Genomic DNA, 72,089 nt, shown 5'->3' with positions numbered 1-72,089 from the left:
TCCACGGAAAAGATTTAAAAGTGTCACAGTACGAAATGTCGCAGTTGTCATCAGGTTATGAAGAAAGGAAGAAATAATGCACTGCTCGTGAAGACGGGCATCCTCAGCGACGTAGCGACTGCAGGAATGGAGTGGCGCTCAGTTGTGTATTGCGGACAATTTTTGTTATATTGAATTTTATTACAGAATAAAAAGTGATGATCCCATGATTTGCGAACATGAGCCATAAACTGCCACGGCAAGTTACGCGCACCTTCTTTGACCGTTTTTCTTTTGTTGCTATAGAAATTTTTAGTTACATTATGTCTGAGAGGCTTTTGATTTTTGCGGTTAGTAGCTTGATTGCAGTATGAGATTACTGCTTTCCCCTTGGTAAGAGCCGCTCATGTTTTTTAAAATATATAAAGCAGATCCTCGGCACGCGCTAAGCAACGCCAACCAGGATACGTCACTCCAAAGGGCACATGTGAAGCCACCTCCTTTGTCCGGTCTGAGTTGAAACAGTGGCCAATTGCGGGCACTGTAACGCACTGCATAGAGTAGGTCAAGCCGCACGTTCAGTAGGAAGCGAAGTGAATTTGTGGGCGTCACTTAACAAGCGCAAAAACACCCGCTTTTCTAAAGGTTTCAGCGATGGTGAAGAATTGTGGAGCCAAAGCGCCGAGAATTGCTTTAAAATCAGAAACAAAACCACATGCCTATTATTTACGAACAGGTAAATCTTTGTAATTGCTTTATTGCAACAGGTAGTAAGTTTGCTATAGCAAATTATTCACGACTCTACTGGCTAACAGGCAATATCTGTTTCCGTGTCTTCGCCACCACTGGTATATCTGCCCCCTTCTAACATAACTTTGCACACTCTTCCAATTTTTTAACATGAACGCGCAAACGTGGACTGCGCGGCGCTTTCGTGCCGCAGGGAGGAGAGGAGAGAGTGTGTGAGGCAAGGGCATGCCCACACTTCGTGCTGCAGGAGCAAGCGTCGTCTGCTAGGCTGTTCTCATTATTGCGAAGCTACCCCTGCCTATCATCGGCTTTTATGCATCGGAGCCCCAAAAAGCTGCGAGCAAATGTTTCTATCCGCTGCATATACCGTGGGTGACTCTGAAAAGAGCGCACATTTCTTAACAACCTTGCATGCCAAAGAAACCAGTTGCAATCTTTAATTACGAAAAACTGATTAAAGGGACACTCGATATTGCAGTGTTAATTTCTTTAAAGCAAATGATCTCGAGACGCTACATGCAAATGTAACCGGGGCCTAGAGTAGCGCTTGGAACGTTACACGTTTGCACCAGTCCAGAGCCTCATACACGCAGCAGATAGAGCTCGAAACAAGCGCTCTCAGAACACGGCTGTAAAAGTTGCATCGCAGGGGTTGCTTCGCACATAACAGAACAGCCAAAACGACGCCGCTAGCTACAGCGGCATGATCGGCGCGCATGCTCGTTCGATCTCCCGATTTCCCCTCTGCTTCGCCTGGGCACCGCTGCACCGGGCAGTCGACACGCGCTCGTTTAGCAGAAAAATTGGCTGGCCGTACATCAATTAATATAGTTCAAAAATAGATCTGAAAAATTACAGCCGAGCTTTCTGGAACACCCGATATTCAAATTACGCTGTGCATTTCGTGGGATGAACAATGTAGCGCGATGTATTTTTTCTGCCGCAATTCTAACTGATCACTAGAGCAAAACAGGCGCGTTAGTCATATTTCATTGCTGCAAAAGCGCGAGAGACTGCTGAAGGAGGATAGAAGCAGCGCTCAATCATGTTTCTACCCAATCCGTGCTCACCTGTCGAGCTGCGACCGCCGCGGCGGCTCAGGGGTCATGGCGCCCGGCTTCTGACCAAAAAGACGCAAGTTCGGTTCTGGCCGTGGCGGCTGCTTTTCGACGGAGGCGAAATGGAAGAGCCCCGTGTACTGTGCGACGTCAGTCCCTGTAAAACAACTGTAGGTGGTCTAAATTATCTGCAGCCCTTCACTATGGTGTCCATCGAAGCCTGAGCAGCTTTGGAACGTTAAACAAGGAAGCAATGGGAGGAACTATCTACTGGCATCTTTTCGGCATGCAGTTACTTTGCTTTGTGCTTCTTCAATCCATGGACATGTGGGATGAATTCTTGGATCCTACTTTGCCTGCTCTAAGCCACTGCCCTTCGAACACACCGACTTGTCTCCCCACCGCACGAAGTGTCAACTGTCCTTCAGTGCCTTCTGCTCACGCACTTCTTTGCAGCAACTGAACCATTCTACGAAACACGTGCGCGTGCCTCGTATATATTGGACTTCTTAGAAACCAAGCGCTGCTTGTGAATTGTCCTGCCCGCACCTCCGGGATATATTGTTACACCGACATCGCCAGCGTTTCAGTGGGCCTGGTTCGCACCTTACGGTTCGCATCTTTTCTCCTTGCAGGTAAACAATTGTCATCGTGTTTATGATAAAAATTGTTTTTATAATGAATTTCTCGTGCTGCAGAGCCCAGGAAGCACGTATTATATTGCTCGCGACTATGATTTTATGTTCCCAATGCTACTACTGTTATCCGGTGATTTTGAAGGGAATCGTACTCCACCTGTGCACTCTAAGAACTGGTTGGTGCTCTAAAAATGTTTAAAGCCCGGCAGTCTAATATCCTTGGACTGTAAAAAAATTTATCCAGTCCATCTTAGCGCAGCATGAAAAATCTTTCATTGACTTAAAAACTAGGCTGCAGAATATCACAATAAGACCACCAATTTAGCAGCAGTGATGACCAATATCGAGGCCATTGAATTCACCACAAAGTAATGCGTGGTCGAAGTGTCGTCGCAGACTGTCCGTGCTGACGGCGACGCAGCGTCAGACAACCTTTTGTTCTATGGGATCAAAGACGCTCAGAGTGGATCATGGAGCTGGTCTGAGCAACTAGTAATCGGCCTCTGTAAAGAAATTAGAAATAGCTATACAACAACGAGTAATCGAACTGCCGGTGACTCAAATCACCTGCTAAACATATCGCTACTACTAGTGATCTGTCACGCTTGATGTCTGAAATCGAAACCCATCATCCAAGCCTTCCCACCTAAGCGCCTTTTGCCATTTATGCTCACCCTTCATGTAGTGTCGTGGCCAGGAATCGTTGAGGTATAGTAAGCATTCATAATAATAATCAAACCAATCCTTTCCACTGCTAGCCAAATAAACTCTTGCCGCTGCTGCATATGTTTGTGACCTACTAATCTACCGCTTTTTTCTCAACGTATTGAAGATGTACCGTCTCACTGCGGCCAACACCCATTTATCTCTTTCGTCGCGTGTGTACGACTGCACACGCGCATGACCATCATAATCATCACTGTGCAGGATGATAGAAGAAACCCAATAACTAATAGTTCTTTAAATATAAATCAGTGTTCATATGCAATCAGAACTGTTTTGCTTGGGGGAGACAAGTAAAAACTAATGGTGACATCCAATCGCAGAGTTGGAGCACTTCGGGAGCAACGTTTTGATGCTCTTTTCGGAGCAACTGTATTCCAAACGCAGATCTGAGGCACGGATCGCGTCTTCCAATCGTAGACAGAGAGCGGTTGCCGAGCCGAGATTGCTCCGTGGAGCAGTCGGGACTGCTCCGCCGAAATCGTTGGATCCGACCGGAAGTTTGCGTGACGTTCTTTTTCAGCGGCGATAATGGCGCCCTACATGCTCTGGCCTGCATGCTCTGGCCAGAGCAAGTGTACTCCAACCGAAACTTCAGGTCGCGCGCTCTGCGCCGGATTCAGGCGCTCTGTCACAGCGTGCAGACCGCTCCGGGCCTGCGATTGGAATTCACCATAAGATCATGTGCTCTCAAGACGAACAATATCTGTAGGATTCTAGTAATAAATTATTACCTCACTAGAAATTTCTACAACATAAACGCAAGGAATGATATAACAATAAAAGAAAATATCGCCGCGAAGCATTGTGAAGTTTGTGTGAACGCGGCTCTTTGATAGTGACGATGGATGCGAGTAGGTGGGGGTGGAAACTTTAATTGGCAACGATGTAAATGGTGAGAGTGAAGCCCCTACTTGGCACGTGGATGCTCCCTCACTGTGAGGAGACGTCCATACAAAGCGGAGGATAGCCCTTGGAGAGAAATCCTTCTCAGGGCGCTGCACAAGAGCCGGTGCTGGTCTAGGGAAGTTTCGGTCCTAAGAGTCTCCGTGTAAGACTCCGCCATGGTCGGTGATGGGGGATGAAGGAAGGTAGGGCATGTTAGAAGAGTGTGTGGAAAGTCGCGTGGTTTGTCGAAAAGTTGGCATGACGAGGGGAGAGTGTCTGGGTATCGGGGACGTAGTCATCATCATCATCATCATCAGCCCTACTACACCCACTGCAGGGCAAAGGCCTCTCCCATGTCTCTCCAATTAACCCTATCCTTTGCCAGCTGCATCCACCCTTTGCCTGCAAACTTCTTAATCTCATCCGCCCATCTAACCTTCTGCCGCCCCCTGCTACGCTTACTTTCTCTTGGAACCCACTCCGTTACCCTTAAAGACCAGCGGTTATCTTGCCTTCGCATTACATGCCCTGCCCAAGCCCATTTCTTTCTCTTGATTTCGACTAGGATGTCATTAACCCGTGTTTGTTCCCTCACCCACTCTGCCCGCTTCCGGGGACGTAGTAGTATGAGGTATTAAGCAGTCCGAGATTGTAGTCGTCGCCACTGTGCGGCCTGCGCTATGGTGGGCGATGTGGCCGGGTGTGCGTACTCCCTTCGTTGCTGCCGGTAGTAGGAGATAATATCACGGAATGAGAGCAGGCGTTACTCGGCCTGTTGAAGGGGCACGACTCCCGCCCGGAATGTGAAACCTCGGGCTAAGGAATGAGCCTGCTCGTTTCCAGGGAGGCCGGCAGTGCTGGCGTTCAGATGAGGGTTATAGTGTGCTAGGGTTACCAGAAGTGTAGTAAACGAGCAGCAGTGCGGGATATGTAGCCATTGGCATAGCTGATAATGGCAGATTGTGAGTCAAAGATAATTTTTGTCTTAGATATAGAAATGAGAGGAAGCGCGATGGCTGCCTCTTCTGCCTCTATGGTAGAATTGGTGATAATTGAGCTGGAGGTCAGAAGCTTTGCTTGATTGTCGGCTACCACCGGGGCCATACGGGAGCCTGACGCGTACTCCGCTGCGTACACGTAGACCACCTCATGGTCATCGCGATACTGTTTGTGGAGGGCCCAAGCCCTTGCTACTCTGCGGTCTCTGTCCCGCTCTGTGTGCATGTTCTTGGGGACGGGGTTACGTTGAGGTTAGAGCGGATGATAGGAGAAACGGGGACCCCCTCGGTAGGGTGTGGTTAGGTTAAGGTTTAACTGGGATACTAAAGTGCGGCAAGCCTTTGAGTTGGATAGACGGGATATTTGTGTCGTAAAGGCAGTTTCTGCGTGTTCGCCAAAGGTGTGGTGGACACCGAGTTTGAAGAGTCGGTCGTTTGATTGTCTTGGGAGAAGACGTAGAGCCATTTTTATGCTACTTTGCAGGAGCGTATTTACTCGGTCTCTCTACTTATGTTTGATGGGTAGATACCGAAGGGCATACGTCGTGCGGCTTATGACGTAAGCCTGGGTGAGACGAGTCGTCTGTCGCTCTCTGAGGCCAGCCGGGCGGTTCCCTATGCGGCGAATCAGTTGGGTGATCTGTTGACCGTGTGTTTGGTGTGCCTTTATGACTTCTCCGTGCGCGCCATGGGAGTAAAGAACAAGCCAAAGCACGCGGGTTGTGTCTAATAGTGGGATGGGATAGGTACCTTGGGTGAGGGAGATAGGTAGATTATTTGAATCGTGTTGTTTGGCCCGGTAAAGAAAGAGCTCGAATTTTAAAGGGGAGCAGGTCACGCTACGCTCTCGTACATACGTGTCGGTGGTGGTTAGGGCCAATTGTAGGTGTGCCGCTATTTCGGCATCGCTGTCGTGGTTTGCCCAGAAAGTTATGTTGTCGACGTATAGGCTAAAGTGGATGTTAGGGATTTGAGCTAGCTGTCGAGGTAGGTGAAGGAGTGCTACGTTGAAGAGAATAGAGGAGAGGACGGCTCTTTGGGGCATACCTCGTGCTTCCAACGTGACACTTGGGAGGTGGCGGTCGCCGAAAATAAGCGTGGCTATGCGGTGGCTGAGGATGTCTCGGATGTATTTGTACATTAGGGTGCCGACTCCCAGGGTCGTAAGGTTTTGGAGGATAGCTGAGTGTGCAACGTAATCAAAAGCCTTAGTGAGATCCACCACTAGAATAGCTTTGGTGTCGGAGGTTTGCGATTCTAGAATGGGATGTTTTAGCTGTAGGAAACGTCCTGTGTGGACAGCCCAAGACGAAATCCAAGCATGCTAGTGGGTATAAGGTTGTTGCCTTCTAAGTATTGGCGAAGCCTTGTCTGGAGTACATGCTCCAAGGTTTGCTAACAGTAGATGTGAAGAGGGAGAATGCAAGTGGGAGATGGGTCTGAGGATAGAAGTGAGTAGAGGTCCGTCAGATTTGGGTATGAAGAAGACTTTGGGCGCTTTCCATTGCGATAGGAAGGTACCCATTTTTCGACTCTCATTAAGGTATTCGTTAAGGGCGGCAAAAAATTGTGCTTTGAGATTCCTGAGTGCCTTGTTATGTACACCGTCTGGGCCAGGGGCTGAGTAAGTGTTAAGTCTCTGGAGTTAAGCCTGGACTTGTGGTTCTGTAATGGGTTGGTCAAAGTGGTCGTTAGGGAGGCTTGCATAGTCAGGGTGTGTTACAGGAGAGTTTGCGAGAAAGTATTGATTGCGAAGTTCCTGGAGGAGCTCCGGTGGAGGTTTATCGGAAGTTTGTATGAGTTTGGTGAGGTTGTGTCTTTGGGACGTCTTAGAATGAGTGGTGTCTATTAAGTGCGTAAAGAGGATCCAAATCTGGGGTATATAGACCCGGTGGCTGAGGGGTTATGGCCCTCGGCTGCTGGCCCAAAAGACGAGGGTTCGATCCCGGCTGTGGCGGTCGAATTTCGATGGAGGCGAAATTCTAGAGGTCCGTGTATTGTGCGATGTCAGTGCACGTTAAAGAACCCCAGGTGGTCGAAATTTCCGGAGCCCTCCACTACGGCGTCTCTCGTAGCCTGAGTCGCTTTGGGACGTTAAACCCCGATAAACTAACCAAACTAAATCTGGGGTATACTCATATTACCATCTAGTTTGTTTCATTGTGATTCCCAGTTTTGGCGTGAAAGAATCGATGCGCGCGTCTCTATCTCTTTGTTAAGACGAGAGAGGCGGCGTATAAGTGTCCGGTTCCAACGCTGGCTTTGTTAGTTCCAATGCTGGTGTTGGTTGTGCTGGATGAATCCGGACAACTAAGGAAAAGTGTCCCAGGGTGCGACCGCTTCTAGCTTATGCGTTTGTGAATGGCTGGGCTGTTTCAATGGCTCGTGAAGGTTTCGTCCGTTGCAGGATCCCGTGCCAGTAAGGTGAGGGCCCTCGCACAAAATGCACTTGGGCGTGCAAGGACGGTCTTGTTCCGAATGTTGTGCACCACACCGGGGGCAAAGATTGGTCTTGGGGCTTGGGCATACGTCGTGGCGGTGACCTGGTTGTCTGCAGTTAGTGCAGGCATTCGGACTGCCGGGGAATGGGGTGCAGTGGTGGATGGCTTTCATGCATTTGATGGAGTGAGGGACCGTAGCTGCGTCGAAGGTGATTAAGATGGAGTGCATCTTTCCCATGAGGCGTGCTGCTAGTATGCTGTACTCCGGATTTTTTTCTGACCAGGATTTGGTATAGTTTTTTTGGGTCCTATCGTCATATGTGTTCGGGACCCCGGTGGGGGAGACACGTAAGCTGCACACGGTTGGGTGTAGTCTCCAATGGTGAGGGAGATCAGCGTCTTTAGAACCTCGGCTGCTGGGAAGTGTGTTGTTGCACTTGTGAAAGTCGGGTGGATACGCAGGCAGAAGTTGTCCGGTGGGATGAATTTAAGCTGGGCCTGCACTGCCTTCAAGAGTCGAGGTGTTGGGATGTCTTGCAGTCGTAGTTCACCTCGCGGGCGAACGACTACTAGAATAGCGTTGGGTGGGAGCGGTGGAAGCTGCTTGCTGCGCTGCACTCTGAAGCGAGCCTCCTTGGTGGCAGGTGGTAGGCGGGCTGTCGTCTTGCCGCTGCCCGTTGCGGCTGCTGCGTTACGCACCGCGTTCTTGGAGTTAGGGTTAGCTTCGTCAGAGGTAGCGTTCTATGAGCGGTAAGCTGGTTTCAGTGAGCTGGCTGGACGGGAGGCGTAGGCTTTGCACAGAACTGGCGTCCAGTCTTTGGAATTTAGTTCTTGTGTGGTTGTGGCGCGGTCTTCAACCGTTAATATTATGATGACGGCCAGCGTCACCGACGGTGTCGACGGAGACGCATAGTCCGAGTTAGGCTTAGGTCGGCGGATGAGTGCCTCGGTATGATAATCGTTTTAGCACACAAAAAGTCGGGTATAGAACGGAATGGGCGGCTTTCTTGTCTTCTTTAGGCACTTATGTCACTTTCTGTGGAGATTAGTGGCCGTAGCAGAGCTTAATAAGAGAAGCACGCACCGTTCGCCGCAGCCTTCATGACTGAAGAAAAAGGAACGCCGAACAAAAAGTTGTTGTTTAAAACGAAGACGTTCCGGCTTCCATACGGAAGCCGACGCTGCAGGCATCCGCTCGCGTTGGACCCCTATCGTCGTTGGCCCCCTAGCAGCGAGTAGGCTCACCTGAAACATATTTAGCCTCCCGCAGCTACTTCTGCTTTCATAGAGATTGTGGTAGGTCCTTTCAGCGCCTTATCTCGAAAGTCCTTCGTGAGCTTTAAACTGAATGTGGCGGTGAGCGGCGGGAATCCTTTTAGCGCGGAAGCACTCATACGCTCACCAACCGCGATTGTGCTTATACCGATCTAACGATATTGAGCCGTTTCCTAGCAACAGCGACGCAACATGAGGTTTCTTGTTCGCGAAATCAAAAAGAAAGAAAGTAAATATTGCCGTGACTTGGATTCGAGTACAAGGCAGCTCAAAGAGATTAGTTTTTCGCTGGCAAGTGCGCGAGACCATTACGCTACCGCCGAAGATTTTATTTCCGAAAAGAAAAGTATAAGCATGCTTACCCCACAAAACACCACGCCACCTTACCCCTGCATGACCCCTCCTTCCAAAACATTAAGGTCTGGGAGAAACACTCACACATGCATACAGATAGGAGAGCCAGCTTGGCGGCTCTCGCAGGGAGCATATACTACCCGCACCAAAGCGCATTGTTCATGAAATAAAGATTTCGACGACCATGGTGATTCGGCCCGGCGGTCCATCATGCGCCTCTTCGAGAGACTAAATATTCCCGGCAACATAAGAAAATCATATAGAACAACACAGTTTATCTCCACAGGCCAAAAACGGATAATGCAGGGTGTAATGTAACTGTCCTTCTTAATTTTTCGTTGTAAAATGCAGGCAATCTACGTCTCACTCTGTATCTCCGCAGCCGATCACGTCTCCAGTTAAAATGCAATGCACCCTTGCGCTGTACATTGTTGATCGTCATCTTCATCAACTTGCATTTGCGGCGCGCGGATCAGCTTAACCTTGATCAGAGCTTAACCTGAGCCTAATATTGTTAGCAGACGTTCCCACTATCCAGCAAAGCAAAACCATAAGCCAATCACGCTAAACACATACTTTCGCACATATACTCGGTTTAACTATTTAACTATATTAGATAGATACATGTAGTGGCGTGCTTCTGAATGATTTCGACGGCTGGTAATAGATTATGATGAGAGTCAAAAATATCGCTTGAATATTCTAATTTAGGGTGGATTGCGGTTTTGTAGGCAATAAATTTAACAGAAAGTGGTGTCAGCGTCATATTGAGACTTAGATTGCCTAATACGCGGTTAGCCGAAATAGTGACGCTGTTTACCTTACGTGTCGAAGATAAATTGTAAAAATATGAATATCTGTGTATATTCAGGAGTTACTGAAGAGGTTTACGTTCTGAAATAAGCATAAGCACAAACGAAGCAGGTATCACGTATTTACACCGGCGGTGGAATGATAACAGGGAATCTGGTTTTAATTTATTTATTTATTTATTCATTTACATTACCCTCAACCGCTGAAGCATTGCAGAGGGGAGTGGGGTGAACATTTGCAGTGAACATTTGTGACGAATCTTGGTTGAAGAGGAGCAAGTTGTATATAGCGGGTTTTAGGAAAAAACAGTATTAGTAACCAAACTGCGAAAACTTTAGAGTAAACAGTAACAAACCATTAAAAGCCCGTCATAATATTAGCCGAAAACAAATAAAAATGAAAAAAAATGTGGATAAAAAAACACACAGCTCAAATTGGTTCTTTCCCGAGTACGAAGGCATAAGGGAAGACAGCCATGGAAAAAGGGGAAAAAAACTCAAAGCAGACAACTTAAGCATAAACTTTTTGTGACGTTCCATGATTGCAAAGAAGTTCAAAGTGTCATGGCTTCATTTGAGCATTATAAATGAAAAATTGTTGCACCACTTAGAGCACGTCATGAACAAACTAAAAAACGGATAAAGTTTTCTTGAAAAGGAAATTGAGAGTCATGAGGCAAATGCAACACCAATCTATACTTAAATATGATCCCCTTTTTCACTGTAGAAAGCTACGTGATTTGTGAGCGGGCAGTATATGACGCACTGGTCAGCTAGGAGGCAAATATAAGAAGAGATATCATTAGGCATCGTCAATAATTTAGATGATGACGCACCTTAGCGTCAGTTGCTTTTGCTCTATTAAACTCAATATAACTAAACAACTAACAATAATGTAGATGAAGCAAACAAGAGGACCGAGAACAGTTCCTTGGGGCACACCAGACAGGGCAGGGGGCATCGGGCATGAAAATCAATTTCCGTGAGTATGTATTTGATGGTTAGTTAGGAATGTTCGAACCAGTTCTAACACAGAGACACGAAGGTTAAAATTTGAGTGTTTAAGAATTATGTGCTTAGGGGGGTCGTCATGCAATCCGTTTTCGTATTGAAAAAATAGGGTGTAAACAAGAGTGTTCTACTGATTAAAAGAATCCAAGTCATAAAGGAAAAGTGCGGGCTGAGTATCTTATGAATGTCAGTGGAGAAAACTATTTTGGGAAGGATAAAAGTAATTAACATGTAAAAAAATTTGGCTACAGTCGAGTATCTAACATGTTTTATTATTTTTAAGAGATGCAAGTGATAGATAATGATCAGCAATTAATTTGACATCTGTTTCCTTTTTTAAATTCAGGAATTATTTTCATTCCGTAAGTCTGATGGAACATAACCCGCAGTTAGTGACCGCTGAAATAAAAGTGATGTAATTGAACTGCATATTTGCTTAGTGTTCTTTAAAGCTTTATCGTTAGCACCGTAGTCCCCTACTGATCATGATTTTTCTCTTAGCCTATTATATTAACGATACCACTGACATTGAAGATTATGTTTGTTATCGAGGATGATTGTGAGAATCTTCTTCGGGAACATTCTAAAGACTCATCGGTGAAAATAGAGCAAAATGCATTCTACAGCACATCAGCGCCTCCAGAATCAGGCATAGACGAGCCATCAGGATCACAAAGGGATATCACTGGAAAATTCTTGTCTGAAAAAGTGAAGGTTCATCGATCATTAGTGTCAACTCTGATAGAGATATCGAGAAACCAACGTAATGATTTCCTTTGACTCTTTTCGCGAGTGGAACGTCCATGTTGAAACTGCAAGATTTTAAAAGCTAACTTGGGCAGGTGCCTCGGAACTAAAGGTTTTCGGGGCTTCACAGCCAGGACCAAGTCCAACACCATTGCAGTGTGGCTTCCGACTCTGACTGCCGTAGAACGACTGCAATCGCTCACCAGTATTTCACTCACAAGCAAAATCTCAGTGCCAGTACAAGTGTATTCAGTTGAAGGCCCCGACTTGCAGCGGTGCGTCGTCTACAACGTCGATATCACTGAGGATCAAACTGCCCTCCAGCGTGAGCTGTACTGTCCCACGCACCGTGTCAACCAGGCCCGACGCATGGGAAAGGGGCGCTCTTGCATAGTCACCTTGCAAGGACCTCTGACACTACCACCCCGCCTGTACTATTATGCCTGTATTTTACGGCCTCGGCCATATAAACCGAGTGCAGTATATTGCTATAACTGCTTCCGCACTGGAAATATGCGCAAAACCTGCCATTTCACTGCTTCCGGTGAAAGTACATCGGAAGGGAAAGTGGCTTTTCGATGCGGCCTTTGTAAATCCGACGACCACGAGATAACATCTCCAAGCTGTCCGAGAAAAAAAAAGGGAACACAAAACGCTCGTCTTCGAATGACCTAGCATTGGTTAATACAAGACAGTATATCTTCATTGCAGACATCCAACCGGTTCGCAGTTCTCCAGTGGGATGAAGACGAGTGGCCGGAGCTCCCTGAGCACACCTCGCATTATCCTTCAGCTCAGCAGCCATCTAACGGTACTGTGCGAAAAGAACGCCTCCGAAAACAGCCAACAAAGCAGTGCAGTGTGCCTGAACTACCACAGGACGATATGGCCGCAGTCGACGAATAAATCGCACGTCTTTTAGCGGAGGTCACCAAGATTCGGCAACACCGTGAACTGCTCGCTCGACGTAGACGGGAAGCGGAATTATCCGCCACATCTATCAATGGATCAGCAACATCACCTTCTTGGCGCCCACCAGTGTCATTTCTTGCCGCCTCCTCCCAGATTACCGCAATGCCACAGGACAGCTCTGCGACTTCTTTGCTCCGGTTTATGGTGAACCAGTTGTCCAACCTGACGTCCGTGATTCAACAGCGTTTGGGCTAGTATCTAGAAATGGCAAGTTTCAGTCGTGCTGGTGTGCTGCAGTGGAACTGCAGAGGGATTTCGACGAAGGTGAGAGAGCTCAAGACCCGACTACTAATTCACAAGCTCCAGGTATGGGTCATGCTGCTACAGGAAACAAACGCCTTGCCATCGATTCCAGGCTTCAGCGCCCACATGTCTCATTCAATGATAGACCGTCGTGTACAAACTTCTGCTCCCCCGGGAAAGGTGGCGGTGTATATGGACTCACTTTTTCCGCATGTACGCCTTGCTCTCGAAAACTGATGCACGTCGTATCAAGAGGTAGTGGCAGTGGCTGCGAAACTAAAGAAGGGAACCGTTGTGGTTTGTTCCATTTTACGATAGACCAGCCAGTGGTGTTTCCTCCCGTATTAATCTTGGCTGGTAAACAAGTGTCCGTCGGCAGTATCCCGGGTGTCCGATTTTAGTCGGACGAGACTTTAACGCCCCTCACCAGGATTGGGGGCACCCCACTTCGAGCCCTCGTGGCAGGCGTGTGCGGGACGCCTTCACGAATGCTCAATTTGTGCTGCTCAAATATCCTGGGACAGCAACACGGCCAGATCGTCAAACTCGCAGTGCTTCCTATGCTCCAGACTTGACGTGGTTGTCGGGTCCGGGTGCTCCCTCCTGGCACATGGAGCCAGATTGTTGGGCAAGTGATGATCACCCTATCATCATCGGTCTTCACACCTCACATTTCACGACCTTTACGCTAGAAATGTTCTGTGATCAACTGGGACAGTTTTCGCTCCTGTATGGACAATCTCTCCTCAGATTCTTCGCCAGTCCTTGTTGAGCGCATACAAACAGCGCTCAACAGTGCTACAACTACCACCTGGACTGATGTTGGTCGACCGGCACCAGACCTCGGCCTTCTTAACTTGTGGGCGACACGCCATCAAGCCGAGCTGGCTGCTACGCGAGACCCTACTTTGGGCCAGACACGTACGCGATTGCACTATCGCACTGCTAATGCACGCAAATATGAACGCGACCTCTCTCGGCGGCAGTGGCATGCTTGGTGCGAACAATTTTATGCAAAATCCTCGAATGTCTCTCTCTGGCGAACATTCCGTACAATGGAACGCGGTCCCCGTTCGACTGACGCAGCAGCAACCGCATGCTTCGCGGCTGACTTGTCGCCAGATGGTTTCGCCAAAGAAGCAGCGCGAATGTTTTTCCCAAAATACGATGCTGTGCCTTCTTCATCTGCTAGTTTAAATATGGCAGGCATCCCAGCGCATGTATATCAAATGCCGTCTGATGTAGACGTAGATGGAATTGAAATTGCGTGTCCATTCTCTATGCCAGAGTTGCTGGCTGCAATAGATGATGGGAAACGGAAAACAGCGCCCAGGCCGGACAATATTCAGTACGAGGTGTTCAAGAACCTGAGTAGCGCTGCACTCCCTCATGTACTTGACACCATAAACAAAGTATGGTTGGATGGCGTAGTGCGGGAGAGCTGGAAATCCGCTGTCGTGATTCCCATCCCGACACCAGGAAGGCCTCTGACGGACCTTGCCACCTTGCGACCTATCTCCTTAACTCCTACGCTGTGCAAGCTGGCGGAGAAAATGCTAGCCACACGATTGTCATGGTGGCTAGAGCAGCACGGCTTTTATCACCCCGCACAAATCGGCTTTCGTCCATATATTGGTACAGAGGACGGGTTGGCTGTCTTGGCATCTGCAGTTTTGTCATCTACTCGCAGCCGCAATGTGCGTACTGTTTTAGCAATGGACGTTGAAAAGGCATATGACAACATCAGTCATGCAGCCATTTTGAACTCCATTGACATGCTTCATCTCCCTCTGAGAGGGCGTAGTTTTGTCCAATAATTTTTGGAAGGCAGAAAATTTGCAATACGCCTCAGCGGCGAAGCGGTTCTCTCAATTGTTCCTCTCTGCGGTGGGCCCCAGGGATCAGTATTGCCGCCGACGTTATTTAATATTGCCTTCATCCCTCTGGCTTGGCGCTTACATGACATCCGTCCATCCGTGACATAAAATTTCTTCAGTACGCTGACGACATCACGGTGTGGAGTACTCACCAAGATCTCCGTACTCAGGAGGCTGCCTTTCAATCTGCCTTGGATGTTACCTGTAATTACGTATCATCCATCGGAATTCAGCTATCCGTGCATGAAACAACATACACGTCAGTCGCCAATCGTTGGAGAGGCCGTAAACTTGCTGCAAGTCCAATCTGTCTTTGCCTATCAGGCACTTCTGTGCAGGAAAGTCACAGTGTAAAAATTCTTGGCTTAATGATTCAACAATCAGGATCAGCGACTGCATGGCTTTCTCAGGCAAAAAGGCAAGCTATTCAGACTTTGGATTTGTTTAGAAGAATTGCGCCTAAAACTGGTGGCTCAGGCTCGTTCGTTGCACGGCAATTGGTGAGGGCAGTTCTGCAGCCCCGTATTGTTTATCAAGCCCAGTTTCAGAATCTTACAAGAGCCCAATGAGATCGTCGTGAAGCCGTGAACCGAGAAGCTATGAGGACCATTACGTGCCTTCCACGCATCACACCGGTCATAGCTTTACAAGATAATGCGCAGCTCAATACCATTGCTGAGTCTGTGCGGCAGCGCCGTGAAGCGCGCAGCCTTAAGGCCAGTCTATCGCACTCCACACATGCACTGAGGACATATGCAAAGTCACATTCCATTATTCAGCCGCCAACTCCAGTCCTTCCCCTATGGAAATTTGTACAGCTCAGCGACAACAAGCCAACCGATAATCGCCGGCCAACATCTGCTCATTCAGCATCGTTGCTTCGCCAGAAATTTGTGGAACGAGTTGCTTGCTTTCCTGAAGGATCCATTGTTGTCTACGTAGACGCAAGCATACAAGACTGTAAGGCAACAACCGCTATCTACTGCCCGGGCAGATCTGTCCTGAATCAAACCTCTTGGTTTCAGCTTACCGAACCCGCTTCGTCATTTTGTGCTGAGTTCGTTGCAGTTCAAGAAGCACTCTGCTCCGTGGCCGACATAACTATGCTCTCTGCGGCCCGCGTTGTCATCCGCACTGACGCCCTTCAAGTTGTCCGGTTGCTACGACGTGTTAGCCGCTGTTCAACGATATGTCAGGCATCCCGCAGCCAGTACGTATTGAGGGGGTCCCACGGGATCTGCTGACCTATCAAAGCCAGGCAGATTTAGCGAGCCGCCTTGCGAATTCATACTCATCACCACCTTGGCTCCTTCATTTGGACAATTTTACCATCTCTCCATCAAGAAAGGAACTCCTCCGGCGCCGCACACGTGCTCTAATCCCTGCGTGTGCGGTAACCCTCCCCCGCGGTCTTACCCGTGCAGAGGAGGTTGCGCTTAGGAGGATCCAGGTCGGGGTTGCCCTCACACCAGCCATAACTCGGAAGGGGCCTCAGTACCGAGAATTGTTTTCTCGGCCACGGTGTCCGATGTGTAAACACGAAGACATTGAGACCGACATTTATCACTTACTGTGGGACTGCCCAGCTCTCAAGCCTACAAGGATCCGGCCTCTTACGGTAGCAGGTCTTTCAACAACCAACCCTGCATCATACATTGCCTGGACGCAGGGACCGTACCATCGTTCTCTACTAGACTTCATCAAATCAGCTAACCTCTTTCTATTCATTTAATGTCTACTACATCATTCATCACACCTTCACCCATCATTGATGCCCTTTGGCAATAAATTTCTGTTAAAAAAACTGCAAATAGCGATGCAGATCTCAACAATGAACTCGGTTTGCTGCATGTCAATATCAGAGGTTTTAATAAATACTGGGATGAATTAGGAGTGATTTTAATGAATGTGGCGGTTCCATTTGGTGTTATTATTCTCCCTGAGGTTAATATAGATGTGCCAAGAAAATTTGAATTTTTTTTTTAAGTGTACACTCAGTACGCATTGTGCCGTGAAAATCGTAAAGGAGGCGGTGTTATGCTGTTCATAAAAAATGAGTTAATGACGAATATAATTCTCTCTATATTCACTCTATCTACAAAGGAAATACAGATTACATTGTGTGTGCAATATACAGGCCACCAAATGTGACTGCCAGTGCATTTCTAGATGAGCTGTATACTTTTTTGCATACATACATGAATGAGAGCCAGGTAGAGTGAGGTTAGTTCTGGACGTGTGGAAATTAATTCGCCTGGCTCCAGTCCTTAAACCTAGAAAATCGCCGCTTGACCTAGCATCGTACCGCCCAATCGCATTGGCTAGTTGCGTGGGCAAACTCATGGAAAGGATGGTGCTTACGCGAATTGAGTGGTATCTGCAGCGATATCAAATATACCCAGATGTAACGTCCGGGTTTTGGCAGGGACGTTCTTCTATTTATAGCGTGATTGACCGGGTTTCATCAGTTGAACATCAGGAGCATCTGAAGCGCTGGACCGCGGCGTTGTTTCTGCATGTTAAAGGGACGTATGATAACGTCACTCATCAAGCTATTTTGGACACTCTGGAAGCTGCAGAACTTGGTGGTCACATATTCTGCTGGATACGAAGTTATCTATCCAACCGATCATTATTTATGCAGACTGAGGACGGACCAACATGTTCACATTACACTTCACGTGGGGTCCCACAAGGTGGAGTACTCAGCCCAACGTTTTTCAATCTTGCGCTTGTCGGTGTTGTCGATGTACTACCACAGTCGGCAAGTGTATCGGTCTATGCAGACGATATTTGTATCTGGGCATCAGGAGTTACGTGACCACAAGTTCGAGCAAGGCTTCAAAAGGCGGCAAGCATTCTTGCGGCTTACCTCCGCCTGCAAGGCCTAGAGATTTCTACTGAAAAATGTTGCGTTGTTGCATTTACACGCAAAAGTATGTCTCATTACCACGTACTCATAAATGGATCAACAATACCCTACGAATGAAGCCATCGCTTCCTTAGAGTAAACATCGGTCGTGATCTAACATGAAGCCCACATGTCTCGTACATCAAAAGGCGAGTGACATCGATCGTTCACGTTTTATCCTTTCTCAGAAGGAAGTCGTGGGGAGCATCAGTACACTCGATTCTCCAGTTGTACACCGCATCATTCATGGTATTCTTTCGGTACAGCATTCCTGCACTAGGAAACTTGAGGAAAACGAACATAAGGTGTCTGCAAAGTGTTCAGGCTCAAGCTCTGCGGACGTGCCTAGGACTGCCAAAATGCGCGTCTACAGCCGCCACAGTACTCACGCTCAGGAGAATCCAGTGACTGCCTATGTCACAATCGAAACCTTGAGAGCGCATATTCGTCACCTCTCTCGGATTCCCACACACCATCTTACCAGTCTTCCTCCTAACCGGCCGAGCACATCGTTTGCGAAAATTATTGATGCCCATCGCGACTTCCTACCAACCCAGTCTACACCAGCCTCTAGACCGTCTTCTTCATTATGGAGTCTGCACCAACCTCGTGTGATTATTTTCATACCTAGCATCAAAAATAAGGCTGATTTATCGACGGCAGCTCTAAAACAGACAATTCTAGAATATTAGGATGAGAAACATGGATGCCGACTGTACGTATACACTGATGACTCAGTGGCCCCTTTCAGTTCCTCGGGCTCCGTAGTCATCCCCGTATGGACCATAGTTAAGATAGTGAAATCATCACACCGGACTGCATCGAATGACGCAGAACTTACTCCTACTCGTGTCGCCATTGAGCATATCAGTGAAGAAGCACCCCAACAATGGCCTGTTTTCACTGATTCAAAGGAAGCTCTCCAACCGTTACAATCTGCTCTTCGTAACGGGTCCCATGAACAACTTGTCGCCGAAACCCGAGAGCTCAACCACACAGCCATGAACAAAGGGCACGATATTGTTTACCAATGGCTGCCAGGACCCATCGGCATCGCGGGCAACCACCGCGCGGGCGAGGCCGCGGGAACTGCTCACCATGAGGGTGATTGCGTGTCAATCTCCATCTCGAGAGCCGACGCAGCCGATAGGCTTAGACCACTGTCGCGGGACATCACGCTTGCTGCGCGGAATTCAGGCCCATTCTCGCAATCGCCTTTAAATACCTTAGACACAGATCTGAAACTTCGGCTTCCATCCGGCCTACCACGACGTGAAGCAACTTTGTTGTGTCGCCTGTGGCTTGGTGTGGCTTTCGCCAAGCACTACTGCTTCTTAATAGGAATGGCGTACAGCCCTGCATGTACTATCTGCTGGTGAGATGAGACAATAGCCCACATTCTTTGTGAGGCCCTGCCTACAGCGCCGATAGACAGTCTCTCTGCCGTGCACTGGAGCATGTCGTCCTGCGCCCACTGACGGAAACGAAGATTCTCGGCCACTGGCCGCGGTGAACATCGGCGGTGAAGGCGTCCAAGGGACTGCTCCGCTTTTTGAAGACTTGTGGCCTGCCGATAGGCTTGTGAGTTTACTAAACGCTGTGACTTTACATAGTGAACTTCATGCAACTGTCTTTTCTCCTTCATCTTTTTCTCCTCTCACCCCTTTCCCCCCGTGCAGGTTAACAAACCGGCTATTCGTCTGGTTAACCTCTTTGTCTTTCTTCCTCAACCTCCTCCTCCTCCTACATGAATGAGAAGCACATCATCATTGCAGGGAATCTAAACATAGACATTATGAAAGAGACAAAAGGTATCGGAGCAGATTACCTCAATTTGCCTGCAGAATTTGGACTTGTGAACAGAATTAATGGATGTACAAAAGAGGAATGCTTAGGTGCATTTGATGATTTTTCAGCATTTGATGTCCATAATTGCTTCTGCATTTAACGACGTACCACACTTCGGGATGGCGAACATTATAAGTAAGGAAGTTTTCTGTTAGCCGTGCTAAGCTTGTTATGGCATTACTATTTTTTAGTAAAGAGGGTTTATACAAACGACATAGCTTGTAGTCATACATTGATGAAACCTGAATTATATGGTGCTTCTTAAATAAACCTGCAGTGTGAGACCGATAAGGCACCTTACAGGCTAGGCGTAAAGCTCTTTTTTGTAAGATGGAAAGTTTACTAATATTTCCAGCTGTTGTTGTTGACCACACAAGAAACGCGTAACTTATTAAAGAAAATAATGAATTATATATGAGTACGTTAAAAGACGAAGGAAAGAAGTAGCAGTGACGGCGCATAATGCCGGTCGTCCTGGATAGTTTATTAAAATTATAGTTCACGTGATGATCCCATGTCAAGTTTTGTGAAAAGTATACGCCCAGTGATTTAAAGTTTTTGACCACTTCAATTTCAGAGTTATTTAACAAAATAGGAGGCAACTGCACATGCATATCGCGCATGTGAAATAAAACAGCCTTCGTTTTATTACTGCTAACTTTGAGGCAGTTCATTTGTGCCCATGCATTATTTTGGACACTGCGCTATTTGCTCGACTAGCTAAATCTGCACATTATTCACCAGAAAAGAACAAACTCGTGACATTCGCATAGAATATATGATGGGCCATTTCATTGATGCGGTCTATCTCATTGATTTAAAGGATGAACAGAAACGGGCCCAGTATGTTTCCCTGCGGGATACCTGCTTTAATGGATTTTATCGAGGAATGTTCTCCTTCAATGACGACAAATTGAGAACGGTATTGAAATTAGGACATAATTATTTTGTTCGCGATGCCTTTTATGCCGTAGTGATCAAGCTTTTGTAGCAGATGTTCATGATTAATAAAATCGAAGGCTTTTGAGAAATCAAAGAAAAAACCCAAGTACAAATATTTCTGCATTCAAATTTTTCTAAAATGAATTCTTTTTTGGGCGAATAGTGCGAGCTCAGTAGATTTGTTTTTCGAAAGCCATACTGTGAGCAGCTTATCAAGTTAAAGCGGTCAGCTTTGCGCACAGGCAGTGTCGCATGCCATGAAGTCTCGAGTCTAAAGCGGTCAGTGAAAGAAGACAGGCCCCCGTTTCAAAATTATTTTCTCCAAACCCTTGGAAAACACAGGTAGAATCGATATAGAATGTAGTTGGAAAAATGATTTCTGTTACCCTTTTTAAATACAACTTTTAATTTTGCAATTTGCATGCTTCGGAGAAAAATTCCCGTCGACCAACTAATATTGAAAATATGGGTAAGACAAGGTGCTAGTAAATTAATTACGTGTTTTACAGGCTTCATTTGAATATTGCCCGCGTCCGCGGCTCTGCTATTGCTCAACGCTAAAAAAGTGCCTACAACCTCACTATTTGAGACTGGCTCTAGAAATACGGTTGGTTTACTTCTGTCATTCATATATTTTAGGTAACAAATGCTGGTCCTAGGGTCCCCAACTGACAGAAAGAAGTCACTGAATGCGTTGGCTAACTCAGCGCCTTGAATTCCTATCCCATTCTTAACTGTATTGCTTACCGCTTCTGATGCACTGTAAATTAGTGTTAAGTGCCTTCTATATATTGTCTGCGCGTCCTTGCGTTGAGATGAACAGGTTAGAATAATATTGCTTTTTGCATCACCGTAGCTGTTAAGTGACAAAATGTCTGTATTTCTTGAATTCCTTGAGCACTTCGGGGGATTTACTGACTGTAAATCTTTTGAACAGTTTATCCCGAAGTTTCATAAGCTTAAGGTTTTATTTATTTACCCACGGTTTCTGACTTTTTGGAAGTTTTAAACGCCTTGATCGGGAGACACGCAAAGTATATTTCAGAGAAAGTTTTCATAAACAAATCGTATGCTAAGTTGGGGTGGCTCTCTGTAAACACATCTGTCCAGATTACTCTGCTTAAGCAGTCTCTAAAAGCGGATAGCGTTTCAGGAGCTATTAGTCGGTAGGAACATTCCGAACGCAGTTGTTTTGGTGTATTATGAACTTGACTGACGAAAACAAAAATAGGCAAGTGGTCGCTAACATTGTTAAAGTGCCAGCTCTAAGAAGGGAAGGATATGAATTGCTTATAAGTAGATCAAGAAGTGTTGCTGATTTTGAGGGGATTCGCGTGGGCGACGTTATGTAGTTTTGACAGGAATGACAGTTTGGTAATGATTCTAGTTCTGTCTTAGCAATGGTATCAGCTAACATGTTGATGTTGAAGTCACCACCTACAATAAGTGCGTATTTTCTTTAACTCAAAAATTCTAAAAGAGAGTCTAAAAATGAAAAGAACTGACGAACAATATTTGAAGGAGGGCGGCAACAAACACAAAAAACAGAAGTACTACATCTAGTAGAAAGTGTCTCGTAAAAAGAAGTGATGAAGCAAAATTCGGGCATAAGTTCAGAATCTATTGAGATTGAGATTAACATTGCCACGCCAACACCCCTCTTTCCTGTGCGATTTATGTAGTAAGATTTGTACATTGGAAATCTAAGCACATACTCTTCAGAATCAAACGATATTTCTGAAAACATCACAACATCGTAGCGTATTTGGGCCTCACTAAAAAAATAATCAAGTTCATCCTGCTTATTTCTACCCGATCTAATTTTAAAATGAACACAACTACCGCGTTTTTGGCCATTGGTGTCATATGAGATTTTCAGATTTATAACATTTCCAGCTCATTTGTGAAAGGAAGCATGATGAGAGGAATATCAAAAGAAACATCAGGAGGCAGTGCCAAGTGAATTCATATCAGAGCTTATCGAGGTCAGCAGCACAACGAATGACAATGGCGCTATCGCCTCTCTTTTCCTTACAAGAACCTTCCCGTTGCAATGCCAGGAAAAACGGTAGTCTTCGTTTCCTGTCCAATCTCCTACGCAGCGAAGCGTCTTTGTTTTGGTGCGTCATGTTTTCAGCGATCGAAACACCAGATGGATCGTTTCTAAGGCCTTTCCGTTTTTCCAGTCACTGATCACGGGTTGGCTGTTGGGCAAACCGCGCAATAATCTCAGGCACTATATTCGGTTTTCAGGGAAGTCTATGAATAGCGCAGATGTCGTACTCTGTCAGCTCTGGCAAGTGTACAGTCTTGGCTACATTGTTCTATATAGACATTAGACAGCAAGTCCTCGTTTGGCATAGCTTGGATGCCGTGAACTTCTATGTTTAGCTTCCGGCTACGAAACTCTAGATCATTTACAGTCGCTTTCAGCTGCTGAATATCGCCGGAAATGCAAGCAGTCTCTAATTTGCCTACACGTCTGTTCAAGCTACTGATGGCTTTCTCTTGTTTAATCTGATGGTTCAGGGTGTCAACATACTTCTGGGACAATAGCTCAATAGAGTCCTTGATCTCTTCAGCTTGGGTTGGCAGTCCTGCCAGAGCATCGAGCCTTCGAGTTAAATCTGCCAGGAGGTTAGTTAGCTCAGAGTCCGTGCTCGCTTTGTCCCCACATTTGGATTTTGATGGACGGTAGGCTACACATCGCCATGTCCTGCGGCCGCTCTCCCCTTCGGTCTGAAAAGTTGACTCTGACCATCCATAGCAACTACCAAGATGGTAAGAGGACTCACATTCGCTGCACTTCAGGATGCGTCCGTCATCTGGCAGGGGCTCGTCGCAGGACTGGCATGTGTTTGCCATGACAAGTAGTCCAGAGGTGCAACGAAGCACTCAGACACAAGGCATGTAATTGTAAACAGCACTGAGAAAATGGCACAACACGGTGGCAATGGCGGTAGTATCAGCGCAGCGTTTGACAGGAAGATAAGCGAATTTACCAACGTGGATAGCCAAAAAAGAGCAGATAATGCAAGCGTCCTTCCACCACCGCCGCTGATGCCAGTTTGTCCATGAATATGACCGACACCTGAACCGCGCTATAAAAACAAGAATAAAGGAGGGACTGACACAAGAAAGGAAGAAAAAGGTACCGCATTGGAGGGTTGGAGAATAATTCCAAGTGGTCTAAATTATTCCGGAGCCCCCCCCACTGCGGCACCTCTTTCTTCCTTTCTTCTCTCAGTCCCTCATGTATTCCTTCCCTTACGGCGCTGTACAGGTGTCCGTCGATATGTGAGACAGACACTGCCCATTTCCTTGCCCAAAGAGCCAATGCAATTTTAAATGGGTGTGATAGAGCAATAGAGTAAAATGCAGAAGACGATTGGCAGCGATGAACACACCGCCTCCGTAGGAGTTATTGTTTGTGCCCTTGCGAAAGATGGCGAAGATTTTTAACTACGGCAAGATCTAGGAATCAATGAAGAATTATTCGAGGCATGATTCAGATAACAGAAGAATGTTTCATGAACTCGAACACGTGATATTATACACGGTATGTTCCTTTGGAAGAACACTGCGTATGTTAGTAAACAGAGCTAATGAATAACACTATGAAGTGTGTTGATAAGGTTTAAAAACTGATTGACAAAATATGCATCATTTTAGAGTGTCAGGCTGGATATAACACGTATGTTTTCTTGGAAGAGATCAGTTTGTCCATGCGAAGTTTGAACTTGACATCCCGAACCTCTCCAAATTCAAAGAGATACCAAACAACTGCACGAACACTAAGCTAAAAGTGCTCGGGAACTGCGCAGTTCATGGTTTTCAACGACTCGGCTAGAGATAGAATCGGATTTTTTTCTTACAAATCATTGGGTCTTTCAATGGGTGGCGGCGTCTCGCGAAATGCCATGGTGCCTAGTCTGTGTGCCTGCTCAATGTCTCGTGGTTGTATAGCTATTTCTAATTTCTTTACAGAGGCTGATTACTAGTTGTTGAAACCTGCTCCATGATCCACTATGAGGTTCTTTGATCCCCTAGGAAATAAGGTTGTTCTGACGCTGCGTCGTCAGCACGGAAAGTCAACGACGACACTTCGGCAACGCAATCCTTTGCAGTGGATTCGATTGCCTCAATCTGGGTCATCACTGCTGCTAAAGAGGCCTAGTCCTGTTGAATATTATGCAGCCTGGTTTTTAAGTCAATGAAAGATTTTTCATGGTCCGCCAAGGTGGAGTGAATGAATTTGTAGTGTCCACGGATCTCAGACTGTCGGCTTTTCTACCTTTTGTATAGCACCGGGCTTTTTAAAGTGCATAGGTGGACGAGAATTCGCTTCAATATCACCGGCTAAGGGTAGTAACACTGTTAACATAAAAGCACAGTCATAAGCAATGTAATACGTGCTTCGTGTGCTCGGCAGCAGGACAAATACTTTATAAAAAGTATTTTTAGCATAAACACGATGACAATTGATTACCTGCAAGGAGAAAAGATGCGAGCCATAAGATGCTCTCACCGCCTGCCTGCCCAAGCCCACTGAAACGCTGGCGATGTCGGTGTAGCAATATGTCCCGATAATGCGGGTAGCATGATTCACAAGCAGCGCTTGGTTTCTAAGAAGTCCAATATATACGAGGCACACGCACGTGTTTCGCAGAATGGTTCAGTTGCTGCAAAGAAGTGCGTGAGCAGAAGGCACTGAAGGACAGTTGACACTTCATGCGGTGCAGAGACAAGTCGGTGTGTTCGAAGGGCAGTGGATTATGGCAGGAAAAGGAGGATCCAGGAATCCATCGCACATGTCCATGGATTGAAGAAGCACAAAGCAAAGTAACTGCATGGCGAAAAGATTCCAGCAGATAGTTCCTCCCATCGCTTGCCTGTTTATCGTTCCAAAGCTACTCAGGCTCTGAGGGACGCCGTAGTGAAGGGCTTCAGAAAATTTAGACCACCTACAGTTGTTTTACAGGGACTGACGTCGCACAGTACACGGGGCTCTTCCATTTCGCCTCCATCGAAAAGCGACCGCCGCGGCCAGAACCGAACTTTTACAGCCGAGTTCTGAGAGCGCTTGTTTCGAGTGCTATCTGCTGCGTGTATGCGGCTCTGGACTGGTGCAAACGCGGAGCGTTCAAAACCACGACTCTAGGCCACGGTTGCATTTGAAGGTAGTGTCTCGAGATCATTTGCTTGAAAGATAATAACGCTGAAACATCGAGGGTCCTCTTTAATCAGTTTTTCGTAAGCAACGATTGCAACTGGTTTTTTGGGCATGCTAGGTTGTTTCCAAATGCGCGCTCTTTTCAGTCACCCGCGGTATATGCAGCGGATAAAAACAATTTCTCGCAGCTTCTTGGAGCTCCGATGCATAACAGCCGATGAGGGGCATGGTTGCTTCGCACTATTGAGTACAGCCTAGCAGACGACGCTCAGTCCAACACCACGAAATCTGGGCATGCCCTTGCCACGCACGCTTTCTCCTTACCTCCTTCCGGCGCGAAAGTGCCGCGCAGTCGACGTAAGCGCGTTCTTGCTAAATTTTGGAAGAGTGTGCAAAGCTATCTTTGAAGGGGGCAGATATACCAGTGGTGGCGAAGACCAGAAAACAGATATTACCCGTTAGCCCGTAGAATCATAAAAAATAATTTGGTATACCTAAGTTATTACCTGTTGCACTGACGCAATTACAGAGATTTACCTCTTAGTAAGGGATAAGCATGTCGTTTTTATTCTGCTTTTGGAAGCGATTATCCTCGGAGGTTTGGCTCAACAATTCTTCACTATCACTAGAATCTTGAGATAAGCGGACGTTTTTGGCGCTTGCTCAGTGCCTCTCACAGATACACGTTGCTTCCTGCTAAAAGTGCGCGTTGACCTACTCTATGCAGTCTGCGTTACAGTGCCCGCAACTGGCCAATGTTCAACTCATACCGGACAAGCAGTGGCTTCACATGTGCTCTTTGCAGTGACGCGTACTGGTTTGTAGGCGCTGCTAGCTGAGCGCGTGCCGAAGATCTGTTTTATATTTTTAAAAACATAGGCGGAGCGGCTCTTGCTATTGGCCAGGTAGTAATCTCATACTGCAACCTTGCTACTAGCTGCAAAATTCAAAAGCCTCTCAGATACATTGCAACAAAAAGTCATATATCGACAAGAGAAAAACCGGCATAGAATGTGTGCGCAACGTGCTGTGGCAATTTATAGCTCACATTCACGAATAAAGGAAACATCACTTTTTATTCTCTCATAAAATTCAATGTGAACAAAATTGCCCGCAATGCACAACTGAGCACGACTCCTTTCCTGGAGTCGCTACGTTACTGAGGATGGCTCTCTGGACGAACGGAACATTACTATTTCATTTTATGATAACAAGGGGACAACTGCAAAATTTCGTCCTGTGACACTTTGCAATCTCCTCGAAAGGGTGAAACTGTGGAAGGATATTCGAATTTTTGCCCTCTTTACAGAAGGCGCATTGTGTTTCAGTCTGATTTTGGAAGACTGCAAAAATCAGCCAGAGAGGCGAAATAGCGTCACTTAAGCCGACCTAGTTACCGCCGCCTGGCAGAACTGCGTGCCTCACAGCTGAGGAAATTAGTTAATGCTCTACAGCAGAAGACGTGGCTTCTGAAACAACCTGAGATGCCGGCCCTGGATCGCCTCCACCAGATGGTAGGGCAAATAAAATACCAAAGAAATTGGCTCTGGTTTAGATCTGGTTAAACTTGGAGTGACGCGAGAGATACATCTGCCTGGCTACGCTCCTCCATAAGCTTAAGGTTGTCCGTTTCGCTATCCGTGACCAACCACGTGACAAACCACGTGGATGGTCACGTTACCAACCATGTGACCAGCAACGCCGCCTCTACGAAGCTCAAGGGGTGCGACACAGCTCCAGGGGTGCCACGCTAAAGGCTCGAAATGCTAGCGTTACATAGCTATCGCCACAATAGATATTTGTGCGAACAGGCTGCTCGCACAAGCAAGCGCGCAGTTTTCACAAATTGGCAACTATTACAACCGACATGGCTCTGCAGTGTCGTCCTGTAACCACCAATATTTGGTTTGGTTTGGGTTACAGGGGTTTAACGTCCCAAAGCAACTCAGGCTATGAGAGACTGCGTAGTGAAGGACTCCGGTGATTTCGACCACCTGGGATTCTTGAACGTGCACTGACATTGCACAGTACACAGACCTCTAGAATTTTGATTCCATCGCAATTCAATTCGACCGGCCGCTGCGGCCGGGATCGAACCCGCGTCTTTAGTGCCGGCAGCCGAGCGCCATAACCACTCAGCCAGCGGGGCGGCTTAACACCAATATTTATTATCTGTAGAGGTAAAGAACTCGAGCTGCCTAGTTATGCTATAGAATACCACCACGCATTTCGTGTACGAGCTGCATATGAAAAGTCGCTGCCAAAGAAATATTTTAGCTGCCAATTTTTAGCCTTGCGCTCGGTCATGAAGGCGACAGCCTGCTGGTAGAAGAGGACGCATTCTGCCACGCGCTCTGGTTAATGGGGTTTAATGTCTCAAAGCGACTCAGGCTATCAGGGACGCCGTAGGCAAGGGCTCCGGAAATTTCTTTAACGGCCACTTATGTCGCACACTACACGAGCCCACAGAATTTCGCCTCCATCAAAATTTCACTGCCGCTGAAGGGATCGAACCCGCGTCTTTTGGGCCAACAACCGAGCGCCATACACAATGAGCCACAGTGGCAGTTGTCACGCACACTTCTGAATGCAGCTGGCAGCAGGACTCTTGGTGCTCGCACCGCGATTCTGCAATGTTCGGATGTGTCAAATAGGCAAATGTGTTAGCAACTTTCTCCTGAGTTATGCGCTCGTTGTACCCGTTGAGAAATACACAGCGTAATCAGTGTTACAGACCGCAGTTCATGTTATACATAGCGTTTTAATGAGCATGCATAATCTCAAAATATCGCTGCAGACATACCATGAAAGATCAAAGAACTGTTCGCCATAGTGATTGATGCATGAGGTTGTTTTTCAACAATTGTTTATTGCAGTAATGTCGATAGGCAGCGAAAATAAAGTTATTCAAATTTTCTGTACGTAATGCCATGTGCTGTCATCAGTTGTTCCTTCGCACTTCGACAGATATAAATACTGCGTGGAAGTTCATTCGGTCTTTGCGCGCAGGGAGTGAAACCATCGTGAGGGGTAACGTATTCACTGTTTTCATAAACGCAGATCAGGATATTTTTTTGCAGGTCGCAGGCGAAATAGAAATGGAATCTTCAATTCCGGTGCAACTTGTGGTTCCAGAATTTTACTCGTGCTATAGATTACAGCTGATGTCGTTGCCCCGGATTCTCTTCTTCCCTACGCTTTCATCTATAGCATGTACAGGCGCATAATTGTGGCTGGACAGCTTCACATTACAGCCACCATCTTTTTCATGGCCTCGCGTGATGCCAATGCAAAATCGTCCAATTCAGAAGAACATAGCGGATCATCATTATCTGCCGCAAATATTCCGAGACCCTGGACCAACACGCGCCATGGCATTACGCATATTGCAGCTGCAAATGTATACATTAGCGCCCAAATAATCATAATAGAGAGCTACGTGCACAATAGTAATTTTCACCGCTTTGATTAGGCAGCGCGATAAAGACTGCAGCATTGCATGTACTGCTTTCGGTCTAACGTAAATAATGAATTATTGTTTTTACACTATGGTTTGTTACAGTGCACAGTGAAATAAATAATTGAGGCTCCTCAACATTCAATATGCTGGCTCATAAGCAGACTTTTGTTTTATTTCTACTTGCCCTTCACATTATTCTGCCGTGGTGAGTAGCCATTTTTCTTTAAGAAAATCTTGCACTGTGCTACAAGGAGAACAGAGTTTATAAAGTTTTTAAAAAGGTAAATAGTTATAGACTACTCCTTTGTGGCTGCATTTTATGCCAAGGAAAAGAATTATTTGCAAGTGAGTTTTTTTATACTCTTTAGGTAATTGTTATCTTTCTCTGGTCTAATTCTTAATTACTAGACTTAAGTTATGTTTTCATGCGGGAAAGCTGGAGCATGTATTTTTCCAGCTTGTTCCTACACTGTCAGAAACTTGTACTGAGCTCCTACTAAAATATAAGCGGGGTGGTATTTTTCGTTAAAACAGCGCTGATCTGAAATCGGAGCGCACGACGAGAGCCGGAAATAGCAACCTTGTTGTGACTTTATGAATGACGCTTCCTAACGTATCCACTTTCTAGCACTTTCGTTTTCTGGCGTTTTCGTTCCGTTCATCCGCTGTCCGTCATCTTTTCTGTCGTGTTACATGTGTTCAAACAGCGAAATGAACCAAGTGGCTTAACAGAAAGCATAACTGAGCATTCGTCGCACGTCTTGTACAATGCAGGTTCGCAGGTTATCCCCGTAATTTTGTGTTTCAATCTATTGTGATTGTTTTTAGAACAGAGGTATGCTTTCACTAAGGCTTGCACACGCTTGAACAAGCAACACCCTTACTTTCACATGAAAAAAATGAAACAAGGCGCACTACAGCAAAAAAAAAGGAGTTATGCTTGTAAATGCTAGAGCATCAGATAGGCCACCCGCGCGAATACCAGATGTCGTCCAAGAATTGCTGTTACAAAACTCTCAACTAACTGAAACTATGTGACGTCTTCGAGCAGGTGGAATATACTAAATGTCAGCCAGTGATGTTCAGTAATAGTGTCTCCAACTACAACAGTTTTAAGAAATGTGACATTATAACAATAAAATTGGGATACAATTGAAATATAATTAAAACAGAGGAATTATAGAATAGGAAGAGAACTGCTAATAGATTTGAAATGCCTTGGCGTTACTTGCCCATGAGTTCCTTAAGTTCCCCCGGTAATTGTTGTTTTGCAATCACTCCTTATGATCCTCTTGTAACGGAACCTTTACAATGTTCTGTTGCTAGGGCAGCAAATTTACAAAAAATGCTCGAAGTGCTTTTTTGGGCAGCAGTGGAGATTAAAAATTGTGCCTTAGTCTGCTGAAAAATTGAGGATTGCTTGTTTCGCAGTATTTTTGCACGCATTCATTATTCTTTGGTATAGGTGCTCGTTTGGCTTTTAAATAGCCCAGAAGAAAGAAGTCGAGAGGCGACAAATTCGGTGGGCGTGTAGGAGAGAACATTCCCGCTTTGGGCCCGAAGCAATAAAAAGCAAAGTTCTGGCCTAGCCAGACACTATTGCTTGATGAAAAGCGCGGAGGTGCTTTATGATGTTGAAACCTACTCTGCCGCAAGTTCTTCAGGGAAACTCAGAAATCTGCAACTTAGAAATTTCTGCTTTGCAGTCATGAATTCATGGGAGTCATTCTACCACTTCTGGCAGAGTGGTGTAGCGGTTAAGGTATGAGCCACTGCCCTGCGATAGTGAGTCCTGCCTTATGTGGGGCTTCCGAGACCCGGTTGGTCTTCCCGGGCAACCATTCGCGACCAATGATTATTTGAACTGTCACCAGCCACGGTGAGCCACACACACACACACACACACTCCCAACTGAGCTATGCCAATGGCTGTCGAATCTGCTGCTGTAGTGGGTATTGATGTTTATTACCGCTAAGCGAGCCATGAGAGTGTTCACAAGCGCCACCCTCGTACTCAGCACGTCCTTTGTTACTGCGAGTGTGACGTGGAAAGTCTTCTTTTCTTTCAATATATATATATATATATATATATATATATATATATATATATATATATATATATATATATATATATATATATATATATATATATATATATATATATATATATATATATATATAAACGAAATAGAGTGCGCGCAGGGTGGAAAAAGTAACAATCTTTATTCTAACGTTTCGACCAGGGTCTGGCCTTCGTCACAGTATGTGGTACAGGCGAAAGACACAGCTTTTATAAGTACACGCACGCGGTGATGGAAACATTCGGGTTGGCAGATAGCAGCGGCAAACATCTCAGTGTGAGTCGGCAGTGAAAGAAAAAGTGTTTGTAAGCACAGTCAAGCATGATTAAGGAATCATGAAGGATCATTGCAATCAAATCTTTGCGAAAGAATTGGTCGTGTGCTCAAATGCACCAGAAAAGGCGAAAAGAAAAAAAAGTCAGATAGATGAAAACACAGGTGAAAATCAGTGTTTCAACATTGTCTCATCTGAAAAACTATGGGGTAATGTGCTGAGATGTGATATCATTTCAGTGATAGAAGCAAAGAGCGCAAAACAGTGGGGGAAAAAATTAGGAAAAAAATTATCAGCGTAAATAAAACATGGCATGATGCGGTTATGACGCAAGGCAAGTCAGCTTTCCTACATTTTTATTCAGACCGCAAGAGACACTGTTGGACTTGTGTATAAGAAAGGATTCGCGAACTTCGCGTTCATGGTGGGGCTTGAAGTCCGATTCCAGTAGTTACTTGATTTTTTTCAAAAGGGTGCTTAGTATCGTTTACGTTTTTTGAGATAGGAATGTTAGGCACTGTCTTGCAATGAGCTTTATGATAATTGAAACGATATCGGAACGGTGTTTCTGTTTGGCCAATATACTGAATCATCGAGATTGAACATTCAAGCATGTAGATTACGTTGCATGTATCACATGAATAGTTACCTCGAATTTTCACAATAAAGTCTGATGCTGTGCTGGAAGCCATTGCTGATGTCGTCATCTGCGCGCAGACTTTGCAACGCGATTTTTTGCATGGATGACAGCCGATTGGCACACTTGTGCTTGTTTTCGAAGAAGTGAGAATTTCACTGAGGTTTTTGCCACGGCGGTATACACCACAGGGCGGTTGCTGAAAAATGTGCTTGAGACAATCACTTTGCATGAGGATGACATGGTGTTTTTTCAAAAAATGCCCGCGACGTTTAGAATCGATGCCGAGTGAGTAAGGACCAGGTTCATTTGTGATTGACTAGATGACTGGATTTCTGCTTTGAGGAGTGCCTCGCGGTCAAGAAGGCCTGCGCGTTCTACAGCATCGTTTATTAGTCGCGCTGGGTAATTCCGCCTAATCAGGGCGTCTCGGAGGTTGGTACAGTTTCGAAGTCGCGCTCGTCAGAACACACCCGTTTAAAGCGGACGGCTTGTCCATATGGGATGCTAGTCTTCCAGTGTTTAAGATGGCTGCTTTCGAAGTGTAAGTATTGAGGTTTGTCGCTAGGTTTCCAGTATACATCCGCGATAAGTTTGCCTTTCTTTATTGATACTGTCACAACTAGAAAGCTAATTGTGGTTGGCGAGTAAGAACGAGAGAAAGTAATGGCCTCATGCGCATTATTAAAACTAGAGATGAATGATAGAAGTTCTGCTTCACTATGCTGCCAAATGAGAAAAATGTCGTCAATGAATCGCTTATAGTTGCAGGGTTTTAATGGTTTTGTAGCAAGAAACTGGTCTTAAAATAAACCCATAAATATGTTGGCATAGTTAGGACCAATCCGCGTACCCTTTGATGTTCCGTTTATCTGAACATAGTGTCTGCTATCTAATTCGAAGTTGTTAACTTCTAATATTAATTTCAAAAGTATAGCTAGCGTGGGGCCATCAACATTAGAACTTAAGTTTTATTTCTCAAAAAACTGCACAACTGACCGGATGCCATCGGAGTGAGGAATGTTGGTACAGAGGGACGCAACATCAAGGGTTACAACCAAGGCACCCTGGAGGATGTTTAGTTCGGCTGTGTCGGATAGGAAATGTCCTGTGTCCCGTATGAAGGACTGAAATGTAGCAGGAATTTTACTGATGAGGGTATAAACATAGCTTGACAGCCTTTCAGTTACGGTTCCTATTCCGGAAATGATTGGTCGGCAGGGTTGTTAGGTTTGTGAATTTTGGGGAGTAAGTAAAATCTGCCTGATACAAGGCTGAGTGGAATTATTGAATTGACTGGAAATTTTGTCTAGTTTATTACCCATAACGAGATCGGATAGAGTCTATTTCAGAACAATTTTAAACTCGGCATTTGGATCGCAGTCTGTGGGACGGTAAAATGAGCTATCTGTGAGGTGCCTTTCGGCTTCAGCGGCATAATCAGTTTTCATCATCACCACGATGCCACCGCCTTTGTCTGCGAACTTTATAACAATCTCAGTTTGAGACGATAGTTTTTTTATTGCTGCGGTTTCTTTTCCAGAAAGGTTGCGGCGAAAGTTCTTTTTAGTATAATATTACATAATACTTTGTAATAATAATACTTAGATTAATTACTTGGATAATAATACTTAGAGTAATCGATCGCTTAAAGAAATGTACTTATAAAGCAGTAGAAAAAACAACCATGCCGCCGGAGGGACCCGAACCCACGACCTCCGAATGTCGCGTCCGGTTTTCTCTGCTGCTTTATAAGTAAGTTTCTTTAAGCGATAGATTAATCTAAGTATTATTATCCCCCTGATTAGCACTGCACATTAAAAATATTTATAAAGAAACATTCCCCTGTGCACCTAGGTTTCGGTGATGGTTGGCTCCCTTCATAAGTCTGTCAAAACGAGTCCCTCAATTCCTTTACCTTGTCTGCTAATTGCTTAACGATGGCCTTGGTTCTGGCAGTCTTGTTGCCATAGGAAGTATAAGAGGGCTCTCGCACAGTTTCCGCCCTCGCCATTAGATGACGTTCCACGTCACACTCGAAGTAATACAGGACGTGCTATGTTCGCCGCTATGGACGAGAGTGGCGCTGGTGAACACTCTCAAGGTTCGCTTACATCCAATAAACATAAATACCCATGAGTGCAGCAGATTGGACAGCCGTCGCCGTAGCTCAGTTGGTAAGAGCACCGGACGCGACATGCGGAGGTCGTGGGTTCGGATCCCACCGGCGGCAAGGTTTTTTTTTCTACTGCTTTATAAGTAACTTCCTTTAAGCGATAGATTAATCTAAGTATTATTATCCCACTGATTAGCACTGCACATAAAAAAAATTAAAAGGAAACATTCCCCTGTGCACCTTGGTTTCGGTGACTGTTGGCTCCCTTCATAAGTTTGTCAAAACGAGTCCCTCAATTCCCTTATATATATATATATATATATATATATATATATATATATATATATATATATATATATATATATATATATATATATATATATATATATATATATATATATAGAGAGAGAGAGAGAGAGAGAGAGAGAGAAAGAAAGAAGGGCATTATATTAGCCGCAGAGGAAAATCGTACTGACCTGGACCAGTGACACTGACTCCGCCGTGGTTTCACCGCCACCTCAGCGCTGACCTAACCCCCGTTTCATTTCATGGAGGTTCAGTTTCATATCCTCGTACAGCCCTTGACCTCCGCAGCCGCACGCTACCGACCTCCGCTATGCCCGCTATGCCAGAAGACGCCTGCCGCCGAGCTGTGCAGGTGCGCTCCCCAGTCTTTTGTTCCGGCTCCCTGCGGCCGCGGGGCCCCGCCCTCTTCAGCGGTACTGACGACCAAGGCGCTGAAGACTGCCTCACATCATACGAGCTAGTGAGCACATATAACAAGTGGGACGACACTGCCAAATTGAATAACGTCATCTTTTATTACCGGCGTTGCCAACCTGTGGTTTCGCAACCACGAAGCAGACTTCTCCACCTGGACTGCTTTCGAGGCGAACCTCACCGAAATGTTCGGACGTCGTCCTGTGCGCAAGCTGCGCCCCAAACACCGCTTGCGCGAGCGCTCTCAGCTGTCGGGTTGGAAGTTCACAAGCTGCACAGAAGATGTGGTAAACCTGCGTACGTGCGTCAATGCCCAGATGTTCGAGGCTGACAAGATAAAGCATACTCTGAGAGGCATTCAGGATGACGCCTTTCAGATGCTGCTGTCGCGAGATCTCCGCACTGTTGCCGAAGTCGTGAGTCTCTGCAAGTGCTTCAAGGACCTGCGCAAGCAAAGGCTAATCATTCGCCAGCACGCACCGCCTGTCGAGTCGCTTGCCGGCATGTTGGCTGCACCCGACCATTCACAAGTATTGTCGCAGATCAAAGATTTTGTGCGTGGGGAAGTTGAATGTCACCTTTCGCTTCTCCCTCGTTTCCCCCCCCCCCCCTCCTCCTTGCATTCCTCGTACCTGGCGCCCGATCTTTGCACTGTACTCAGTAAACAAGTGGCTGAGGCCTTTCCACTGGTCCCTCCGCCTGCACCAGCACTGCCGCCCGCACCTATCGCTGCACCCCTGACCTACGCTGCCGCCGTCGCACGGCCGCGGCCGCTCAACTACCGCCCACGCTACGCTGCAACTCGAAAGTCTGTGGCTCAAACTCCTCAGGCTCCGACGCCTTTTTTTCTACCGATTCGACAATTCGCCAACCCCTGGCGTACTAGTGACAATCGGGCTATTTGTTACTCTTGCGGATATCCTGTACATGTGGCCCCGCTTTGCCGTCGTCGTGCGCCAATCTCCCAACTTCCTGTTTACTGGCCTCCTCCCAGCAACTACTCACCGCCATCCGAGCTGCCACAGAGTCGCCCTCTTTCACCTAATCGCACTACTTTCTCAACCTTGCGCTTATCTTCTCCTCGTCGCCGCTCCCTTTCTCCATGCGTCGGCACCCGAATCTGTCGCAAGAAAAAAACTAGACGCCGTAGTTCCTGACGCAAGAACCGCGCCAACAGCGAAATGCCCAAGGCCTCAATTATATCCCGCAAATCTGATCGCCGCTTTCGTAGATGTTGTTTCTGTTCTGGCGCTTGTCGACACTGGTGCTGCTGTTTCTGCCATGGCCGCCAATTTACCCGCTTCTTGCGAAGAGTCACGATCCCACTTTCTGGATACTCGCTGCGCACCGCAAGCGCGCAGGCTATTGCGCCGTCAGCGAGGTGCACGGCTTGCATCGTTATTCAGGAAATCCTTTACGTAACTGAATTTATCATGTTGCCAAGCTGTTCTGATGACATATTCGTGGGTTGGCACTTCCTGTCGCTCCATCGCAGTCATCTCAGTCATTGATTGTACAAGAGCTCTTTGCGCTCAGTCGTTCTGTCACATATAATAAGGAGTAAAATAAAATTATGATGGAATGAGGCGTGAAAAAGACGACGTGGATTCACCGAAGAATAAATAAGATAAAGAAGAAGCATTCGGTGAGGTGGAGAGAGATGATTGTTGAAGAGAAGAAGATGACGACAAGGCTTACGTGGACTAACCCCAAGGCTATAAAGGGGCGAGGGAGAGCGAGGCACCTGGGGGGGGGGGGGGGGTGAAGAACAGTGAAGCGGAGGCTCCGGCGGGTCAGGAACACTGCGGCTAGATGAGAGAGACACCGGCTACTGTTACGGTGAGCTCGCGTTCTACAGCTTCGCATCGTGGACTTCCTGCCGTGCCTGAACCAGTTCCGGGGAGTCAAAGGAGGACGCAACCACCTGCTACGGCCAGGGGTGTCTCCAGTGCTGCTGCCATCATTCCGAGTGGTGTCCCCAACGCCAACAACACCGGCATCACCTCCACGGGCGCTTGGACCGGGAGCTTATACGGCGCAGCCAGCGACGCCGCCAGCGACGGCAGGCCAAGGACTTCGGACGCTGCCTCGACGCCGGCTACTGGATCCATATGACGCCGAAGCCGCACCGAACCAACCGTGAGCACGAACGCCGACCACTAACAGTAGAAAGCTAGTAGTAGACGCTGGTGGCAGTGTTCCCGGGTCGTGTGTATTTATAGTCTGTGTTTTGTGTGAGTTTAGTTAGTTTTGTGTTCTAGTGTGTGTGTCACGTAGGGTGTAATAAATGTGCCTTTGTGTGGGTACACCTGTCGCCTAGTCCATTCTTTCGGTCTGAGAGTTATTCGGGGAGATGCGTGGCAGGTTCCTCGTCGCCCAATGCCCCTTCTGCTGCTCCTGCCAAATCTGTCGTTGCCGAAGGCACTGAACTGCCTGCCTATTCTTCTGTTCATGTGTCCTTCACTTCTGACCTTGTTCGCGACGGCAACGTACTTTTTACAACATAGTCCTCTTTCTGTGCCGCAAGAACCTGCCCATACCTTCCGCTGTCCTCACCCTCGTCAGCTTCTGGCCTCAGCACGTTATTCGTGACCACTCCGTGTACATATGTTTCCGCTCTGCGTCGTGGTGAGTGCCTCGGTAGCGTGCAGATCATTATTTCTTTCTCTATCTCGATGAGACTTACGTCTCGCCGTCCGTCGACGTAGATGCCCTTAGCCCGCCAGGATCCTACAGTCGACACTTCGCCTCGAGACGTTTTCCTGCCCCCTATCGACGCCTGTCTCCTGCACCTCAACACACTCAACTTCTAGCGCTGCTTCATCGATTTCGTTGCTCCTTCGATTCCCACCAACCCGCTTTGACCCGCACGTCGACCGTCAACCACCACACCGACACCGGAGAGCACGCCCCTCTCCGTCAGCGCCCATATCGTGTCTCCGCCAGTGAGCGCCAAGTTATACAAGAACACGTTGATGTCATACTTCAGATCGGCGTGATTCAGGCGTCACACAGTCCCTGTGCCTCGCCCGTAGTACTCGTGAAGAAGAAAGATGGCTCTATTCGTTTCTGCGTTAATTACCACCGCCTGAATGATATCACGCAAAAGGATGTTAACCCTCTTCCCCGCATTGATCATGCTCTAGACTGCCTTCAATAAGAACTCTTCTCTTCTCTTGATTTACGCTCTGGGTATTGGCAGGTCCCCATGGAAGCCGGCGATCGCCCTAAAACCGCATTTTGTGACCCCTGATGGATTGAATGAAGCTAACAACATGCCTTTTGGCCTCTGTAATGCCCCGGATACTTTTGAGCGCACGATGGACAGCAATCGGCGCCGCTTGAGATAGAAGTCATGCCTGTGTTATCCCGACGACATTGTGGCCTTTTCGCTCGAAATTGCGACTCATCTGTCCCGGATGAAGTACGTCTAACATGTCTTACGGACGCCGGTCTTCCGCTGAACTTAAAAGATGACGATCTGCTGCTCGTGAGCTGACAATATTAGGCTACGTTGTGTCTAAAGAGGGCGTCCGCCCCCGTCGCCGCAAACCTTCGTGCAGCGACAGCCGTTTCCGTAATGTACTTACATTAACGAACTGCTCAGCTTCCTAGGGCTCTGTTCATATTTTTGACGTTTTATTCGCAACTTTGCGGCCACTGTTCAACCTTTAACTCAGCTTCTCGGCAGGAACCTGGATTTTTTCGATTTTGTCGCCTGCCTGCGACGACGCCTTAAACACCATGCGCAGTCCTCCTCACGGCACCACCCGTCTTCCGTCACTTCGACCCGCAATTCCCAAACGGAAGTACACACGGAGGCCAGTGCATTGGCCTCGGGGCTGTGCTCGCCAAACGCAAGTCTGGATACGAGGAAAATGTGATTGCTTACGCCAGCCGCACCCTCACGAAATCTGAATCCAACTACTCCGTGACGGAAAAAGAGTGCTTGGCCATTGTCTGGGCCCTTAGAAAGTTTTCGACCCTATCTCTATAAGGCTCTCTATTTGACGTGGTCACCGACCACCATACCCTATGCTGGCTTTCATCGCTAAAAGATCCCTTTGGTCGCCTAGCTCGATGAGCTCTCCGTATCCAAGAATATAACATTTGTGTCTTATATCGGTCAGGGCGCAAGCATCAAGATCCTGATGCTCTGTCCCGCTCCCGCTACCGACCGAGCTTGCCAGCATCTCCGCCCTAGAATTCACTGCACATTCGCTTACCACCTGTGACATGCCTTCTGAGCAGCGTAACTATCAATGCGCTGCAGCTCTTCTTGACTTCTTGCAGACCCATCTACGCCTCCACTATCCCGTGCCCTTCGCCACCATGCTTTACATTTTGATATACGTGATGATCTTCCCTATCGGTACAACTATAATTCTGTTGAAGGGAAATGGCTTCTCGTCATTCCCCGAGGTCTCCGGTCCCAAGCCTGCACTTCTTTCCACGCTGAAACCTGTTGAATAACAAGAAAAAAAGGCTATTTCGCATTGCAAAGCATTCAAACAACGACGCTGCAATGGGATAAGTATTTTCGCGCCGCCAGCGAGTACAAATCTTTATATACCGCCCAAACACAACTTTTTCAAAACACTACTGCCCTCTATGCTGCGTAACGACCCAAAACAGTTCTGGAAAACAATCAATCCTTCAGTTTCAACCAGTATTTCTTTGTTCCATAACGACGGCTACAATGTTCCTGAACACGAAGTTGCTGGTGTACTAAACGATGCATTTTGCGCTGTCTTCACGAATGAGACATTTGTGCACCTCCCTTCACCCCGAATTATGCTCATCCTCAAATGTATCCCATAACTTTCGACCCGTTCGGTATCTCTAATGTAATCGACAAACTAAAAAATTCATCCGCCGTGGGAACAGATGGCATTTATGCCAAAGTGCTTAAAAATACTAAAGTAGTCAGTAGTTTTGTTTTGTCACTCATATTTCAGCAATCGCTAACTAGTCGTGCCATTCCTGCTGACTGGAGGATTGGAAGGTCGTTCCTGTCTTCAAAAAAGGTAACCGTTCATGCCCGACCAACTACAGACCAATATCTATCACAAGTGTTTGTTCAAAAATCATGGAGCATATTATTTATTCCCAGGTTGCATCTTTCCTTTCATCGGTCAACTTTTTTCACCCCAATCAGCATGGCTTCCGTCAAGGTCACTCTTGTGAATCACAGCTTGCTCTTTCCCTTCATGACATTCACACCAACATTGACCTTAATACACCCACTGACGCATTTTTTTTAGATTTCGAGAAAGCATTCGACAAAGTATCGCATCGTCACCTGCTACTCAAACTGTCATGCCTTAATTTAGACTCTTGTGTGCTCACCTGGATCAGCAGTTTTCTAACCAATCGTCTCCAGTTTGTTGTCGCCAACTCCCATTCATCCGCTCTCTCCCATGTCCTGTCGGGTGTTCCTCAAGGGTACTGTTTTAGGCCCCCTTCTTTTCCTAATTTATATTAATGACCTGCCAACTAACATGTCATCGAACATACGCCTGTTTGCCGACGATTGTGTGATTTACCGCTCCATAAATAACCAATCAGATGTTGCCGTCCTACAGAACGACCTCGTTAAAGTGCAAGAGTGGTGCGATACCTGGCTCATGAAACTAAATGTCAATAAAACCTTTTTAGTTTCTTTTCACCGCCGACGTAACTACTCACCTCCCAACTACCTCCTTTACGGTTGTCCCATAACTCAAACCGACAATATTAAGTACCTAGGTGTCCATATCTCCAGTGACCTATCCTGGCACAGTCATGTTACTAATATAGCTAACTCAGCCAATCGCGTCCTTGGCTACTTACGGCGTAACTTTTCCTTAGCACCCCCCTTCCGTCTCACTAATTGCCTATATATCACTTGTCCGACCTAAACTAGAGTACGCCAGTTCTAAATTCGATCCTCACTAAACCAACCTGTCGAATTTACTGGAATCTATTCAAAATCGCGCTTCGCGATTTATTCTTTCAGAGTGCTCATATCGCGCTAGTGTAACTGGACTAAAATCTCGACTTGAACTTCGTACCCTAGCATCCCGTCGTCAACTAGCTCGCCTTTCTCTTTATCATACATTTTTTCACAGCTTGCCACCGAACAACGCACTCATCCGCCCAGCCCATCGTTTATCCCGTCACAGCCATCTCAAAGCAATCTATCCCCAGCGCGCCCATACCACAACGTTCCAAAAATCATTTTTCCTCCGTACTGCCCTGGACTGGAACGACCTTCCCGGCCATATCGCTTCCCTTGAAGATCTTCAACAATTCAAGACTGCCATCGAAAATCATTTTTTTTGTCATAACTGCCGTACTCCCCGCTCACCCCTCATGTAATACCCCTTAAATGGGGCCTTTGAGGACTTAATAAATGAAATGAAATGAAATTGCAGACGGGAAGTCGTCACAGCGTCTTGGTTCAGCACGGCACGCCACGCGCTTTGCGCAGCGAGTGAATGCATGTCACTAATTTCCCTATCAGTTCCTTTTTACCCTCAAGATAAATTTAAAACCTCGTGTTGTGGGAACAAGCTCGCTGCCTTTTTATTTACCATAGGCGATCGACGGCTGTAACGCGCGCCTTCTGTCACTAAAAAGACATGCGTATTGCGTACAATATTTTCCCCTCTAGGCACACCTCCGTTCTTTTCAGTGCAGAAAAGAGTATCTGAACTATTGTTTCTGTTTGTCGAGGTCCATTCGGCAAATAAAGCACATTTCATATTATCTCTTTACAGTGGGATCTGATGGGCAACTAAAATCGTGGCTGAATGTTTCTTCTCTCGGAATGGTCGCGTTCCATTTGTCGGAAAACCGCGAAAGCGCCGCCGCTGGACGTTTCGCTGCGGCAACCGCAACGTAGTGATATCCTGACGCCAACCAAAGTCGAAACCTGACCGGCATCCGCTTCCGGCGTTTTGGACAATCATGTGCGGCCGCTGTGGCAGAATATTACGCGTTTTATTATGACACAAACTCGGAATACGGCCCCAGTACTCTCCCCCATCCTTTTTACATTGCTATGATGGGCTTAACGAGTAAGCTGGCAGAGATAGGGGGAGTTCGCCAAAGTATCTATGCACACGGTGGCACGCTCTGAATGAATCAGGGAATAAGCAATGGCTATATACAAGAAGCCCTACAGCCGGTGGTACCCATGATAAATGATTGCAGCAGAAGAGACTGCGGTGTTCCGCTGAAAAATCATATCTCCGGACGATGACTGCACAAGCGCAGAAAAAAACAAAGGAAAACAGAACATCGCTGTTAGGGCATGTAGACAAGCAATCCCACGGGCGAACGGCATGCGCATACCGGAGCTACACGTGTAGACCCCGCGAAATAACGCCCAAGCGTACGAAAGAATCCAACAAAGCGCACAGCACGCTTACTTGCCGCGTCGCAAACAATCAGGCTGACATAAAGCAGGCAAGTCTGCTTAGACTACTACAGGTCTTTGTAATAAGCAGGATCATTTTAAAGCAAAAGTTTTAGTACGGCATGTTTCGCAAGTTTGGCCGATCGTGCACATTTGACCTTCAGCGGTCTTCACCGCTTGGCGTGCGAAGCTGCGCCAAAACCGATGAAGACAGGGAGCTTCAAAAAAAAAAAAGGCGCTTAACTAGCTCCCTGGGAAAGTGGACAACTCAGTCGTGCTTTAAGCTACGTGGCGGTAGTGAAAGATGTGCGCTGCATGCGTTGGCATTGACAGCGCTGCGGTAGAAACGCACCACTGAAGCCTTTGGCCACCAGCGTTAACTGTGTGCATTGGCGTTCGCGTTGAGAAATTTCTACAATGATATTGAGGAAACGAACAGCGCATAACTGGCTCCCTGGGTCAGTGGACGCCTTAATCGCGCTTTGACGTACGTGGCCGCTTGTATTAGCGCAGACAACGTTTTGGCTGGCACGCGACACTGCAGCAATAGGCCGCAGCATTTATTGGGTGTCCAACCTCTTTCAATCAACAATTAATTTAACTGCAATGGTGGCAGGGTGAACGCGCCGCTTATCGTGTGCAGAACGCACTCAACGTCACAGACACCTAGCAGCATGCAGTTTCACGACACACCAGAGCTTTCACTCTCTAACCAGGTTCGGCACTATTTAAACCGGAGCTAATTTTTTGTTGCCCGTATCTCAAACTCGCCGACTCCGACAGTAAACGCTTACAACTGATTATAAGAAAGCGCGTCAAGGTCACTCTGGGGCTACAGGAATGCGCTTCTACTAAGAAGCTCATTACTTTAGGTGTGTTGAATACCATACACGTGCTCATAGAAGCTACGCTCACTGCTGTTTCATCGTTTAACGAACACGAAACAGCAGAGTACCACTGCTGCTGGTTCGCGCTCTTCAATCTTTCTGGCGCGAGCGGGTTTTCTACGATGCGAGCACCACATCACGGCCCTGACAAAACTAGGTGCGCCGTGGTGATCCAGGTGATGAATGCGTTTTGAGGAATTCTCCGATGCGAGAGCCTCTTCGTGACGACCTTCTCATTTATTGCTGCACGCCTACTATTGCCGATCACCGAGAAGCAAAACTCGCAGCCTTTACGAAAAGTGCGATGGTCGGAATCCTTTGACCTTGGCAGCGATGACCTAGCATGAAAAATATAATAGGCCATGGCCTGGCGCTTCCTTACGAAAGCTGCCGCCTGCTGATGGACGATCACATTGTTCCTTGCGCGCTTTAGAGAACATGATTTCTAGGAAGACTGCAGTTCGTCGCACTGCGGGAAGTGTGCGTCTCAGCTCAGCGTCTCAAACTTGTCTTCAGAAACATGTTCATTGTGTCAGTTGTGGTAAGCAACACAGACATTGAGAGCGCATTTAGGGTTATTAATAAAGAAAACACGACAGCAGTTATCCCCATGTTCTGCGCTTGCGTGGACGCACGCACTGTTCTCACTTTGTTCGGCGCACATCGTAATAAAGTGTACTGGGCGGCCGTCCTTTCGGCGTTGGCAGGGTGTTATTGAAAACGCAGTGAGGAGTCGAGTATCCTTGCTTCTCGACGTCTGCATGTATTCTTAACATTGTAAAGAGTAGCTATACCAGACTTCCTTGTGAAGCGGAGGCATTGAAGAGAACAGCTTAGTACAAATAATGAAAAGAGCGCAAAAACTTAAAACTGCGAGATTTTGACAGAAATTGGCATCGTCAATCGCAGGGCCAGTGTTGGATGTGTCCTGGAGTGGCATTGTAAATACGCGGGAAGCAGAGGAAATAAGGTCATCGTTGGAAGTGTGATGGAACGCCATAGGCATTATAGGGTAAAGAGCGTAGAAATAGGTCGATCGTTGGAGGTGCCATAGAGTGACGTTGCCGCGGAGAGAGGAAAGAAGTAGGCGATAATTGGAGGTAGCTTAGGGTGGCATTTCTACATTGGGCCGACGATGTCAGCGCTGGTATATCTGGGGCCCCTTCCTACCAGCGCGCTTCCAACGTATACGCCAAGACTTAGAGCTGCCTCGGTCAAGTCTGAAATGCAGGACTGTAACCTTGGGCGGGGCACCATTGAGACCGCCATACCCCAGAAACTTAGTACCCTGCCAAAAAGGCGATCATCCCAATGTTTCTAATTTGCATAATAATTAACCTTGATATGGTCCCTAAAACCAGCTCTTGAATAAAAACTTAGCGTGAGCGTTCCACATACACCTCCACCACCTCAAGCACGAGCGTTCGTGTTTGTGGTGTCTTCCTTTCTGGTCCTAATTTTTGCGCTACCTTTTTATTCACGCATGTGTCACCAACTAGCCCAGAAACAAGGTTTATTGAAGCATACAGGTCTGTGGTCATAAGTTTGTTGGATAACGTGCTCTTCATCTGATGTGGGCGAACTATCCACGCACTTATCAGAACGGCCGTGTAGAGGTATCGAGGGGCGCGCCTTGGCCTGCGAGTATTAATTCTACCGGTAATGCCTAGTTTGAGACAGTCTAAATCAACCATGCGCCGCGGCACAGCTGTCAATTGCCTAAATATTTTCGCTTTACATGTCATCAACAGCAATCGCAGGTGCCACCGGCGCAGTGATTCGGAACAAAAGGAGAGGAAATGTTTCTCGCAATCTGATGCTGTAAAGCTCGCGCACTCACGAATTTAAATGAGCCGCAGAAATTTTTTATCAGCATTCCTTCGACACATTTTTTTTTTATTTTTTGTGCATTCGCCGCACGCACAAAGCTTCCAATTTCTCACCATCGCTGACGGCTTGACCTTAATAATGTAGTCTTCGCCTGCTGTGGATTTTTTATCACGACCGAGCTCAAGAAATGTGTAGGTATTTAAAAGAGTGTGTTGGCAATATTTATATATTCCAGCACGGCTGCCAAATTTTTCCACACAACATTGGCACATCCAGATTTCTGTGTAAAAAGCGCGATCCGCACAAATATGTGCACTGCCGAAAAGGGCTGAAGTGTGCGACGCCATGCCGAGGCGCATTCCAAGCCTGCCATGCGACATTAACTCAAAAGTTCCTTTTCAAAATCGGCGCATGTGCCTTTTATAATGACTTGTGTAGGGCTGAGGTCCGTGAAGTTTTTTCTTTGCTGGTTTTCCCAAGATTAGGGCTTTAAGTTGTTTAAGTCTTTATTTTCTGAGTTTTTAAATTTAGCATGCTGTCCGTAAAAATGTCAAAAAAAACAGTATGACTGGGACTTTCAAACTTGTCTTGAATGAAATTGTACTGATGTGATGTCTGGACTGAAAGCGATTAACTAAGCATCCGGGAGAAAGGGAATTTCCGCTGGACAATCATATCATGCTCCTTGAAAAAAATTTAAAGCTTTCAATTCGCCCTCTTTCCACCTGAAGCGGATACAGATGCCAAAAGCAGATATTAGTCGTACGAAGAACAAAATATAATAAACTGGAAGCATGGTGTCGAAAGTCAATTTTTTATACTAAGGTTACGCCCTGTTCGGTGTTGGGCTTCTGTCCCGATAGCAGGCCACCTTTGTTGGGGGATTGCTCTTCGATCCCTCCGCTGCCACTAGTTGTTACGTGTGGGGCTTCTATCCCGCAGCAGGTCACCGAGTGTTGGAGGATTGCGCTTCGATCCCACCGCTGCCACCAGTTAGTTGTTAGGTGCGGGCCCCTGGTTAGCCTAGGCCGTCTCTCGCCGAGGTCTTTGTCCCCGGGTTCCGGATCAGGAGAGTGCTGTTGAGGGGCGACGAAGAGACGAGAGGATCTTCGAGGTGGAGAAGAGACTGAAAGGGTTTATTTACATTTTTACATAGTTCGAAAGAGTGAATCGGGAGCTGGCTGATCACATGCCAGATTGCTTCTTAAATAGGGTCCGCTGTCCCCAGGTCCCTAGTTGGGAAATTTAGTTCGTTAAAAATGCGTCGAATCACTATGATGTAGATCACGTGTACGGTCTTTAGGGTCCGCCTTCCAGGACACCCCCAACAACACACTCTTGCCCTTCTGGCAAGTTATGGTCCGCGCTGTCCAGGAAGCAGTGATGAATAGCCCGAAGTGATCCCAAGCAGCATCGAAGGTCAGCCACCTGCACTTCACAGCGGTAGCGTGGGAACTAAAGGTTGCCACTGCAGATTGCAGAAGGTTCCACGTATAAGCAAACGCACTTAGTCTAAGACGAGGTTGTTTTCGAGGCACGAGGATCCAGGCGTCTTTGACTTAGTCAAACACGGCCGCATTTGCCACGGCTCATTTGAAGCCCCGTGCCGCTCGCCGGCTCCCCCGCCGTCCCCCCCGAGAGAAAGACGTCGTTACGTCCCGGGTGGGTCCGGCGTTGAGAACAAACGACAGGTTCCTCAAAGCCGTTCTCAGGCAGCGGATGGCCGTTTCACCCCAAAAACAGCAGGGGGGGGGGGGGGAGGGAAAGTCCCTTGTAGACGACACCACCTGCACTCGTGGCGCTGCAATCACGTCGACGGCCCTTTGAAGCCTCTGTCGATTGATGCTTCTCAGTGGCTTGAATATTCTTGGCATGTTGGCGTCTCCAAACGTAACAGGTCCTCCGTGGCCAGGACAATCTCGATCGGTCAGTGGTCACAATCACTGGTCGAGGAGAGATGACTTGAGTTGTAGCGTGGGAGGCCCTTCTGCATCTTGTCTGCAAGCACAGGGCAGAGTCCTAAACCTCGGACAACGGAGGCATTAGTCGAACCCAGCCACTTATTATGGCGCCACATCCCAGGCAGTACCCAAAATTCAGCCGAGAGCCGCCAGGCTGTTATGCATTACGACTGCAGTGTCGGCATATACGTAAGCACAAAATTTTGTAGCTGACAGCAAGAATCTCGGCTACTAAGACCAGCTTCCATGTCTGCCAAATTTGCTGCCAAGGCCCGATTCGCCGTACACGGCTTGAAGAGGGGTGGAAAATTTGGAAGCAAAAGTAGAATAAACAAACAAACTGACAACTCAATTTTGCCCAAATTTAGGGTCAAGAGAGCGTCCGCGTCTCATCTAATGTCACCAAAGACAGACTGCCAAGTTGTACAATACGCAGTGGGGTGTCAAAGCCTACAAATTTCATTAGAAACTCTATTCCTTATCAATCAAAGCTTTGATCGCCTTATACAACCAGAATACCGATAGATTGCTTAAAATTTGGCCCACGCTCAAAATAATCCACTGGCTCTTTTCAAAGAAGCTTGACGCTCGAGTCTAATAATTAACTGTTCGAGTTGAACTCGTAAAGACGCGACTGCGCATCGCAATCCTTACTCCTTCCCGTACTGGCGAGAGACATCTCCTAAACTAAATGAGTCAGTCATGCGCCTCATCACCATCACTTGTACAGAAAGCTGGTACAGCTGTTCTCCGCAGAATTCTGTAGCCTCACTTTGTTCGCTTACTCTTTGAATACCAAAATCGGTTAGCTAACCAAGCGCCGCTAAACACAGGTACTCAAATGGGCGCAAATACAAGTACTTTCATTGCCTCTGCAATGCGTTATCTACACTGTCGCGAATGAGACAAACGTTTACCTAACTATAGCCCCCAACAAAACTTGTCTTACGGTATCTGCTAAAGATACACAGGGAAACGTGTGCTCTAAATTCAAACACAAAGAAATTTGCTTGCTCGGAAGAGTTGTACATAAGCAAACAGCTCATCGTCAACTCTGGAACTGTCTTCGCTGCAATCCTGTGAATGCCTTTATCACTTGCCAGCATCCCAAATTGACACACGTCCTTTCTAACTCAATGGCACAATCACCTTTATTTAAGTTTTAAGAAAACAATAACACTTGATCAAATCCAAATTTTTTAACCTAAAACAAAGTAGCATTTCCTTCCCTTATTTTACCCGCACACAAACAAAAGAGGAATAATAATAGAAAAAAAACAGCTACTTCGAATGGCTACGCGGGGTGGAACGTGGCTCACCACCCCCGCGTCGAAAGGATTAGCCTTTCAGCCGCGCCCGCCGGAGTCGCGCTCTCACTGATTGTGCTGCTGTCAACTCGTGACAAAGGGCAACTGAAAAAAGACAAGCCTGATCTCTACTGTCATCTCCATGGCCCCTCGACGCGCCCATGCAGTGCCGACAACCGATTCCGGGCGACGGAAAGCGACCGGAGTGAGAAGCTGCTCTCGGTTCTCGCACCAAGCAAGCCCGCCTACCCTTTCGCCCTGCGCGCTTCCTCGAATACAGCGTATAAAGTGCAGGACCCATCATTCTAAATTGTTGGCGCCGAACACACCTGCATGTGTGGTCACTGTTGCTCGAGCCCTGAGCTCGCATGCGCCGGGCGTCCCGCAAACTAGCGCTTTCTTATCTTTCGGGCAGATTTCTTTTCTTCCTGACCGCCTTTCTGTCAGGTTGCGGTGGTCTGCGTTGTCCCGTAAGCCAATGCCCTCCGCAAAAACACGCTTTTGTCCTTCTTGCAAGATGCGCTTTTCTCTTTCTGTTACTACTATCACCTTTAGAAGTCCCTGCGCGTGCCGCCTGACCAGTAACTTTAGCTGCAAGTTTACAAGGCCCAATGCGGGAAGGCTTTTCTTTCCCTTCTGCCGCACTTTTATCTGTGCTAACGTTGGCACCTGTCTGCGCCCCTGAATTTAGGGATTGTCATTTCAACCGTTTTTTCTTGGTCCGTGCCCTCTTCCTGTTTTCACGCCTAGACACTTCCGTTTGCTTCTCCTGATCACAACAAGCTTGATCTAGTTTTTGAAAGGCACCTCGGAGACATCATCCAATTGCAAACTGGCCACTTTGACTTCGCAGGTCAGTGTCAGCTCCACACTGCTGACACACGGACCTTCCGCTGCCACCGAATTGGGCAGTTCGTTTCCCTGAAGGTAGCCCTCCACCGCCCGCTTATCGGCCTGAGCGCTTACCCCTGAACCGCACTGCTCGTCTGCAATGGAGTTTTCGTCCTCTGTCGACGCGTGGCTTTCGATACTGCGTTTCAACATTACAGCTCCGCAATCTTCATGACGGTTGAGCGCTGTTTCACAATACTGTTTTACGTCGTCACGTCTGTCCAACTGGAACGATCCGGCCTGACTCGCTCTCTCTGGAGTCCTGGCTCTCGAGATCTCAACTTCCAGTTTCTTTACCTCATACGCGAGAGGTAACCTTCTGAGCTCCCGATCCTTTTGCTCGGCTGCTAGCCGTTGATTTCGCTCCGCTTTGAGGAGTTCCCACGTAATGCTAACTGTTTCTTCCTCGGCGGAGTTCAAGAGCAATGTGCAAATGACTGACTTTTTCATCTTCTCCTCTACCTCTACACCAAAACCTTTGCACAGTGACACCCAATCTGTCCTTAGCAACTTCGTTAGATCCATGTTTGCTCTTCTGAGCCTTGACTTTGCCGAACAACTGTTGACGTGAGCTAAACACACTCGTCTCACTGATCAACTTCCCACGATTCCCAGCAGTTCAATGTTTTAACCCAAACAATTGAAGCCTGGCGAATCTCAAGCAAAGTTCAAGCACTCACCTACAGATGCAACACCACGCCGCATGGTCGATCCAACCGCTGCCAACCAGTTGTTAGGTGTGGGGCTTCTGTCCCAATAGCAGGCCACCGGTTTTGGGGGATTGCGCTTCGATCCCACCGTTGCCACCTGTTGTTACGTGTGGGGCTTCTATCCCGTAGGTCACCGGGGTTGGGGGATTGCGCTTCGATCGCACCGCTGCCACCAGTTGTTAGGTGCGGTCCTCTGGTTCGCCTAGGCCGTCTCTCGCCGAGGTCGGTGTCCCCGGGTTCCGTATCGGGAGACTGCTGTTGAGGGGTGGCGAAGAGATGAGAGGGTCTTCGAGGTGGAGAAGAGACTGAAAGGGTTGATTCACATTTTTACATAGTTCGAAAGAGTGAATCAGGAGCTGGCTGATCAGACGCCAGATCGCTGTTTAAATAGGGTCCGCTGTCCCCAGGTCTCTAGTTGGGGAATTTACTTCATTAAAAATGCGTCGAATCACTGTGATTTAGATCATGTGTCCAGTTTTTAGGGTACACCTTCCAGGACGCCCCCAACAACACACTCTTGCCACTTCTGGCAAGTTATGATCCGCGCTGTCCAGGAAGCAGTGATGAATAGCCCGAAGGGGGTCCCAAGCAGTGTCGAAGGTCAGTCACCTGCACTTTACAGCGGTAGCATCGGAACTAAAGGTTGCCACTGCGGTTTGCAGAAGGCTCCACGTATAAGCAAACACACTTAGTCTAAGACTAGGTTGTTTTTCGAAGCACGAGGAGTCTGGCGTGTTTGGCTTAGCCAAACACGGCCGCATTTGCCACGGGTCATTTGCAGCCCCGCGCCAATCGCCGGCTCCCCCGGCGACCGCTCCAGGAGAAAGACGTTGTTATGTCTCGGGTGGGCCCGGCGTTGAGAAAAAACGACAGGTTCCTCAAAGCCGTTCTCAGGCAGCGAAGGGCCGTTTCATCCCGTAAACAGCAGGGGGGGAACGTCCCTCGTAGACGCCAACACCTGCACTCGTGGCGCTGCAACCACGTCCACGGCCCTTTGAATCCTCTGTCGATTGATGCTCCTCAGTGGCTTGAATATTATTGGCAAGTTGCCGTCTCCAAACGTAACAGCTCGCAGTACTCGCGGGCACCGCGCGTAGAGACGCGTGATCTGCGATTTTTTTTATATATTTCCTGCAGCGCCATCCCTTGCGGTCGCTGCCCACACCATATTCGGCGAAGCAAGGCCAAAGAAAAACTGAAGTTAGGGTCAGTAATGTGGCGTCTATCTCATACCAAGCATTAGCAGTTGATTTCGTCCGCAGACCCCAGAGCACTGCTTTTGAGTCCTATAGAAAGCCTTGCTCACGAATGTACTGTATTCTACCTACGGATTCCCGGTTATTACCTTCCGTTGTAAAAGCCGCTTGTGAAAGTCCGCCGCGTACATCTTTCTTGCAAATGCTACAACCCAGCCGTATTGTTCTTCCCCACACTGTTTCAGTGAATAGACTAAATATATCTTTGAAGAGAAAATTCGAGTTCGGCTAGATTTTCTTTAGATTATCATGCTGTCGTTGTAATACACAACACCCTGTACTGATGTGATACTTTTGTAACCACTATATCACGTGTGGTTACGGCCTTTAGGCCGTCAGGAAAATATATGTAGACGCTTCCGAAAATTATTATTACTATTATAAGCTGGCTTGACCCATAAAGCACAGAACTCGACAGCGGCAGCGGGAACAATGTTGCTCGGTGGCCATCGAGGAAGAGCATCAATGCCCCTAAAAGACTGGCTCAGTTTTTTTATTTTCCTAAAATCTTTTGTAACATTCTTTTAGACACAGACGGTCAAGGATGACAGAGCAATAGCTGACAAGGAACTTCTCAAGATAATGCGTCGAAAGAAGGTACAAAATTCGATTCGAAGGCCAGCAAAAACTCAAGATGAGTCTGGTGGCATCTATCGTCACAAAACGTGATAAAGCGTTAAAAAAATAAACATTGAAAAGCTTTCAGCCTTTACCCTCTCTAAATATTGCGCGACCCAAAGCTTAAAAGGAAAACGAAGTATTGCCAAAATAAAGACTCAAAATGCAAGCACTACCGTACCTCAACTTGCGTAGTAAGGAAACCAAGGTACACGAAGAAAGTGTGAACCATAATGTCCATTAGTGATCGCATTATGTTTCAGGCGCACAACAGCACCACACAGGGTTTCCGGCGCTTCCCCGGTTATTCCGCAGCATATAGAACGACTTCCTAGTCTTAAGCAGGACGTTCAGTTGGGCGAGTTGGTACAGATGCATTCTTAAAAACAGTGCAAAATATGACGGACAAGAACAAGAAGCACACTGAACAAACGCTGAGACCAGTTTGTAGTTCTTTTCACCTATTCGTCCAAGTATTATATAAAGCGCGAAATAACACTAACAGTTAGCCATTAATCCCCCGACGGTCGATTCCAGTCGGCATCCAGCGCTCTCACGTGTCGTAGGTTGTACAGTCGAGCGTCGTTATGGTGCGGGTCTTCTATCCGCAGACGGCCCAGACGTCAGGCCTCTCCACTCTAAAGGAAGGTGGTGACCTGGAGGTTGTTTTCGTCAGAGACGTTGGGAGCTTAGTGCCGAACGCGACGGTTTCGCCTCTGTTCCATAATAAAGACGAAAACGTGCCATTTCAGTAGTAGCGTGTACCGCGGTGGGGCACGCAAAGGTTATGTAGGACCAGACGACATCTCATGCCTTGAGTTCCGCCGTGACAACATGGTAATCATGTGTGCAGTGTTTGCGTTTAGGCGCTCCGCGGCGCAATCTGTCTGTGGATTCTTGGCGGTTGTTCTCCGGAACATCGTTCGCCTTTAGGAAAGTATACCTTTCATCAGCTCTGCTATGAACAGTATTCTCTAGTCTATAATGAGGACTTCGCGGACACCGTGTCGCAGGAGGAGGTATTTTGTGAAAAAATGCGTCTAATAATGCACTAGATTTGATAGCGCTTTTGCTTCGTCCTAGCAGGTCGGTAGTCACCCGCCGAAATTGTTGCTGTGTTTTCAGACGTGGACAGCGAGAAGACACCGAGGAGGGCCAAGTTGACCTGCTGGAACGGTCGCTTGGTTGCCTGATTTATATGAGAAGCCCTGCAGTCTTGGATGTGGGGTGTCTTTCGTCGCTGACAATCTCAACAGGTGTTGCCGTACCGCGCGACGTCGGCGAGCAGTTAGGGCCCATTATGAGTCTTGAATGCGTCGTAGGGCGTGTAAAGACCCTAGGTGCTCAGCTGTCGGTTTGTCGTGAAAAGTGTGCTGTATTTCTTTTCTAAAGCTGTTGGGAACAACGAGAATCTAGCGGTCTTACTGTGAACGAATTCTTTCTCTGTGAACACGTCGTTCTGTGAGAAAGGACAGCATTTTGCGCTTGAATATTTGGGGGGTGAGGTTTGTTTGTCTTCCACGTACTGATCATCGTGTTTCAACTCAATGACGATTGCGGGCGCTTAACAACTTCGGAAAGCGTCATAATCGTCTTTTTTTGGCGGCATGTCGACGGCGGTTCGTGATAGCCAGTCTGCATCGAGCTGTTGCCATCGAGGCTTGGAGGCTATGGTGAAGTGCACCTTTTCGAGACCAATGCTCCATCGAGTGCGGCTGACTTAGGAGGCTTAAAATGAGCATGCAAGCGAAGTGCGTAGCAACCTCTCAGAACTTTGAGCGGGTGGCCGTACTGTTACGGTAGCAATTTCGATGTCACCCTGATGACGGTGGGGCCCGCTTTCTCGTTCGTTGAAATATGTAGTCAGCTTCACCGTTTGATAAGCAACGGACAGCGCACACAATGTTTTACGACTGTCATCAATCTGAACGACGAAGCTGTCTAGGTGTACGATGCTCCCGTTGGGAAGAATCTCGGTAACAGCTTCTTTCTCAAAGCGGCGAAGGACTGCATGACGCTACAAACAATGCTGAGCTTCAGCTTGCGGCGTTTCCTATTTAAACGGCACGTCTGCCTTTTTCAGCGAAGGCAGATTTTCGGCGATGTCTGTTAAGTTCTTCAAAAACTCGAACACCAGGCACCTACAAATGATATCATGTGGTGGTCACGGCAGTTCGGCCGTCAGGAAGAGATTAAAATGCTTCTAAATGGAACTTTTTTTTGTGGCTGTCTTGCTGAGGCAAATAACTGCAACAACTGAAAAATTTATGCGGCGCATTTAAGTTGCTATGGGTGCAAACTTTACATCTGCAGATGGTGAGATGCATTTTCTCTGCTTTTGTCCCGAGTCACTGCACCGGTTGCGCCGGCGATTGCAGCTGATGACAAGTAAACCCAAAAGTTTAAGCAATTGACATCTGTGCCGCGGCGCATGCTTTGATTCAGACTGCCTCGAACGAGGCGTTACCGGTAGATATAGTACGTGCAGGCCAAGACGCGCCGCTCGTTGCCTCTACACGGCCGTTCTGATAACTGTGCCGGTAGTTCACGCACATCAGACGAAGAGCCACGTTATCCAATAAACCTATTACCACAGACCTGGTCTTACGGTGCAATAAATCTTTTTGCTGGGCTAGTTGGTGACACATACTTGAATAAAAAGTTAGCCCAAAAAGGATGACGACAGAAGGAAGACACTACAAACACGACCGCTCTTTGTCGTGGAGGTGTTATCTGTGGAACGCTCGGGCTACCTTTTTATTCATAGCTGCTTTTAGAGAAAATATCGAAGTTTGTTCTGATGTAAATTAAAAATAATGGGATGGTGTCGTTTTTTGCAGCGTATAAAGTTTCCGGGTACTGGTGGTCTCAGTGGTGTCCCGCACAAATTTTTGCAGCTCTGCGCTTGACACATGACCCAGGGAGCACTAAATATTGGCGTAATGTTCGAAGCACGCTGGTAAGCATAGGCCATATACACTTTAAGACAATGTGGATTAAAAAGGGGATAGTGCTTAGTCTCTTTCGTGACCAGCTGATTTGCCACAACCATTAATTCTTTTCGGAATCAAGTACAAAAGGTGCAACTGTTGGTCTCCTAGGAAAGGGATGCAACAGCTAGTCCCCGGGAGCAGCCTTTTGAAGAGAAAATGCAATTGAAGCGCGATTTTCAGTGCAAATTAGAGCGGGTTTGTCCGATGGGAGCACTTATTACATATAAAACTTAAACAAACCACTACCACTTACTATAACCAGAAAGGAAACAGAAATCAACATACACGAATATACAAGTTTTCGAACTCATCAACTTTGGATCGGGAACCAAGCACGGATGTAACCAGGCCACCTCAGCAGGCGGCGCAGTGTTGAAAGCAAACGCCTTATATACGGATCACACGCAATGTTTGGGTTTAACGCTCACAGTTTAATGAAACGTATTGCTGCTCAGAGCAAGGTATGGTGATTTTGCTGTCGTATGATTTTGCAACAAGCTAAGCAAAGACATAAAATATACCCACAGTGGTTGAAATCGCCTTTTTGGCCCAAAAAAAAGCGTGTAACCGTGCATACATACCAGCCGTTACTTGTCAAAAACGAATTCTTGTTTTCTTATTCTTTGCGGATAAGGTGCTCTTATTTGTAACAACAGCGGCCTGTGGTTTACATCGTTTTTTTTTACTGGTGGGTTTGCGGCGTTGGGGAATAGAATATTTGCCGCTCACCTTTTCTCTAGGTGTCGCCGGTACTTACGCATCATCAGCTAATCTTTTAAACAAACGGCAAGGAAATGAAACTACTGATGCTCGCTTAACGCTCAGGCTTTGAACGCACTTTTGGTACGTATTGAAGCTCGTATTACTTGTTTCTGCACTTTCCCAGCTGCCAGTCTCTTCGATTCTACGAAGCCTTTTCCTCACGCAAAGCAGTCCAACCTCTTCGGCACGGACTGCGGCAGTGCTGTCACTGGCCTTATGGTTCAGTACACTTGGGCGTTCGTCGGCGATAGCGACCTAAATAAGCCGCCGCCGCTGACATACTGCCTTGTTCACACTTCCCAGCCATCACCTCGCCGCTCTTGGCGTGCACACGTATGGTTAGAACATTGTATAAAGCGACGCTGCCGACATACCATTTGCGTATGCGATCTTCAATACGCTAAACGAGGGTATTTTGCAGGGCTTTACGCCGAATCTCAGAATCCCTCTATTAGTTTGCAAGAAAGAGCCATAAGTATAAGTGCTGACTAGTGGCGCCATCTGGTTGTTAGGATGGAAAACATTTTTGTAAACAAACCGACGCACTTCTTAAGCATAGCAGCGTCAGAATCATCACCATAAATAAAAAATAAAACAAATTTATCATTCATAGGTTTTGTGGTAGGCCAAATGAGTCGAAGCGAAAAACCTATGCCCCATTTGTCTCCAGTGAATACACTGAAAAGGCAGCAACAACGACAAAATCAGTGTGATGCGAGGGGTCCTTCTTTGAGGGGCGCTGCCATGTTTAGTGAGTAACGGCGAAATAGAGGGAGCAAATTCGGTCGTTTGTCCTTCAGTTAGTCCTTTTCAGGCCAAGGACTGGGCATTTTTTCCGTGAAGTCTGCACACGGCACGCGCGCGGTCGCAATTGTTCCTTTCGCGCTGCTCACGGGGATAACGGCTGCTATTGCTCCCAAGGAGACTAATATTGGCTGGGAGTGTAGAGTACAAGTGTTGATATCGTCGTCCGAATGTCAGGAATGCCACAATTAGCTACCTCCAATGATCGCCTCCTTGTTTTCTCTCTCCGTAGTACTGGCAATGTCACTCCATGGCACCTCGAACGATGGACCTTTATGTGCGCTCTTTACCCCATAATGCCTATGGCATTCCATCACACTTCCAACGATGACCTTGTTTGTCTGCTGCTTGCGGCGTATTTACAGTGCCATTCCATGACACATCCAACGCTGGCCCTGCAATTCGCGATGCCGATTTCCCTCAAAAGTTCGCAGTTTTAGTTTTTGCGCTTCATTCATTATTTGTATTAAGCTGTTCTATTAATGTTCCCGCTTCACAACGAAGTTTGGTACTGCTTTGCATTACAAAATGAAGAATATATGTCGAAGCTGAGATGACGAGAAGCAAGGATACGCGACTCCTCACTGCGCTTTCAATAACACCCGGCCAACGGCGAAAGTATGGCCGCCATGTATACTTTATGACGATGTGCGCTGAAGTGGGGACAGTGCCTCCACGCAGGAGCAGAACAGTAGGTTAAGTGTTGTTGTGTCTTTCATTATTCCGTTATGAGCGCTCTCAATGTTTGTGTTGCTTAACACAATATACACAAAGAACATGTTTCTAAAGACGAGTTTGAGACGCTCAGCAGAGACGCACACTTGCCTGACACATCTACATATTGCGGCACCGCAGGGCGACCAAATGCAGTCTTGTTACAAATTGTGCTCTCAAAAGCGCGGAAGAAGCAATGTCTTCTTCCATCAGCAGGGTAAAACTTTCATAAGGATGCGCCAGGCCATAGCCTGCTATATTTTTCATGCCTGGGCGTCGGCGCCGAAGGCAGCGAATGCCGGCCTTCGCACTATTCGTCAAGGCTTCGAGAGTCGCTTCTCGGTGATCGGAGAGAGTAGGCATGCAGCAATAAATCAGACGCTCGCCACCAAGAAGCTCCCGCATCAAAGAATACGTCAAAACCCGTTCATCACCTGGGTAATGGCGGCGCGCCCAATTTTGCCACTGGGCGTGATGTGGGCGCGAACCGCACTGTAAACAAGAGGAGTAAAGATGGAGTAAAACTGTCCTCTAGCGCACACTCTTTTGTGAAAGGGCGTGTGCTAGAGGACAGTTTACTTCATTTTTGCTTGCATATAGGTGTATTTCTGTTTAGAGTGCAGGAACAGTGCTACTGAGCTCTTGTCTCGCAAGACGCAGATTCAAGCTCGGCTGCGGCAATTGCGATTATGTAATGTTAAACTACAACCTTTGTCTGTAATGTTCTGTGACTGAGTTCATTGAAAAATGCATTTAAGAATGAAATCATTTGTGCAGCTCCCCTCCGAAATATTCTTCCTTGCAGGCTATAAACAGCTACCAACGTTTCCTAAGGTCTTGCGAAGAGTTGCAAAACGCTTCTTTTCGCAGGGCTGTCAGGTCCTTTGTCGTGGCGCCTTGAATGTCCCCCACGCTCCACTTCCAGCGACCATTTAGGGCTCTCTTCACACGACGAAACTGGAAAAAATCGCATGGGGAGAGGTCAGGTGAGTATGGCGGATGGGGAAGTACAGTAATGCTGTGCTTGGCGAGAAATTTTGTTACGCTGAGAGGAGTGTGCGGCCTTGCGTTAGCGTGGAGAAGGCTCCACTGTCCAGATGGCTATAAGTCAGGGCGACGGCGCTGCAGTGCATCATGCATGTGTTGGAGCACGTGGATATAAAACTCCTGATTCACCGTCGGCCTTTGTGGGACGAAGTGGCGCTGCTTGACACCTCTGGCATCAAAAAAAACTATCGGCATTGTCTTTGTTTTGGTCTTCTGTCGCCTCACCTTTCTCGACGCCGGAGCACTTGTGGGCTGCCATTCAACGCTCTGCCTCTTTCTGTTTGATGATCGAAATGAAAACACCATGTTTCCCCTTCATCAACGATGCCGTCGATGATTGCAGCATCATTCTGTACCTCGGACAGCAAATGAGCGCTCACTGATGACCGTGGGTCCTTATGGTCCTGTGTGCGGTATTTCGACACAAGTCTGGAATTCAGCTTTCCATTTCCGAAGTTCTGACGCAAAATTTGGTGGCAAGTTGTCTTACTTATGTCCAGAGCATCTGATAACATGCGCACTGTAAAGGTGCTGTCTTGCTGTGCGATCTCCCTGATCCGGGCCACATTGTTTTCATTCCGTGAGGTTGAAGGGCGCCCCTGCCTTGTGCCGTCCTCCACGGACGTTCTCCTCGAAACGAACCTCTTGTGCCACTCGAAAACTCATCACGCGATAATGTCTCGTTGCACGTGAGCTTTACGAAGGAGCTCATACGTCTGTTGGTTGTCTTGCCGAGCTTCGCACAGAATTTCATGTTGACACGCTGTTCGAGGTGGACGTCCATCACTCCACATTCACTCACAGTACAGCTCGCAGGCGACTAGTGACAACGTATTTTTCTACATGTAGTGCCATCTAGCGGCTGCCACAGCAATTAGCATAAATATCTGAGGTTATTTCGAAAAGATGGCGCTACTTATACGCACCAACATTTGTTTTGGGGAATCATTCCTAGAGAAGAAAATAAATCAGTCTCAAAACTTTACGGACAACAATGGAAGTTCCCTGCACTGTGCGTTGTCAGCGCAAGTTAAAGAACCCCAAGTGGTCGAAACTTCCAGATTTCTTCACAACCACGTCCTTCAGAGCCAGAGTACAGAAGTACGCTGAACCTTCATGAAACAAATCATATTATAGAATTTAATGGTAGCTCAAGTTCTTTAGCGCACATATAGTCAATGTAGGGGCTCTCAAAGCAACCCTACACAACCAAAAAGTTGCCAGCTGAGGATGGTCGTTGGTGAGGATGATGGTGATTTGGCATTACGTGGGCGCCTTGTTTGCACATATACATTCGGTAGTCTTTATATCAGCCTTATCAGTTGGACGCGATCTGGGACTGGCATTTCACGTCAGTGTAACCAACAGGTGTGTTAAAGTTAGGTGTCAGCTAATTGCGGTATCAGGCAAACAATGCGAAATATAAAGCTATCTAGGTTCAAGTGCCGACACAAAATCGCACTTCTGCGCGGCTGACTTTCGTGTTGGCTTTACATCGGAAGTTCTATCACTGCGACAATTAAAAAAACGGCGGCTCTGATGTGAAGCGCTGGCGACGGCTTTAACAGGGCCAGTTAATGCTATGGTTTACGCTGTAGTGACCATAGCGAGGTAAAAGAAATGATGTCATATATATATATATATATATATATATATATATATATATATATATATATATATATATATAATATCATATTAGACGTAAATTTATTTTACATAAATTTATTTTAGTAATACATGATTCCATTTTTATTTCAGTTCCGACGTCGATAAAAGTTTTCATTTCTGCTACAGGAAGCAAGATTGCGTGACTCCTTATTGTCGTTTCAGTAACACCCTGGAAACGGGGGAAAGGACGGCTGCCCAGTACACTGTGTGACAATATGCGCCGAACAATATGTGCACGCACGCGCAGGACAGTAGCATAAGTGTTGTCGTGTCTTTATTTATTCCGTTTAATGCGCTAGCAATGTTTGTGCTCCTTAACACAGTTGAGACAAAGAACGCGTTTCTAAAGACAACGCGTATGATACGCTGAGCGTAACGAACACTTGCCTCAAACATCTAGGTATTGCGGAACTGCAGTTGCAAATTAAATCCTGTATGTTTTTCAATTTCTGGTTACTTTGTATTATATTGATCAATCAGCTACAAATATATATATATATATATATATATATATATATATATATATATATATATATATATATATATAGCTGATTGATCAATATAATACAAAGTAACGCTATATAGGTTCGCGTACATGCATAACATAAGTACCCACGAAACTAGCAGATTGTACAGCCGTCGCCGTAGCTCAGTTTGTAGAGTACGGGGCGCGATATTCGGAGGTCATGTGTTTGGATCCCACCGGCTGCATGGTTGTTTTACCTGCTGCTTTGTGAATAACTTTCTGTAATATAATTCATTCACACTACACATAAAAAAATAGAAACATTCCCCTGTTCACCTTGGTTCCGTGACTCTTGGCTTCTTTCACACACACACACACACACACACACACACACACACACACACACACACACACACACACACACACACACACACACACACACACACACACACACACACACACACACACACACACACACACACACACACACACACACACACACACACACACACACACACACACACGCACGCACGCACGCACGCACGCACGCACGCACGCTCGCGCACACGCACACACACACACACACACACACACACACACACACACACACACACACACACACACACACACACACACACACACACACACACACACACACACACGCGCGCGCGCACGCACGCACACGCACGCACACGCACACGCGCGCGCACACACACACACACGCACGCACGCACACACACGCGCACACACACACACTTGTGTGTTTTCTCGTTGATGAAAGCTTGAAATGAATTGGAGGAAATGTCACCTCAATATAGAACGCCTCGTAGACTGAGGTACGCGCACACGTCTTTTCAGCAGCCTTATTAATCAGACACTTTTATTTTATTACCTGTAAATGTGCTCGGCATATTTCGGCGCATTTCGTGTGCACCGACCTGTGGGACAAGAGGAGTCCGCTTGGACAAGAAAAGCCGGAGGCGAATTTTCTCGCGCAAAAAGGGGCTCAATAAAAGCACATCACTATTCTAAAAACAATAATAATTGATTGATACAGACGGAAAATCATATTAGCTTCGATCTTTCTTTTTTACAAATACATGACAAAAGTTAGGTTATACTTTCTGCTAGGCAAATTAGTTCATTTTGCTGCTTGAACGCATGTAGCGCGACAGAAAAAAACGCCAGAAGAGAAAACTTCAGTAAGCGTCATTCTTTACGTCACAACAAGAGTTCTATTTCTGACGCACGTCATGGGCTCCAGTCTCAGATTGGCGCTGCTTTAACTGAACATAGTGCCGCGCTTATCTCGTAGTAGGAGCTCAGTACAAGTCTCCAAAAGTGTTTAAAGAAACTGGAAAATTACGTGCCCAAGTTTTCCTACATAAAAACGTTACTTAACTCTAGTAATTAAGAAGTTAACCAGGGAACCATAGGTTTTTTTTAAATAATATGAAAAACTTCAGTTACAAACAAGTCCTCTCCTAAGCATTTATCCCAGCTTAAAAGGATATATCCGAGCGTCCGTAACCAGTAAACTTTTTTTTAAAACTTCCTTAACACTCCTTCGCTTGTCGTTTGCAGCGCAGTTCAAAAATTTTGAAAACAAAAAGCATACTTACAACGACAGAATAATGTGAAGGGGAAGTAGAAACAAAAGAGAAACCCGCCTATGAGCCAGCATATTGTAGCTCGTGGAGCCTCTATTAAATCTTTCACTGTCACTGTAAAAAAAAGAAAACATGTCGTAAATCCAATATCTCCTAAATTATGCTAATCTGGAAGCAATACATACATCACTCCAGCCTTTACTGCGTTACCTTTGAACTGCGGTGAAAATTACAATTGTCCACAGCGCTAGCACCCTGACCGCTTTGTTTCCTCAATTTACATCTCGATTTAGTCAAGATCTCTAAGAATTCGTAATTTTTTTCAGATTCCTGTATTTACATTTGTGAGCCGCTTGAGATAAACCTGGATGAGTTTTCTCCTCTTTGTATCTCCACCAAACTCTGGCCTATCTCCCACCGTGTGTGTGGGCCATCGTTTTGAGGCAACAACAACACCGTAGCTGGTCATTCGTATTGGTCGGGAACTGAAAATAGCATGCCTAGCTGCAACATATACAATGTGATAGCGCGTATTGGTCTATGGTCTCGGAATATTTTGCGATATATACTGATGATCCGGTAGTTTCTTCTGAACCGAATGAGCTTGCATGGACGCTTCCTACAGTTTTGACCAGAGGTGGCCATTTGACCTCAAATATCTCGAACTCACCTCAACCTCAAACAAAAGTTGCCGACCTCACTTAACCTCAACCTCATCAGTCGAGATTGAGGTCTCCAGAGACGCCCTCACCTCCCTTTACCTGAGCCCACTGGCGACCTCAATCAGCCTCACCTCAACCTCAAATTTTGTGGTTGAGATTGGCTTCTCGACCTCAGAGAAGAAAAAAAGTTAAGTTTTTCAGTAAGAACAATTCTGATAGTCCTGTGACAGGAAAGCCAGAACTATGATGGTGCCATAGTGATGAGTAGTTAAAACAATAGCGGCACTAAGCGGTCTGTAATTAATAATGTGTGTAGACACTATTGATGTGTACGTAATAGGAGAAGTTTATAATCTGGGATAAATCCTTGGAGAGTTTAGGTCTTGCGAACAAGGGTGCCCCTTACATGGTTACGACCAGGGGCCAGATTCCACTTCGGTTCCGTTTCCGAACCGTTCCTTTTCGGAGTGACGTCAAAATGACGACAGCGAATTACGGGAGGAGAATGAAGGGGAAGCCAACGGCCAATCGGTGAGCGCGCGACCTCGCGGGAGCCCGGCTCACGATTGCCTGGCTTTTTCGTGGGCCGTACACTAAAAAATAGGTTGTTTTAAAAGAAATCAAATAATAAAAATAAATGGCAGTACATATTATTTAATAAGAAGTCGCAGTACGTGCAAGGGAATGCAGTAAAAAAACTATTTTGACGTTTTTTATTGGTACATGTTTCTCTTTTCTGTCGGTAGATGGTGTCGAATACGCGCGCGTGCGGTGCCGTCTAAGAAAACATGTGCTTTTTGGCGCGCGTTGAAGTTTCGTCTGCCTTTGGTCACGTTTCTGACAAGAAGACTCGCAATGGCAGAAGCAGCTACTCGCCGGCCTCTTGGGCCCCATGTTTCGCCGCGACAGCGTACTCTGCTTGTAGAGTTCATGAATGAACACCTGTGGCTCGTGAAAGGGTCGTATGTTTTGACGCCAGAAATTATTATAATAATGATTGACGCCATTTATATGTTGCCTTGCCGAGTATCGCTGTTATATATATATATATATATATATATATATATATATATATATATATATATATTAACTGTTTTCATGTAGGGCCACAATAACAGTATTGCGACGCAGAATGCAATATATTGAGAAAATAATGCAGAAACCTCGGCAGAATTTGTTTCTCATAAGTATCGTTAACATGCTACCCGACAATGTAAATGACGTTTCCTCACTCCGATTTTGAGTGCATCAAAATTTAAGCATACAAAAGCACGAAACCCACGCAGGCGGCTGAAATTCGCGAATTATGATTTTGTTTTAACGAACGGACAGACTTGTAGTACTTACCAACATTGTGTTAATTTAGGGCGTAGTAGCCCTTTCTGGTCATGAATGCCTGCGTTTCACCAGAGCTGAGGCCTTTGGGCTGACTGATGGCAACGAGGGTTCCATCGATGCAGCCAACGACACCAGGAATTCGGCCGCGGTGCAAAAATTCTGCCACTGCCTGCTGTTTTTCCGCTGGCTTGGACGTAAAGGTTACCCACCCTTTTCGCTTGCCTACGTCGCGAGTTACAGCTAGCGCTACTGCGCTGATGCAGTGGCTCATTGAGAATTGCGAGATTTGGATGGTCACCTCACTGCCGACGGAAGTCTGAAAGCTCCCGGTTGCAAAAAACCGAAGCGGGCAGAGAACTTTCGCTTCTGTCGGCAGTCCGGTCGGCCCCTTTGCCCCGATTTGGCCCTCAAGATCAGCACACAGCCTACACACCAGCGCCTTACTCATCCTGAAATGGCGGCGGAAATCTTACTCCGGCAGATCGAAGGCATCTTCCCTGTCTCTGGGTCTTCTCTGCCCAGTGCTGCCGCAAAGAGCCGCGAAAATATACTGGGTAATGGGCGCCGCCATGTTTGTCTGCAAGCGTGCAGCAGCGCTTACCGCGAAACGGACCCACTCGCCGCGGTTCTTGTGCCGGCCGGCGAAACGGTTCCTTTCGACGCCGTTGCCACGCCCCGTGACGTAGACGAAAAACGCGGAGCCGCCTCCGGAAGTTTTTCGTCACGCCGGACGTGACGACGGACGGCCAATGAGGCGAAAAGAACTGGTTCCCGGACGGAACCGCAGTGAGATCTGGCCCCAGTACGTCGGAGGGTACTTTCTTTATTAAGTGTGCTTTACTAACTATTTGTAAGCTTATCAGTGTGAATATTCAGAAACCTGCTTCGAGTATACATGTCCACATTGGAAACCTCTCGCTCATTCAAGCAGGTACCGGCAATTGACAAACACAAACTTTCTACACGATCTACCAGGAAATGTGAGGGGGGGGGGGGGTATTCACGATACTCTTAGACTTTATAATAATTAGTTAATGTAAAGATATTGGTCACCGACGTACTTACCAAAGTGACGGCTGCGAAGATGCATATCAATGAGGACACACACCACACCGCATGTTTTCTTTTTTTTACAGTGACAGTGAAAGATTTAATAGAGGCTCCACGAGCTACAATATGCTGGCTCATAGGCGGGTTTCTCTTTTGTTTCTACTTCCCCTTCACATTATTCTGTCGTTGTAAGTATGCTTTTTGTTTTCAAAATTTTTGAACTGCGCTGCAAACGACAAGCGAAGGAGTGTTAAGGAAGTTTTAAAAAAAAGTTTACTGGTTACGGACGCTCGGATATATCCTTTTAAGCTGGGATAAATGCTTAGGAGAGGACTTGTTTGTAACTGAAGTTTTTCATATTATTTAAAAAAAACCTATGGTTCCCTGGTTAACTTCTTAATTACTAGAGTTAAGTAACGTTTTTATGTAGGAAAACTTGGGCACGTAATTTTCCAGTTTCTTTAAACACTTTTGGAGACTTGTACTGAGCTCCTACTACGAGATAAGCGCGGCACTATGTTCAGTTAAAGCAGCGCCAATCTGAGACTGGAGCCCATGACGTGCGTCAGAAATAGCACTCTTGTTGTGACGTAAAGAATGACGCTTACTGAAGTTTTCTCTTCTGGCGTTTTTTTCTGTCGCGCTACATGCATTCAAGCAGCAAAATGAACTAATTTGCCTAGCAGAAAGTATAACCTAACTTTTGTCATGTATTTGTAAAAAAGAAAGATCGAAGCTAATAGGATTTTCCGTCTGTATCAATCTATTATTATTGTTTTTAGAATAGTGATGTGCTTTTATTGAGCACCTTTTTGCGCGAGAAAATTCGCCTCCGGCTTTTCTTGTCCAAGCAGACTCCTCTTGTCCCACAGGTCGGTGCACACGAAATGCGCCGAAAGATGCCGAGCACATTTACAGGTAATAAAATAAAAGTGTCTGATTAATAAGGCTGCTGAAAAGACGTGTGCGCGTACCTCAGTCTACGAGGCGTTCTATATTGAGGTGACATTTCCTCCAATGCATTTCAAGCTTTGATCAACGAGAAAACACACACGTGTGTGTGTGTGCGCGTGTGTGTGCGTGCGTGCGTGTGTGTGTGTGCGCGCGCGTGTGCGTGTGCGTGTGCGTGTGCGTGTGCGTGCGTGTGTGTGTGTGTGTGTGTGTGTGTGTGTGTGTGTGTGTGTGTGTGTGTGTGTGTGTGTGTGTGTGTGTGTGTGTGTGTGTGTGTGTGTGTGTGTGTGTGTGTGTGCGTGCGAGCGTGCGTGCATGCGTGCGTGCGTGCGTGCGTGTGTGTGTGTGTGTGTGTGTGTGTGTGTGTGTGTGTGTGAAAGAAGCCAAGAGTCACGGAACCAAGGTGAACAGGGGAATGTTTCTATTTTTTTATGTGTAGTGTGAATGAATTATATTACAGAAAGTTATTCACAAAGCAGCAGGTAAAACAACCATACAGCCGGTGGGATCCAAACACATGACCTCCGAATATCGCGCCCCGTACTCTACAAAGTGAGCTACGGCGACGGCTGTACAATCTGCTAGTTTCGTGGGTACTTATGTTATGCATGTACGCGAACCTATATAGCGTTACTTTATATTATATTGATCAATCAGCTGTATATATATATATATATATATATATATATATATATATATATATATATATATATATATATATATATATTTGTAGCTGATTGATCAATATAATACAAAGTAACCAGAAATTGAAAAACATACAGGATTTAATTTGCAACTGCAGTTCCGCAATACCTAGATGTTTCAGGCAAGTGTTCGTTACGCTCAGCGTATCATACGCGTTGTCTTTAGAAACGCGTTCTTTGTCTCAACTGTGTTAAGGAGCACAAACATTGCTAGCGCATTAAACGGAATAAATAAAGACACGACAACACTTATGCTACTGTCCTGCGCGTGCGTGCACATATTGTTCGGCGCATATTGTCACACAGTGTACTGGGCAGCCGTCCTTTCCCCCGTTTCCAGGGTGTTACTGAAACGACAATAAGGAGTCACGCAATCTTGCTTCCTGTAGCAGAAATGAAAACTTTTATCGACGTCGGAACTGAAATAAAAATGGAATCATGTATTACTAAAATAAATTTATGTAAAATAAATTTACGTCTAATATGATATATATATATATATATATATATATATATATATATATATATATATATATATATATATATATATATATATATATATATATATATATATATATGACATCATTTCTTTTACCTCGCTATGGTCACTACAGCGTAAACCATAGCATTAACTGGCCCTGTTAAAGCCGTCGCCAGCGCTTCACATCAGAGCCGCCGTTTTTTTAATTGTCGCAGTGATAGAACTTCCGATGTGAAGCCAACACGAAAGTCAGCCGCGCATGCTCCCCTTTTCGAAACTTACGGGCGCATAATTTTTCCAGAAGTCCGGAAGAATTTTTCCAAAGAGAAACTAGAAGTGCGATTTTGTGTCGGCACTTGAACCTAGATAGCTTTATATTTCGCATTGTTTGCCTGATACCGCAATTAGCTGACACCTAACTTTAACACACCTGTTGGTTACACTGACGTGAAATGCCAGTCCCAGATCGCGTCCAACTGATAAGGCTGATATAAAGACTACCGAATGTATATGTGCAAACAAGGCGCCCACGTAATGCCAAATCACCATCACCCTCACCAACGACCATCCTCAGCTGGCAACATTTTGGTTGTGTAGGGTTGCTTTGAGAGCCCTACATTGACTATATGTGCGCTAAAGAACTTGAGCTACCATTAAATTCTATAATATGATTTGTTTCATCAAGGTTCAGCGTACTTCTGTACTCTGGCTCTGAAGGACGTCGTTGTGAGAAGTTTCGACCACTTGGGGTTCTTTAACTTGCGCTGACAACGCACAGTGCAGGGAACTTCCATTGTTGTCCGTAAAGTTTTGAGACTGATTTATTTTCTTCTCTAGGAATGATTCCCCAAAACAAATGTTGGTGCGTATAAGTAGCGCCATCTTTTCGAAATAACCTCAGATATTTATGCTAATTGCTGTGGCAGCCGCTAGATGGCACTACATGTAGAAATATACGTTGTCACTAGACGCCTGCGAGCTGTACTGTGAGTGAATGTGGAGTGATGGACGTCCACCTCGAACAGCGTGTCAACATGAAATTCTGTGCGAAGCTCGGCAAGACAACCAACAGACGTATGAGCTCCTTCGTAAAGCTCACGTGCAACGAGACATTATCGCGTGATGAGGTTTCGAGTGGCACAAGAGGTTCGTTTCGAGAAGAACGTCCGTGGACGACGGCACAAGGCAGGGGCGCCCTTCAACCTCACGGAATGAAAACAATGTGGCCCGGATCAGGGAAATCGCACAGCAAGACAGCACCTTTACAGTGCGCATGTTATCAGATGCTCTGGACATAAGTAAGACAACTTGCCACCAAATTTTGCGCCAGAACTTCGGAAATGGAAAGCTGAATTCCAGACTTGTGTCGAAATACCGCACACAGGACCAGAAGGACCCACGGTCATCAGTGAGCGCTCATTTGCTGTCCGAGGTACAGAATGATGCTGCAATCATCGACGGCATCATTGATGAAGGGGAAACATGGTGTTTTCATTTCGATCATCAAACAGAAAGAGGCAGAGCGTTGAATGGCAGCCCACAAGTGCTCCGGCGTCGAGAAAGGTGAGGCGACAGAAGACCAAAACAAAGACAATGCCGATAGTTTTTTTGATGCCAGAGGTGTCAAGCAGCGCCACTTCGTCCCACAAAGGCCGACGGTGAATCAGGAGTTTTATGTCGACGTGCTCCAACACATGCATGATGCACTGCAGCGCCGTCGCCCTGACTTATAGCCATCTGGACAGTGGAGCCTTCTCCACGCTAACGCAATGCCGCACACTCCTCTCAGCGTAACAAAATTTCTCGCCAAGCACAGCATTACTGTACTTCCCCATCCGCCATACTCACCTGACCTCTCCCCATGCGATTTTTTCCAGTTTCCTCGTGTGAAGAGAGCACTAAATGGTCGCTGGAAGTGGAGCGTGGGGGACATTCAAGGCGCCACGACAAAGGACCTGACAGCCCTGCGAAAAGAAGCGTTTTGCAACTCTTTGCAAGACCTTAAGAAACTTTGGTAGCTGTTTATAGCCTGCAAGGAAGAATATTTCGGAGGGGAGCTGCACAAATGATTTCATTCTTAAATGCATTTTTCAATGAACTCAGTCACCGAACATTACAGACAAAGGTTGTAGTTTAACATTACATAATCGCAATTGCCGCAGCCGAGCTTGAATCTGCGTCCTGCGAGACAAGAGCTCAGTAGCACTGTTCCTGCACTCTAAACAGAAATACACCTATATGCAAGCAAAAATGAAGTAAACTGTCCTCTAGCACACACCCTTTCACAAAAGAGTGTGCGCTAGAGGACAGTTTTACTCCATCTTTACTCCTCTTGTTTACAGTGCGGTTCGCGCCCACATCACGCCCAGTGGCAAAATTGGGCGCGCCGCCATTACCCAGGTGATGAACGGGTTTTGACGTATTCTTTGATGCGGGAGCTTCTTGGTGGCGAGCGTCTGATTTATTGCTGCATGCCTACTCTCTCCGATCACCGAGAAGCGACTCTCGAAGCCTTGACGAATAGTGCGAAGGCCGGCATTCGCTGCCCTCGGCGCCGACGCCCAGGCATGAAAAATATAGCAGGCTATGGCCTGGCGCATCCTTATGAAAGTTGTACTCTGCTGATGGAAGAAGACATTGCTTCTTCCGCGCTTTTGAGAGCACAATTTGTAACAAGACTGCATTTGGTCGCCCTGCGGTGCCGCAATATGTAGATGTGTCAGGCAAGTGTGCGTCTCTGCTGAGCGTCTCAAACTCGCCTTTAGAAACATGTTCTTTGTGTATATTGTGTTAAGCAACACAAACATTGAGAGCGCTCATAACGGAATAATGAAAGACACAACAACACTTAACCTACTGTTCTGCTCCTGCGTGGAGGCACTGTCCCCACTTCAGCGCACATCGTCATAAAGTATACATGGCGGCCATACTTTCGCCGTTGGCCGGGTGTTATTGAAAGCGCAGTGAGGAGTCGCGTATCCTTGCTTCTCGTCATCTCAGCTTCGACATATATTCTTCATTTTGTAATGCAAAGCAGTACCAAACTTCGTTGTGAAGCGGGGACATTAATAGAACAGCTTAATACAAATAATGAATAAAGCGCAAAAACTAAAACTGCGAACTTTTGACGGAAATCGGCATCGCGAATTGCAGGGCCAGCGTTGGATGTGTCATGGAATGGCACTGTAAATACGCCGCAAGCAGCAGACAAACAAGGTCATCGTTGGAAGTGTGATGGAATGCCATAGGCATTATTGGGTAAAGAGCGCACATAAAGGTCCATCGTTCGAGGTGCCATGGAGTGACATTGCCAGTACTACGGAGAGAGAAAGCAAGGAGGCGATCATTGGAGGTAGCTAATTGTGGCATTCCTGACATTCGGACGACGATATCAACACTTGTACTCTACACTCCCAGCCAATATTAGTCTCCTTGGGAGCAATAGCAGCCGTTATCCCCGTGAGCAGCGCGAAAGGAACAATTGCGACCGCGCGCGTGCCGTGTGCAGACTTCACGGAAAAAATGCCCAGTCCTTGGCCTGAAAAGGACTAACTGAAGGACAAACGACCGAATTTGCTCCCTCTATTTCGCCGTTACTCACTAAACATGGCAGCGCCCCTCAAAGAAGGACCCCTCGCATCACACTGATTTTGTCGTTGTTGCTGCCTTTTCAGTGTATTCACTGGAGACAAATGGGGCATAGGTTTTTCGCTTCGACTCATTTGGCCTACCACAAAACCTATGAATGATAAATTTGTTTTATTTTTTATTTATGGTGATGATTCTGACGCTGCTATGCTTAAGAAGTGCGTCGGTTTGTTTACAAAAATGTTTGCCATCCTAACAACCAGATGGCGCCACTAGTCAGAACTTATACTTATGGCTCTTTCTTGCAAACTAATAGAGGGATTCTGAGATTCGGCGTAAAGCCCTGCAAAATACCCTCGTTTAGCGTATTGAAGATCGCATACGCAAATGGTATGTCGGCAGCGTCGCTTTATACAATGTTCTAACCATACGTGTGCACGCCAAGAGCGGCGAGGTGATGGCTGGGAAGTGTGAACAAGGCAGTATGTCAGCGGCGGCAGCTTATTTAGGTCGCTATCGCCGACGAACGCCCAAGTGTACTGAACCATAAGGCCAGTGACAGCACTGCCGCAGTCCGTGCCGAAGAGGTTGGACTGCTTTGCGTGAGGAAAAGGCTTCGTAGAATCGAAGAGACTGGCAGCTGGGAAAGTGCAGAAACAAGTAATACGAGCTTCAATACGTACCAAAAGTGCGTTCAAAGCCTGAGCGTTAAGCGAGCATCAGTAGTTTCATTTCCTTGCCGTTTGTTTAAAAGATTAGCTGATGATGCGTAAGTACCGGCGACACCTAGAGAAAAGGTGAGCGGCAAATATTCTATTCCCCAACGCCGCAAACCCACCAGTAAAAAAAAAACGATGTAAACCACAGGCCGCTGTTGTTACAAATAAGAGCACCTTATCCGCAAAGAATAAGAAAACAAGAATTCGTTTTTGACAAGTAACGGCTGGTATGTATGCACGGTTACACGCTTTTTTTTGGGCCAAAAAGGCGATTTCAACCACTGTGGGTATATTTTATGTCTTTGCTTAGCTTGTTGCAAAATCATACGACAGCAAAATCACCATACCTTGCTCTGAGCAGCAATACGTTTCATTAAACTGTGAGCGTTAAACCCAAACATTGCGTGTGATCCGTATATAAGGCGTTTGCTTTCAACACTGCGCCGCCTGCTGAGGTGGCCTGGTTACATCCGTGCTTGGTTCCCGATCCAAAGTTGATGAGTTCGAAAACTTGTATATTCGTGTATGTTGATTTCTGTTTCCTTTCTGGTTATAGTAAGTGGTAGTGGTTTGTTTAAGTTTTATATGTAATAAGTGCTCCCATCGGACAAACCCGCTCTAATTTGCACTGAAAATCGCGCTTCAATTGCATTTTCTCTTCAAAAGGCTGCTCCCGGGGACTAGCTGTTGCATCCCTTTCCTAGGAGACCAACAGTTGCACCTTTTGTACTTGATTCCGAAA

This window comes from Amblyomma americanum, chromosome 3 (assembly GCF_052857255.1).
Source record: "Amblyomma americanum isolate KBUSLIRL-KWMA chromosome 3, ASM5285725v1, whole genome shotgun sequence".
Lineage (NCBI taxonomy): Eukaryota > Metazoa > Arthropoda > Arachnida > Ixodida > Ixodidae > Amblyomma > Amblyomma americanum.
This window is presented reverse-complemented; position numbering follows the sequence as displayed.